Source organism: Gadus chalcogrammus, chromosome 8 (assembly GCF_026213295.1).
Source record: "Gadus chalcogrammus isolate NIFS_2021 chromosome 8, NIFS_Gcha_1.0, whole genome shotgun sequence".
Classification (NCBI taxonomy): Eukaryota; Metazoa; Chordata; class Actinopteri; order Gadiformes; family Gadidae; genus Gadus; species Gadus chalcogrammus.
This window is the reverse complement of record NC_079419.1, coordinates 258279-326195: the sequence shown is the minus strand read 5'-3', so window position 1 is coordinate 326195 and position 67917 is coordinate 258279. Positions and strand designations below refer to the sequence as shown.

Genomic DNA, 67917 nt, shown 5'->3' with positions numbered 1-67917 from the left:
TTTAAACCTTTATTTTTCCAGATAAAACATTAAGAACAGTTTCTTATTTACAATATTGATCTGGTCCAAGAGGCCCCTCCAGGAATGAAAGGTACAAATAACAAAAGCACAAGCATGACTAATTTAGACAAATATAAAACGGATATACAAATACATAGCCTATGTACAGAAAGAAAATAGAAAACACCAATGCACTATAAATAATAATAATAATTAAGATGGGTCAATGTTATATTGTGTGTGAAGGGTGTAATGCAAAGAAACAATGGAATCAACAGGAGCAGGGGGGCTCTACTAAGACATAGTTAAGTTTCTGCTTGAAGGCAGACTGTGATATGAAAGCTGTAAGTTTGAGGGTGTCTTGAATTTTGTTCCAGTCAAAAGCTGCTGCAAAATGAAAGGAGTTTTCGCCCGAAGGTAGTCCTGGTGAGTGGGTTGATGAGTTTGATAAGCTCAGATGATGCGGTAAGTGCTTCTAGAGAGACGGAGAAGGGAGGAACGGTAATACGGGGTCTTGCCCAGGAGGGTCTTACTGTATATATAAACTGAAGTCAATGTCGGAGTCGACGGGTTTGGAGCGAGGGCCAGTCCACCAGTTTGAAAAGTTCACAGTGGTGTGTATCAAAGGGAGCATTGGTGGCAAAGCGGATAGCTGAATGGTGAAGAACGTCCAGTTTGTGTAGCGCTGTTTTTGAAGCCATTTTATAGATTGTATCACCATAGTCAACGATGGGCAGTCATTTTTACAAGTGTAAGTTTAGCAGAGCGTGTGAAGGATGCTTTATTACGGAAGAGAAAGGCCAATCTGGCTTTCAATTTAATCTGAATATTATTAATATATATTATTAATATATATATTATTAACTAACTGCTTGAGCTGCTCCCCCCGCGACCCGACCCCGGATAAGCGGAAGAAAATGAGGGGATATTATTAACTATTCACTTTCACTTTTACTTTTACTTTCAGTTTCAGTTTCAGTTTGTACTTTTAGTTTCACTTTAAATACAAGATTTCTAAACAGAAACGTATTTTTTAACCATGACACTTTTAATTGGAAATCTCTCATTAACATTACAATTTCTCTGCTCTTTCCCTCCTCCTGCTGCTTGTTTGATGTCAATTTAATATCAATTTGATTCCTAGCACTTCTCTCTGGAGTTCAGTCACATAATAACAGCGACTGGGCTTCCTTGAGACACTTCTTAAGAACAGCCTGTTATCGGACTAACTGCCAATACGGATTAGCAAAACAGTCGATGCCTCAAATGAAGTGGGTTGCAGCTTCCGCACAATGTTTCAAGTTATTGAAGGAGTGGAGTTTAAATTAGGGAGCACCAGCTGTGGTTTTCAAAACTGATTACATTTAATAAACTGTGCAATGACACACCTCAACTATGAAGCAGTCAAAATCTGTCAATTATTTTTCCCCTCTCCCTTAAATTCAGCCAGCCAAACAAAAGCTATAATGTGTAATTGTATCTTACCATTGGGCAACAATATTTTACTGCTTTCCCTACAATCTAATTTGCACAAATCAAAGTGACCTATCGTGCCAGATTAATGTTATAGCAGAACATCAAGGTGAAGATCGCACAGATTCTGGGCCCAATCAGCGAACAGAGGGAGTGGCTGAGATCACTGACGTTAAAGTCAGCCCTCGTTGACGGACATCTTCACGCACGGTGTTTGGTTTGTTTACAGCCTGCGCGCAACGTTAGCGATTGGTTATGGCAGATCCAGAGTGGCACTGGGCAGATCCAATAGTTTTAAACTTCAACAGAGTGACACCCGCCTTCAAGTGAGTTAACGTTTGTCAATTGAGTAGGACCAGACTCTCTGTGCAAATGAAATGATGTACGAGAGTCTGGACCAGGCTGGGTTTCGCCTTGTTCCTGTTTTGTTTCTGAGATATTCAACCGATGAAGACTCATTTGAGCCAGTGGATGAAGCCTTGGGAAGTCTGAACACTGTAGAAATGTATTTCTCCAGTGTCCAGTCTACACAGCGTTGTTTTAAACCTTTACAGACTCTTATACAGTTTGCTACCGCTGGCCAAGTTTGTGTTGGCCGATTACACACTTCCAGATCAGCGACATGATCGGTAGAAGAAAGCATTCATCTTAAGAAATGGAGCCCGTTCAGCCAGACGCCGTCCGCTGTCAGACGCTAGATTACTGATCAATGGGTTACCAGGCGTCATTGATCCCCCTCTAAGGCACTGGTTGTTATTGTATGACGGCCGGTCTCTGTGTTCCAGGCCTGTCGTCTCCAGCACGGCCAGCCACTCCTCACTCAGCAGGGAGTCCTGTACCCCCTCCTCCTCCCCCTCGCCCCTCCTCACGGCCAAAGCTGCCCCCCGGGAGGCCGATGGCTGACCAGGTGAGAAGCTGCTCTCCTCCTCCTCCTCCTCCTCCTCCTCCTCCTCCTCCTCCTCCTCCTCCTCCTCCTCCTCCTCCTCCTCCTCCTCTTCTTCTTCTTCCTCCCCTCCTTCCTCCCTCCCTCCCTCCCTCCCTCCCTCCTCCCTTCCTCCCTCCTTCACCTCCTCCAATGTCCTCTTCTGTGGATGCTTCCCTTCAGAGGTTCCTTCTCTCACCCTCCCTCTGTTGGTTGTGATGTCTCTTCTCCCTCTCACCCTCCCTCTGTTGGTTGTGATGTCTCTTCTCCCTCTCACCCTCCCTCTGTTGGTTGTGATGTCTCTTCTCCCTCTCACCCTCCCTCTGTTGGTTGTGATGTCTCTTCTCTCACCCTCCCTCTGTTGGTTGTGATGTCTCTTCTCCCTCTCACCCTCCCTCTGTTGGTTGTGATGTCTCTTCTCCCTCTCACCCTCCCTCTGTTGGTTGTGATGTCTCTTCTCTCACCCTCCCTCTGTTGGTTGTGATGTCTCTTCTCCCTCCAGCCTCCAGGTCGCTCTGCTACAGCCTGAGCTCCCCAATATTCAGCCTGTGGAACTTTTTACTGTCTTTTTAAGTGTAGTTCTTTCTATTTTGCTCTCGCTCTACTAGTTCTGTCTGACGAACTGACTTCCTCTTTGCTGTCCTCTGTGTGTGTGTGTGTGTGTGTGTGTGTGTGTGTGTGTGTGTGTGTGTGTGTGTGTGTGTGTGTGTGTGTGTGTGTGTGTGTGTGTGTGTGTGTGTGTGTGTGTGTGTGTGTGTGTGTGTCCAGGTGCGGCCCTTCAGCCCCCCGGTGGCGCCCAGCCCCCCCCCCTTCGCCCCCCTGGCCCGGGCAGAGAGCTCCTCCTCCATCTCCTCCGCCGCCTCCACCCCCACCCTGGGGAGGGAGCTGCTGCCCAACACAGGTACTGGTCTGAACCAGTCGATATAGTACTGAACCAGTACTGACCCAGTACTGACCCAGTACTGCCGGTCTGAACCAGTACTGACCCAGTACTGACCCAGTACTGACCCAGTACTGACGGTCTGAACCAGTACTGACCCAGTACTGACCCAGTACTGACGGTCTGAACCAGTACTGACCCAGTACTGCCGGTCTGAACCAGTACTGACCCAGTACTGACCCAGTACTGACCCAGTACTGACCCAGTACTGCCGGTCTGAACCAGTACTGACCCAGTACTGACCCAGTACTGACCCAGTACTGCCGGTCTGAACCAGTACTGACCCAGTACTGACCCAGTACTGACCCAGTACTGCCGGTCTGAACCAGTACTGACCCAGTACTGCCGGTCTGACCCGGCCGTGCCCCCCGGCCCCGTTGGGGGTACCCAGAGCAGCCCGGGGCTCAGTGGGTAGAGCCATAGCGTTGGGGGCCAGTCCTGACCGCAGCCCCCAGGTCCACCCTGAGTCTGTCTGACTATCTTAAAGTAGGAGAAGAAATCATTAAAAATACAACAAAATATAAATAAATACTGGTTCCATAGCCAGCGGTGCCTCGGAGAAGGTCAACTTTGCCGCCCTGGAATGACGGGCATTTATTTTCAGAGGGCTTCTTCATATTGATCCGTCATAAAGTGGTCATGGCCGCCAGCTCGTTCTCTCACAGCTCTCAAAACGGCAGAAGTCCGGAGCGACAGCACATCCACAAACCGGGGAATCACTTCAACGAACAAACCGCCAGTCAGGGACCCCCTGGCTGGTTGGGGAGCAGTGACCCCTGGCTGGTTGGGGAGCAGTGACCCCTGGCTGGTTGGGGAGCAGTGACCCCTGGCTGGTTGGGGAGCAGTGACCCCTGGCTGGTTGGGGAGCAGTGACCCCTGGCTGGTTGGGGAGCAGTGACCCCTGGCTGGTTGGGGAGCAGTGACCCCTGGCTGGTTGGGGAGCAGTGACCCCTGGCTGGTGGGGGGCAGAGTCTCTCTCCACCCCTGGCTGGTGGGGGGCAGAGTCTCTACCCCTGGCTGGTGGGGGGGCAGAGTCTCTCTCCACCCCTGGCTGGTGGGGGGGCAGAGTCTCTCTCCACCCCTGGCTGGTGGGGGGCAGAGTCTCTACCCCTGGCTGGTGGGGTGGCAGAGTCTCTACCCCTGGCTGGTGGGGGGCAGAGTCTCTACCCCTGGCTGGTGGGGGGCAGAGTCTCTACCCCTGGGGGCGCTGCTTCCTCTTCCTCCTCCTGAACCACCTCAACCTCACAGACCCTCTGCTCCCCCTTCCCCCTGGTATGGGCACGGCCTGGCCATCGCCCATACACAGGAAGTAGGCCCGCTTACGTTCCATCTTGTGTCATCATGTGTCATGTGTCACTAAAAGTGCCTTTGGCGTACTTATTGTACTTATTGCCTCCTGCCAACACTCAGTATATGTGGACCGGATCTGAAACGAGAGCTTTATGTTCTTGAGCATCATCACCATCACCATGGTGGTCGTCATCATGTGTTTTCCTGTTTTTCCTCCTCCTTCGTCCTCTTGTCTCTCATTCGTTCTCGCTCATTCCGTGGTCCTCCCCTGTCCCATCTGGCCAATCAGAGCGCTGCCAGCCTCTGGTGTGGTTCGACAATGGCAGGTTTTATTTAGCCTTTGAAGGTGAGTCGAGCCAACGTAGCGCTAGCTAGCAGCAAGCAGGGTGTGGACAGAAAGCATTGTAGCCCCATCGCCTGAAGTAGTGGATCCCCTCTGATACCAATATCCATCCTTTCCACCAATCCCAGACCTTCCCACCGTGCCGCTCTAGAACCCAGAAGCCTGATTCAGGTGTGTTTGCTTCTCGCTGCCCTTGCGTGTCTTCAGTCTCAGATCCCTGGCTGATGGTCCAGCCAGCCATTTAGCTGAAGTGTATGAGGAAGGAGGCTTGACGTGTGTGTGTGTGTGTGTGTGTGTGTGTGTGTGTGTGCTCCCTGCGCAGGCTCGTCCAGGGGGCCCAGCCCGCTCTCAGTGGGGCTCCAGGACACGCTGCCGGTGGCGGCTGCCTTCACAGAGACCGTCAACGCCTACTTCAAGGGCGCCGACCCCAGCAAGTACGCTAGCATGCTCCCTAGCGACTGCGTTTTGAAAAAAAACAATTTAAAACTTTGGAAAAGTCATAGGAAATAGGGTTCTGTTTGGGGACTTATTTAATTCTAAAAGACTACAATTTGCTTCTGTCTGAAATTGAATACTCTCTCTACCCATTCAGTACTATTTTGCAGGCACTTTTATCGACAGAGCAATTGACACTGAGTTCAGATAGAGGCCAGGGCTGCTCACCCTGGAGCCAACCCATGAGTCACCAGACTGCACCAGACGGTCACTGCACCAGACGCTTACACTCACAGCGATACCAGTTGTATTATTCAGTCCCACACAGGCAAGGGTGGGCCACATCAGAAGTATAGGGCAGTGTTGAAGACTGCGATAGTGTTAAATGAAGTGTGTTAAATAAAGTTTCCATAACCCTGTGTCTGGTCCCAGGTGTGTGGTGAAGATCACCGGGGAGATGGTTCTGTCGTTCCCGGCGGGCATCACCAGGCACTTTGCCAGCCAGTCCTCCCCGCCCATCCTCTCCTTCAGCATCAGTAACTACCAGCGGCTGGAGCAGGTCCTGCCCAACCCACAGCTCCTCTGCTGGTAGGAGGACACCTCTGCACACTCCTACACACACTGTCACACACACACCTGACCTGTGCTCTCTTCCAACTCTCTGTGATGCCTCAGTGATTCAACGACAGACACTGTGGAGAGCAAGGAGTTCTGGGTAAACATGCAGAACTTGATGAGTCACCTAAAGAGGGTTGCGGAGCAGAAGCCCCAAGCAACATACTACAACGTGGACATGATCAAGTACCAGGTCAGCTGTCTGTCTGTCTGTCTGTGGTCCTCTGTAGCTTCCTATCCTAACTACCAGGTCAGCTGTCTGTCTGTCTGTCTGTGGTCCTCTGTAGCTTCCTGTCCTAAATACCAGGTCAGCTGTCTGTCTGTCTGTGGTCCTCTGTAGCTTCCTATCCTAAGTACCAGGTCAGCTGTCTGTCTGTCTGTGGTCCTCTGTAGCTTCCTATCCTAAATACCAGGTCAGCTGTCTGTCTGTCTGTCTGTGGTCCTCTGTAGCTTCCTATCCTAAGTACCAGGTCAGCTGTCTGTCTGTCTGTCTGTGGTCCTCTGTAGCTTCCTATCCCAAGTACCAGGTCAGCTGTCTGTCTGTCTGTGGTCCTCTGTAGCTTCCTATCCTAAGTACCAGGTCAGCTGTCTGTCTGTCTGTCTGTGGTCCTCTGTAGCTTCCTATCCTAAGTACCAGGTCAGCTGTCTGTCTGTCTGTGGTCCTCTGTAGCTTCCTATCCTAAGTACCAGGTCAGCTGTCTGTCTGTCTGTGGTCCTCTGTAGCTTCCTATCCTAAATACCAGGTCAGCTGGCTGTCTGTCTTTCTTTCTGTCTGTCTGTCTGTCTGTCTGTCTGTCTGTCTGTCTGTCTGTCTGTCTGTCTGTCTGTCTGTCTGTCTGTCTGTCTGTCTGTCTGTCTGTCTGTCTGTCTGTCTGTCTGTCTGTCTGTCTGTCAGTTGATCAGTTTGTCTGTCTGTCAGCTGATGGGTTCGTCTGTCTTTCTCTCTGTCTCTCAATTGATCGCTTTATCCGTCAATCTATAATTTGATTGATTCGTCTTTCTATTTATTGATCTACCGGTCTGTCTGTCTGTCTGTGTGTGTGTGTGTGTGTGTGTGTGTGTGTGTGTGTGTGTGTCTGTGTGTGTCTGTGTGTCTGTGTCTGTGTGTGTGTCTCTCTGTGTCTGTGTGTGTCTGTCTGTCTGTGTGTCTGTGTGTGTGTCTGTGTGTGTCTGTGTCTGTGTGTGTGTCTCTCTGTGTCTGTGTGTCTCTGTGTCTGTGTGTCTGTGTGTGTGTGTGTGTCTCTGTGTGTGTCTGTCTGTGTGTGTGTCTGTGTCTGTGTGTGTGTGTGTGTGTGTGTGTCTGTGTGTGTGTGTGTGTCTGTGTGTGTGTCTCTCTGTGTCTGTGTGTCTCTGTGTGTATGTCTGTGTCTGTGTGTGTGTGTGTGTGTGTGTGTGTGTGTGTGTGTGTGTGTGTGTGTGTCTGTGTGTGTGTGTGTCTGTGTGTGTGTCTCTCTGTGTCTGTGTGTCTCTGTGTCTGTGTGTGTGTCTGTGTCTGTGTGTGTGTGTGTGTGTGTGTGTGTCTGTGTGTGTGTGTGTCTGTGTGTGTGTCTCTCTGTGTCTGTGTGTCTCTGTGTCTGTGTGTATGTGTGTCTGTCTGTGTGTCTGTGTGTGTCTGTCTCCTCCCCCCCCTCCCCCCCTGTGCCCCCCGGCCCCCCAGGTGTCCTCGGAGGGGATCCAGTCCACCCCCCTGAACCTGGCTCTGAGCTGGCGCGGCGACCCCGGCAGCACGGACCTGAGGATCGACTACAAGTACAACGGCCTCGCCATGGCGGCGCCCGCCCCGCTGCACAGCATCCACTTCCTGGTGCCGGTGGACGGCGGCGGCGCCAAGCTGCAGGCCATGGTGCCCCCCGCCACCTGGTGAGGGGTCTGGGGGGGGGGGCCCTCTGAGGGGCCTGGGGGGGGGGAGCTCTGAGGGGACTGGGGGGGGGGGGGGGCCTCTGAGGGGACTGGGGGGGCCCCTCTGACCTCAGCTTCCTGCGGCTCTCCTCTAGTTGGGGTTGAGGTTAAGGACCTCGTGACCTCAGCCTCCTGCTGCTCTCCTCTAGTTGGGGTTGAGGTTAAGGACCTCTGACCTCAGCCTCCTGCTGCTCTCCTCTAGTTGGGGTTGAGGTTAAGGACCTCTGACCTCAGCCTCCTGCTGCTCTCTAGTTGGGTTTGAGGTTAAGGACCTCGTGACCTCAGCCTCCTGCTGCTCTCCTCTAGTTGGGGTTGAGGTTAAGGACCTCTGACCTCAGCCTCCTGCTGCTCTCTAGTTGGGGTTGAGGTTAAGGACCTCGTGACCTCAGCCTCCTGCTGCTCTCCTCTAGTTGGGGTTGAGGTTAAGGACCTCGTGACCTCAGCCTCCTGCTGCTCTCCTCTAGTTGGGGTTGAGGTTAAGGACCTCGTGACCTCAGCCTCCTGCTGCTCTCCTCTAGTTGGGGTTGAGGTTAAGGACCTCTGACCTCAGCCTCCTGCTGCTCTCTAGTTGGGGTTGAGGTTAAGGACCTCTGACCTCAGCCTCCTGCTGCTCTCTAGTTGGGGTTGAGGTTAAGGACCTCGTGACCTCAGCCTCCTGCTGCTCTCCTCCAGGTGAGGTTGAGGTTAAGGACCTCTGACCTCAGCCTCCTGCTGTTCTCCTCCAGGTGGGGTTGAGGTTAAGGACCTCGTCTGAGCGGTACTGATGCGTTCTGTTTGTGTGGCTCCCAGGAACCACGAGCAGCAGACCATCCTGTGGAAGATCCCCAGTCTGTCCCCCCGCTCGGAGAACGGAGGTACCGTCAATCCTTACATTTCTGATCTTTTCTTTACGTATTATGAATATAATTTTTCGGGACATTTTAAGATACATTTTATTGAGAATGAATGTTATTTAGAGCGATCCATCTATTTGTGCTATTTTTATTGGACTAGATTCTTCGTGAAATAGTTTGTGCATATGTTTATTCCAGAAGCTTTTGTAATGTCTTCATAATACACAGTACAACGGTCATAGTGTATCCTGAAGTCTCTCCGTTGACATTGATGAATAATCAATGAGCCCGGCTCGCCCTGTGCGTGGAGGCTAGCGCTCAAATGGCGAAGCACTTAGTTCGGTATTAATGCATGAAATAAACTAAAATAAAAAGGTTTCCAAACAACCTTTAAAACCTGCCTCTGCGCGTCCATAAGCGCTCTGTAAATACCATCCACAGGACACATTATGAGGAGCAGGAAAGACCGCTCCAACCGTTGGCGGTCGTCCATTTCCTCGCTGTTCTCATCGCCAAGGCGTTGCTAGGTCACCCAGCGACGTCGAAAAACAATCGTCCACTGGTCCTCTCCCACAGACCAGTGAACCCGCGGTGGGGCACTGGTCTGTGGGAGAGGACCAGTGAACCACCACTGGTTCACTGGTCTGTGAGAGAGGACCAGTGAACCAGCGCTGGTTCACTGGTCCTCTCCCACAGACCAGACCAGTGCCCGGGCGGTGGTGACTGGTCCTCTCCCACAGACCAGTGCCCGGGTGGGGTCCTGCTAGGAGGGGCCGATGGTTGGGTAGCTAGCTCCAGACTAACGTCTGTTTCCGGGCAGGAGTAGGGGCTCTGCTGGGCCGGTTCCAGTTGACTGGAGGTCCCAGTAAACCCTCCCAGCTGGCGGTCCAGTTCACCAGCGAGGGGAGCACGCTGTCGGGCTGTGACATCCAGCTGGTGGGATCGGGCTACAGGCTGTCCCTGGTCAAGAAGAGGTTCGCCGCAGGTCAGTGCGCCCTTCACCCCGACCCTGAGTGCGTTTCCTTTATTATATGAGGAATGTCGTAAAGTATATGAATCGCTTTCTGGCCATTAGAGGGCAGAAGGAACCTCCCAAATGTTTCCAAACTGACAGCTAATCCTCATTACTGTCTACCAAGCCACTGAGCTGTAGAGCTCAGACCCTAACCCTCCCTGCTAGGCCCCCTTCCCTTGTATATTGCCTTATGTGGGACTATGGGATGTAGCCAATGTCCCAGGACGGTTGTTGGATGATACAGTACTCTACCAGTAGAATAGTATGACTGTATTTTAAAAGCAGGTCTTTTAGTTGGCTTTCTGACAAAATAGGGGAAAAACAATTGGTGGAAGTGGAAATCCTGCCAAATTTCGACCTGCAAACTGATATCTTTAATTAAAGCTTTGATATTCTCCACACTGACTCGCTGCGTCTTTCCTCTGCCTCGCAGGTAAATATCTGGCGGATAACTAGTGGACGCGGTCTGGAATAAAGCCAGGAGAACAGATAACAGGTGGGAGAGGCTGGCTGTTGTCATCCCATCTTCAGAGCACACGACTGCAGATGCACCTGCCGAATTGTGAACCTTTTCTTTTGCTTTTGTTCAGCCGCTGTGGAATTACTTGAGTACAATCAAACACGATCGCACACACACAGACACAAACTGACACGCAAATACAGAAACACTCACAGATACACTCAAGAAAACAACATATAGATATGGTTTCAGGCGAGTACAAATGGTCCTTATAGCGGTACCAATAACTGGTATATTAGTGTTCTTTTCATTTGTTGGAGATCATTTCTGTCCCCAAAATATTGTTGATGGATTCATACGGAGATCCGGCCATAATTACCTTCAGCTTTAAGTTTATTTAGCTGGTTGTCGGATGACTTCAATCAATAGTAGCCTAATCATTTCAAAAACATCCTCAACCATGAGCCTTATTTTTCTCCCGGCCATTGTGGTTCTCAAGCTAGCAGGATGGGTGAGACTGCCCCCCCCCCCCTGCTAGCGCTTAGAACCCTAGATGGAACCAAGATGGCCGATAGGTGGATAGGGCTGTTGACATCGTGGCAGCTCGTGGCTACACAGATACCTGCTAATGAGGTGCAATGAGATCCATGGCTAATAGTTTAAACTGCCACTTCGGATCTGAGTTAATTCATCTTCGGGACGTCATCTTTCTCTTGCTACTTAAACAGGACATTGAATCGTTTAATTTGTATTTATATATAGAACAATATCATGATCAGGGATAGTCTTCATCCATCCTTTACGCCCTCTAGAGGAGTTTACTCACTAAGTTTGTTTCCATTATTAATTGATATTGTATACGTCTATATGAATTAAATTAGATTAAATACAATTAAACCACTGGCTAAAACTATGAGCAAAAAAGATATACAATGACTGTAATGGAAAGAAAAACTGATAGATCAACATGAAAATAATCATTGAGTGGCTGCTCTCAACATGAAGCAGATAAGCAGCATAATAATAATACCTTCCGTAATATTGACCCTCGGTATGTGAATCCCGACGTGCCTCTGGAAGGGCAACGCTTTGAAAGGAAGACCTTTTCCTCAGTTGTTGGGTTGTTTTATTATTTGTGAATGGTGATGAGTGACAGCTTAGAGAGAGGGAAGCCTCGGCAATCAACAGAGCAGCCCTGTTCACGTCCCCCTGTCCTCCTTGTCTTGTTTTTCTTTCTGGTTTTTCCACCGTGTGGAGTAAATAGTTGTTTTTATCATTTTCTAATAGCAATATTTAAATGTGTAAAAAATGTACATACGATAAAAAAGCAGTATGTTTAAAAAAAGTGATCTCTTTGAACATATGGACGTGTCTTTGTGGTTGTCAGTTGAGTTTCAATATTAACCGTTCATAATGCATCAAGTTTCCGTGACGACACATGTTCCTGCACTTCACATAGGCGTATTATTTTAGTGTGGATTTCTTGTGAGAAAAAAAAATTAACGTACAAACAAGGTAAACCGCAAATGTGACTTCCAAATGAAAGTAATAGTCCAAATGTCACTGCATGAAATCTGCATCAGACTGTTTGTCCGTACCATGGTTAACATTTCCTCCCTGGTCCAGTTCCAAAAAGTTCTCATCCATTTCCAAATGGTCCTGACTTCCCTTCCAAAGTATTCTGATGCCATTTCCAAACGGTTCCGATGCCATTGCCGTAATTTTCGAGTTCCACACTTAACTGCAGTCGAACCAGGATTTGAAGGGGCCACACTTAACTGCAGTCGAACCAGGATTTGAAGGGGGAACTGCCCATGATCTGTAGCCCTACCCTCTTTGCACCTTCACAAACCAACTCTTTGCGCCATTATTTTGGCATGCACTCATTAATATAGCATCTCATGGTATGTCTGCAGGTTGTTAGCCCTACATGCTCTCTCCGTGTCTTTTTAATTTAATTCAGTCTTTGAAGTCATGAAACACAAACTGTCACACATCCTTTGTTTTGAGGAAGTCAGAGAATTGCCTGTTTCAGAATAAATGCATTGGCTTGAGAAAATAAATGAGAGAAATTTCATTCCAGGATGTTTAGATGTATGGATTTGACTTCCAATCTTTTTTTAAGCTCTACTAGTGTTTGCGAAATAATGGTTAAACGCAGTAGTTCAAAGATTTCCTGTTAATTATTTATTTTTTATTTTACATCTGCCAATGTTTGACTTTATTTTGGGATTCTTTCTTGTATGTATTTTGAACTAATGTACCCTGTGTTTAATTCAGTGCATAATACACAGAATATGCAAACATTTCATGTAAATTTCCCATCCAAAGATTTTGAGAGTAAATAAATATATGAAAAGTAAATATATACCTGTTTCACTTGGTAATAAAGAAGGAAAATGTTGGTCATACGGCTCTCTCATTTGTGTTTTGATCAGATCATAAATATGTATGATGTTAGCATTCAACTTATCAAAAAATCTTTCATCGATAGACACCTTAAGTAACGGCAGTTAAAGGCCCACTATGCAACTTCGGGAATTTCTTCGCTGTTTTCTTGGTTTTGGCACGCACATTTCTCTACACAGTGCCCCCTACAGCTTCGTAGTAGATATTTTGCAACACTGTCGTAACAACTCGTTGACGACCCTTCCCCATGCACTTCTACGCGAGCCATGTGCATTTGTTTTCAAAGAAGCCGGCGAATGCGTGGAGCCATGTCCGAAGTAAATGTTCATAAAGTGTAGGCAAGGTTATACATTTTTAAAATGGTGTATTTGTATTGCAATAAACATAAAGCCATCCTTTTTATAGATGATGGGGAGAATTTATATCCTAGATTATAATTGTTTTATCTTAGGTTGAACAGAACAATCAGTGTGAGAGTGTTGGCCAACATAATAATCTAAATAAACAAGAACCTGGATTCGGGGATTCAGTCTGTATCTGGGGGACGAGACAGACGAACAGCAAAACACCAATGGAAACAAAGGTGTTTATATGGCTGCAACCAAGCAAGCTAGAAACATACAGGGCTCACAACAAAACGGTCGAGAAAACAATTTTTACAGGGCTCACAACAAAATGGTTGAGCAAACACATTTGTACAGAGACTATCAACATCAAGAATACCACGAGGACAAAGTTCACCCAAGGGTACTTTCAATTTCAAAAGCAACACGGCCAAGTCGGAGTCTGATTTGAAGTCTTCTTTTTCTTTCAGTTCACGCTATTCCTGAAAAGCTTGTCCAACGTTTACTCGTGTCTGGCCTCTCTGTCGGTCAGTCTCCCCTTTCTCTTCTGTTCCTCCGACATTGGGTTTCTCTGTCTCTTTTTAGTCGGCTGATCTATGATGAATGTAACAATCCCTTAGTTACTTGTGTTTATATCGAGCCGGTTCCGTGTTTGGGGTCTGTGCCGCAAAGCAATTCGTTACTTCGCGAGACCCGAGACTCCCGCGAGAGTGGGCGGCAGGTCGCCGGCAGAAACATATTCATTTTCTCCGCCAAGATGCGCAAGGGGGAGTTGAAACAACGAACAATCGAACAAAAATGTATAATGGAACCATCGCAATGACTCCTAGCCTGTTATATTAAGGTAAATCAAGCCAAATTGCCTCGCAACTGGCTGTTTATATCTAGCCGGTGCCATGTTTGGGTGTGTGTCTGTGCCGGAAAGCATTTTCGAAACTACAATCTGACTACATTTTCTAGGATACTTCCGCCGCGTCACATCGGAAGCGCTCGGTCCGAACACATCAAGTTGCATATGCGCTTTTTCACTGTAGAGGCCAAATGGGAAAATGACACACCCACCAATCGACCCAGAAATGGATGTAGAACCATCAGCATAACTCTCAACCTGCATACTTAATGTAATTTTGGCTAAAAAAGTTGCATAGTGGGCCTTTAATATGATCCAGAAACTTGGTACTATCAAAACAAATTACGTCATTATGGAACGTGCGCGTCCCCTTTAACAAATACCTTGAAAACCCTCCCGCGATTGACGGTTGCCAGGACAACAACAACACCACCGCAGTTATCCACCAGAGAGACGCTGGATGCGGTAAATTATTTCATTTTCACTTCAAATGTATTCTTCACTTCTCCTCAACTCTCTTCATGCACGTCTTTGATTGAACGTTTCCACGTTACACTGTGCTATTAAGCTGTACACAAAAATACCACTTGTTATAAGGTCTGCATAGATATCCTTTACAGTCTACCGTCTTTCTTCCTAATTGTTATTCGAAGTTACGGGACTGGAGAATGTGACGTCATGCACCTGTTATTAAAGCAACCGGGGTTCAGACGTAGAGGCTAAAACACAATAGTGACATTAAACCACACTGAAGAAATAATCTCTCTTTAACAGTAGTCTAACTGACGGAGAACTGTAATGTCTGAGGCGGCAAAAGACAAAGGTGCTCGCAGAGCTAGTGTAAAGAAACGAGGCAGTGTTTCATCCTTGGGAAGCCATGATGTCAAAGCGAAGGAGACCACAGGCAAGACCAAGGAGTAAGTAGCCTGAACTGTCAAAACTGGGAATTATACAAATGTTAGTTTTTAAACATTTGTGTGTGTGTGTGTGTGTGTGTGTGTGTGTGTGTGTGTGTGTGTGTGTGTGTGTGTGTGTGTGTGACTGTGTGTGCGTGTGTGTGTGTGTGTGTGTGTGTGTGTGTGTGTGTGTGTGTGTGTGTGTGTGTGTGAACACGAGGAGGAACTTAACTTTAATATTTTGGCCCAATCTGATATTTGTCCATTCAAGTTCGCTCAGCACGGTGTCCTACTTGGACGAGGCAGGCCACCAGGAGGAGAACGCCCGCCTGGTGCAGATGGAGAACACCTACATCATGGGTGAGCTTCACTGAAGCTGCCTGACCAGTGCACAACTCCTGCACCGCTATCGTTCATCCACAAATGTTTGATTCAATTACATTTAATTGTAGGCCTATATAAGTATATATTGATTATAACTGCTGTGTGTGTGTGTGTGTGTGTGTGTGTGTGTGTGTGTGTGTGTGTGTGTGTGTGTGTGTGTGTGTGTGTGTGTGTGTGTGTGCGTGTTTTACTTTCTCACCGTACAGAATGAGGGTACACTGCCCATTTGATAATATCAATAATGTGACTGACTCAAGAATAACCAGAGTTCCTTCTCCTGGTCCTGGTCCTGGTCCTGGTCCTGGTCCTGGTCCTGGTCCTGGTCCTGGTCCTGGTCCTGGTCCTGGTCCTGGTCCTGGTCCTGGTCCTGGTGCCCAGCTGGCCCGTCCAAACGGTTCCCAGTGCTGGTGGTGACGGACATTCTGAAGGACGTGCTCGGGAGCTACCTGCAGGAGGAGAAGTACGACGCAGAGCTGTGTCGACAGATGACCAAGACCATATCAGAAGTACCTATTCTATTGTTCTCTCAGATAGACTGCATTCAGATACAGGTCCTTAAGGGGCAGTAGGGTACGGCATCTGGCTCCGGGGGTACCGGCAGGTTATCGACAATGGGGATCAAGCCTAGTAAACGTGTTGGCTGGGAGTCTAACACCGTATCCCCCACACTATCCTGCCCTATGGTTTCCAACTGAACCTTCTACCGCTATAGCAAGCAATATGGCACCAACTAATGCGGTACGCACCTATCAGAACAGTGCCCCGGAAAACACGCCTTCACTGTCCCACAGTGCGAGCTCAACAGATGCAAACACTCTTGACCCCACAGTCGATAAGAGACCCAAATGGAAGCACGCAGACAGAGATTGAAAACTCGCACAGCTTTTCATTAGCTTTTACACTTTGTTAATCGAATGTAAACCATCGGTCTGGAATGTTTAATATCCGACCAAGTACAGTAGACACTGTATGTGAGAGGATCTCACTCCTCTCTGTGCACTCTGTGCCTCTCCAGGTGGTGAAGGCCCGCATCAAGGAGCTGTTGATCCCCAGGTACAAGATGGTGGTGCTGATCAGCATCGGGCAGCTGGGGGAGCAGAGCATGTACCTGGGCAGCCGCTGCCTCTGGGACGCGGCCAGCGACACGTTTGCCACGCACGCCTTCAAGAACAGCTCTCTGCTGGCCGTGGCCAGTGTTTACGCTGTGTACTTTGAATGAGTCACGCACAGACGAAGACCCAGATCGGGGACTGATGGCCGATGGCCATCCCAACCCATGATATGTTTGCTATCATGGTAATAAACGTTGCGTTGCTTTGGCTTTTATGTGTTGAGTACATTTTTATGTTCTGATTAGGATTACGCCGTTAAAAATAAAGTATGCCATTACTGCGATGCATCTTTTTGACGATTAGTATCTTAGCTAGCCCATACCATAATTATTATGTGATATTCATAGTACATTAGTATCTTAGCTAGCCCATACCAGAATTATTATGTGATATTCATAGCACATTGCCATTCATCCCGTCTATATGCATATTTCTATCTATGGACGTCATCAAAGATCATCTAAATTGGAGCAAAAACAACCAGAATTCTACATATTGCTAATTTTCTTTATTGTTGCAGTATAATAATTATCCCGGCATAGTCACAGTAAATAGCAGATGATCCCATCATCTTTGCCTTCCACGCTTTAGTGCGGCCAAACCGAGGTCAACCTTTGACCTTGTCCACCGTCCCGGCCGCCTAGCATAGCTTGGACAGGTCACTCTTCCGACAGCCTATCTGACAGCACATGAAGGTCAGGTACTGGTTCACGTCCCTCTTCTGCAGGCCTCTCTTGGGGTCCACACTCCTGCCCAGAAGGCTGGGCGATGTATGACCTGGGAGAGAGAGAATGATGCTTTATACTACTACTAATAATAACACCCCTAACCCGACCCATTAACCCTGCCCTAACCATAACCCATCACCCTCACTACCCAACCCTAACCCTAATCCAACCTGACCATAACCCCTACACCAAACCATAACCCTCTAAGCCTGACATAGTCCTAACCTATGATCCTATACGTGTTGTGGGCTAGACAACAACAATAAGACAGTGGGGGCAGAACAGTCTCATAAAGATGCAGTGGTTTTTCGTACCTTTCGCAGCCATGATAACGAGTAGAGAATTACAGCAGAGTCTGACAGGTTTGGAGCGACAACCTCTGTATTTGACCACACCTATGTGTGCTGTGCCCTCCTTACGGGAATTTAGGAGTAACTAAGAGGCAAATAAACCCATTGAATCCAAAGTTTAAACAGGTATCAATGAAAATAAAACAGGTATACCGTACACTGACCAAAGTCTGTGGTCTCCAAGAGCCTCCTCCAGCGGGATCCCCCGCAGGTGTAGACCACGGCCCGGAGCAGCTCCCGGCCGCACAGCCTCAGGGTGTACCCCTGGTCCTGCAGCCGCACCTCCGCCACACAGCACCACAACGCCACCGCCACGAGCACGGCCCACCGCATGTTGGCTCCTGCAGATGGTTGTCTTTGACTGACACACACGCTCGCTTTATTTATGCAGAGTTTGAAGTGATGTCATACTCCATACTTGGGCCTTCCAGGCGACTCCCGTACGTAAACCCTGTAGACTCAGGTCCCATGATGTGGACTTGCGTGGGGTAATCGAGATTGTCAGATGTGACTGCCTGGGCCATTTTTGGGAAGCTGTGAATAAGTCCATTTTCTAAAATGTTAAAGAGGGGAATTGGTGTTTATGGCAGAGGATTGTGTGGGCTTTATTGCAAAGCTTTCAGCAAAGTGTTTCCTAATGGATTACTTTCAGTGATGGTGATACCCTTAACTGTTATCTGTTGATATCTGTCAACAGATTATGGTCATGGCTGTTTACATAGCAATATAGCGATGTTTGTGTGGACTATTTTAACAAGCAATCAGCGATACTGAGAATGGTACCAGGGGGTGCATGTTTAATGCTTCAATTGATCAGAGCATATATTCAATTCTATGAAGTCATTATATACAATTTCCAAAAAAACGTATATTGCTGTATCTAACACATTTAGGCGCGACTATTAGGTTGGAGTCACAAATAATAAAGGAGTCATTATTTATCCTGATATTTGTACACGGATCCTTCAACTTTCTTGCATTCTAGGTTGGAGATGCTGCAGAAAAGTGGGCGGGCCCGTGTATCCGGGAACTGCTGCTGACCCCCAGCGCGACCCTGCAGGATTGCAAACATGGCGGAGGTAAGAAAGTCTAGTAAATATTTGAAATAACAAAAGTATTTTAGCCTGATCGTCGAATTAATTCCATGCATTCATATGAAGCGTATTTATGAAGGAATACTCGACACGAATATCCGAATGAGTTCATGTGCAGAAATGTGGGACTTTATATGTGTTAAGCCAATCCTGTTTGGTAAACTTCGGATGGGGCTAGCGTTAGCAGCGCTAGCCTGATACGCCTGTTAGCCGTTCGTGCTAGGCTATTTGTCGCCTGCTTATTTTTAGTTTACCCCCCCCCCCCCCGTGTAAAAAAAAAGATATGTAGCGAACGTAAATGTTTAATTTTTATTTCATAATATGGCGTATTTCGCTGTTTGGGCACACCAAGCTAGCACAGGTAGCTACAAGGCTATGTCTTAATCCAGAAGATGTAGCTTGTAAGTTGTACCACAGCGGCACACAAGCAAAGTTAACTTGTTAAAATGACGTATTTTTGAAGTGTAAGATAACGCAAGTGATGTTTGGTCTAGTGAAATCGCCGCCTGTGTTGTTTTGTGTGCTTACGGCACTGCTTCGTTGTACTGTGTCGCTAGTGTGTGGAGGTATCGGTGTAAACGCGACTCGGGGTCCGTTTTGAGGCCATAGGTTCAGGCGCGCTTTTTGGTGCTCTCCCACCTCTACTCTGGATGGAGCATATCCATCAGTTGTTATAACAGTGTAATACTATCCGCGATTATTTTATGTGTTTCATCTTCATACCTTCATATTTAGTTTAATGACGGTAAAATAACGCACTTATTCTACAAACATACTCTTGTTATTCATGCTTCGCTGTTTCCCTCTTTCTTTTGTTCCCAGCCCTCCGTAGGGAAGTCGAGCCCAGGTGAGCTATATTCTAAATGGAGTCGTTTTTTAAACACGATTTGCACAAACTTTGGAGGCAACTTTTGATCACTGCTCAACATAATTGACAATTTCTCAATTGGATTTATGGGAAGATAGTTTTAACTAGATTAGTCAATGTGACAGGTTTTAAATCAATGCTTTTCCAGGAGGCTCAGTGGGTTCCGTGGACCATGACTTCGACCCCTCTGCGGACCTTCTTGTCCACGACTTTGACGACGAGCGCACCCTTGAAGAAGAGGAGCTGTTGGAGACGCCGGACGACACAAACCCCAACGAGATTGAAGATCTCGCCCGTGTAAGTTTTTCTTGGGCAGCGTCAGTTTGGTGTGTTGAGCTGCGTCACTGGCAGAGATGCGGCCCTGATGCAGGCGTTGTGTCGTCCCAACAGGAGGGGGAAATGCCCATTCACGAGCTGTTGAGTTTGTACGGTTATGGCGGTGGTTCCCCTGCGGATGAGGACGAAGAGGAGGAGGAACCGGAGGAGGATGAGGAGGAGGAGGATGAAGAGGAAGAAGAGGACGAAGAAGAAGAAGAAGAGGAGGAGGAACTGGATAATGACGAGAGCAGCAGGAGCACTGGTGGCCTGAAGAGAACTGAGGTCTGTCTGTCTGTCTGTCTGTCTAAGTAATGATATTGTTTTTGTAAGTGATGGATTCATGCTTATTTAGTCGTTAAATTGTTCCTAATGCTGCAAAGCGATCATTACCAACCTCCTGATGGCGGTGGTTCAGTCGTTATTGATTAGTCATGTCTGAGATCACTGTGTCTGCTGGTTCCAGATGTTATTGATTGGTCGTGTCTCTACTGGTTCCAGATGTTATTAATTGGTCGTGTCTGAGCTCACCGTGTCTCTACTGGTTCCAGATGTTATTGATTGGTCGTGTCTCTACTGGTTCCAGATGTTATTGATTGGTCGTGTCTGATCTCACCGTGTCTCTACTGGTTCCAGATGTTATTGATTAGTAGTGTCTGAGCTCACCGTGTCTCTACTGGTTCCAGATGTTATTGATTGGTCGTGTCTCTACTGGTTCCAGATGTTATTGATTGGTCGTGTCTGAGCTCACCGTGTCTACTGGTTCCAGATGTTATTGATTGGTCGTGTCTCTACTGGTTCCAGATGTTATTGATTGGTCGTGTCTGATCTCACCGTGTCTCTACTGGTTCCAGATGTTATTGATTGGTCGTGTCTGAGCTCACCGTGTCTCTACTGGTTCCAGATGTTATTGATTGGTCGTGTCTCTACTGGTTCCAGATGTTATTGATTGGTTGTGTCTGAGCTCACGGTGTCTCTACTGGTTCCAGATGTTATTGATTGGTCGTGTCTCTACTGGTTCCAGATGTTATTGATTGGCCATGTCTGAGCTCACCGTGTCTCTACTGGTTCCAGATGTTATTGATTGGTCGTGTCTGATCTCACCGTGTCTCTACTGGTTCCAGATGTTATTGATTGGTCGTGTCTCTACTGGTTCCCGATGTGATTGATTGGTCGTGTCTGATCTCACCGTGTCTCTACTGGTTCCAGATGTTATTGATTGGTCGTGTCTGATCTCACCGTGTCTCTACTGGTTCCAGATGTTATTGATTAGTCGTGTCTGAGCTCACCGTGTCTCTACTGGTTTCAGATGTTATTGATTGGTCGTGTCTCTACTGGTTCCAGATGTTATTGATTGGTCGTGTCTGAGCTCACCATGTCTACTGGTTCCAGATGTTATTGATTTGTCGTGTCTGAGCTCACCGTGTCTCTACTGGTTCCAGATGTTATTGATTGGTCGTGTATGATCTCACCGTGTCTCTACTGGTTCCAGATGTTATTGATTAGTCGTGTCTCTACTGGTTCCAGATGTTATTGATTGGTCGTGTCTCTACTGGTTCCAGATGTTATTGATTGGTCGTGTCTGAGCTCACCGTGTCTACTGGTTCCAGATGTTATTGATTGGTCGTGTCTCTACTGGTTCCAGATGTTATTGATTAGTCATGTCTGAGCTCACCGTGTCTCTACTGGTTCCAGATGTTATTGATTAGTCATGTCTGATCTCACCGTGTTTCTACTGGTTCCAGATGTTATCGATTGGTCGTGTATGATCTCACGGTGTCTCTACTGGTTCCAGATGTTATTGATTGGTCGTGTCTCTATTGGTTCCAGATGTTATCGATTGGTCGTGTCTGAGCTCACGGTGTCTCTACTGGTTCCAGATGTTATTGATTGGTCGTGTCTGATCTCACCGTCTCTACTGGTTCCAGATGTTATTGATTGGTCGTGTCTCTACTGGTTCCAGATGTTATTAATTGGTCGTGTCTCTACTGGTTCCAGATGTTATTAATTGGTCGTGTCTCTACTGGTTCCAGATGTTATTGATTGGTCGTGTCTACTGGTTCCAGATGTTATTGATTGGTCGTGTCTCTACTGGTTCCAGATGTTATTGATTGGTCGTGTCTCTACTGGTTCCAGATGTTATTGATTGGTCGTGTCTCTACTGGTTCCAGATGTTATTGATTGGTTGTGTCTCTACTGGTTCCAGATGTTATTGATTGGCCGTGTGTCTCTACTGGTTCCAGATGTTATTGATTGGCCGTGTCTCTACTGGTTCCAGATGTTATTGATTGGTCGTGTCTCTACTGGTTCCAGATGTTATTGATTGGTCGTGTCTCTACTGGTTCCAGATTGGTCGTGTCTGAGCTCACGGTGTCTCTACTGGTTCCAGATGTTATTGATTGGTCGTGTCTGATCTCACCGTCTCTACTGGTTCCAGATGTTATTGATTGGTCGTGTCTCTACTGGTTCCAGATGTTATTGATTGGTCGTGTCTCTACTGGTTCCAGATGTTATTGATTGGTCGTGTCTCTACTGGTTCCAGATGTTATTGATTGGTCGTGTCTCTACTGGTTCCAGATGTTATTGATTGGTCGTGTCTGATCTCACCGTGTCTCTACTGGTTCCAGATGTTATTGATTGGTCGTGTCTCTACTGGTTCCAGATGTTATTGATTGGTCGTGTCTCTACTGGTTCCAGATGTTATTGATTGGTCGTGTCTCTACTGGTTCCAGATGTTATTGATTGGTCGTGTCTCTACTGGTTCCAGATGTTATTGATTGGTCGTGTCTCTACTGGTTCCAGGTGGAGGGGGCCAAGACCCCGTCTGAGCTGGAGGACGACGCCAAGCCGCCCAGCGAGGGGGGGTTGGGTCTGGCCGGCGGACGCACGCGCTCGGTGCGCTCCCTGGGCACGGCGGACCTCATCCGCACGCAGAAGCTCAAATACTTTGAGGGTATGTGTGAGATCCCCCGCTGAGCCGTGGCTAGGTAGACGGTAACGTTGAGCCGTCGTAGTGCATCGTTAGGATGTCTGGAGCGCAGCGCTCTGCAGCGGGGGTGAAGACGTCCATCTTGTTGTTTCAGGCCACGACGCGGAGGACGAGTCTGAGGAGGACGAGGACTACGTCCCATCGGAGGACTGGAAGAAGGTAGGTCGCCCCTCTGAAGGCTACTGCCCGCGGGGGGTCACTGGGGGGGTCACTGGGGGGGTCACTGGGGGGGTCACTGGGGTACACGCGTCAAGATGCACACAGTTACAGGCTTCATGTACTCACTGTTGTGTTTGATAAATGAGTCCTTCAGTTGGTTCTGTATTTGAACGGTGTTCTTGGTGTGTAGGAGATCATGGTGGGCTCCATGTACCAGGCAGAGACCCCCTCGGGTCTGACTAAATACAAAGAGAACGAGAAGGGTAAGAGGACGCGCCCACCTCTCCACCACGCTCCAACAATACAGCGTTCCCTGCTCATCATGTGCATCCTCCCCGCAGTGTATGAGAACGAGGACCAGCTGCTATGGAACCCTGAGTGCCTTCCGGAAGGCAAGGTAGTGGAATTCCTGACGGAGGCGTCACGGCGAACCGGAGAGGAGACGGGAGTGGACGCCGTTCCCGAGGGATCCCACATCAAAGACAACGAGCAGGTAGTTCATGGGAGGGATCCCCTATCAAAGAGGACCAGCAGGTAGTTCATGGGAGGGATCCCCTATCAAAGAGGACCAGCAGGTAGTTCATGGGAGGGATCCCCTATCAAAGAGGACCAGCAGGTAGTTCATGGGAGGGATCCCCTATCAAAGAGGACCAGCAGGTAGTTCATGGGAGGGATCCCCTATCAAAGAGGACCAGCAGGTAGTTCATGGGAGGGATCCCCTATCAAAGAGGACCAGCAGGTAGTTCATGGGAGGGATCCCCTATCAAAGAGGACCAGCAGGTAGTTCATGGGAGGGATCCCCTATCAAAGAGGACCAGCAGGTAGTTCATGGGAGGGATCCCCTATCAAAGAGGACCAGCAGGTAGTTCATGGGAGGGATCCCCTATCAAAGAGGACCAGCAGGTAGTTCATGGGAGGGATCCCCTATCAAAGAGGACCAGCAGGTAGTTCATGGGAGGGATCCCCTATCAAAGAGGACCAGCAGGTAGTTCATGGGAGGGATCCCCTATCAAAGAGGACCAGCAGGTAGTTCATGGGAGGGATCCCCTATCAAAGAGGACCAGCAGGTAGTTCATGGGAGGGATCCCCTATCAAAGAGGACCAGCAGGTAGTTCATGGGAGGGATCCCCTATCAAAGAGGACCAGCAGGTAGTTCATGGGAGGGATCTCTGGTGCGCACTGAGGGCAGGGGTTTGGATAAGAGCGACTGCTAAAGACGTGTGCGACGTGGCTTTCATTAGTGCACATTGTCCCCTCAGATGTCCTCAATGTGTGGAGGTGTTCCCCTGAGTTTGTGATGGCCTAGCTTCATGTGCTCCCGTTCTCCGCAGGCTTTGTACGAGTTGGTCAAGTGTGACTTTGACCCCGAGGAGGCCTTGAGGAGACTCAAGTTCAACGTGAAAGCGGCCAGAGGTGGGCAGGTCACTGCCATGAAGATGGTTTTTCATCTCAGAGTTGTGCTTTAGTCAACGTCTCTTCCAGACTAGTGTTGTTTTGTAGCGTGAACATTAACTCTGGTGTTCCCCCGACAACAGAGGAATTGTCCGTCTGGACTGAAGAGGAATGTAGAAATTTTGAGCAAGGTCTCAAAGCCTATGGAAAAGATTTCCATCTAATACAGGCCAATAAGGTGAGCTACTTGTTGATCATGCTATTCACATCCAACATCCAATAATGTCAATATTTGTGTGGTGTGTGTGGTTCATGGGCGCTCAGGTTTGGATTCAGCTAATTCATTTATTCAAAGACAGAAAAAAGTACTTTGGACATTTTGAATTTTTTGTGATTTGACAAATCTACGCATGTGGATTTAGTCAAACTCACAAAATAGATTAGTAACTTGTGCTAGCTGAGCCAAACCTGAGCTGAGCCCATCCCGCTGACGATGGTAATAATGTGTTTTCGTGTCTGCTGAATCAAATCTTTCCAGGTGAGAACTAGGTCTGTAGGAGAATGTGTGGCCTTTTATTACATGTGGAAGAAGTCTGAGCGTTATGATTTCTTTGCACAGCAAACCAAACTTGGGAAAAGGAAATATAATCTTCACCCCGGTGTAACGTGAGTTATTAATATTATACATGTGTATATGTTGTTTGTGTTATGTTCACAAAACGATTTCCAACCCAGTTTTACGTTAACATTGCATGGGTTGTGACTGCACTGGTCAACATTAAGTTGTGTATTTCATATAAAATGTGTTGAAAAATATGAATCCATACAATGAGTTTTATTTTATATAGCATGATTACTAAAAAAGAAAGAAGGTAAAAAAAGTACTAGATCAATAATATTAACAATATAAAATCAAGCTACAATTAATAAAACGTTAGAATCCATTTGAAAGAGCACATGCCGCACGGTTTGTGCGTAGACGCTGCTGAACGTAAGGTCTGTGTTCGGTGTCGTTAGACGCCCGTCAGAGAGATCTGGTTAAGTGTACCAACATAACGGCCATCCTGATTGGTCGTTCCACATGACGTATGCTCTGATTGGCTCTGGTCTCTGCAGAGACTACATGGACAGGCTATTGGACGAGACGGAGAGCGCGGCCTCCAGCCGGGCGGCCTCGCCCCCCGCCAACGCCTCCAACAGCAGCACCAGCCAATCAGAGCGCGAGGACAGCAGCGGTCACAACGGGGAGCGCCCCTCCTGCGCCGACACCGACCCCTCCTGTGGGGGGCGCTCCCAGACGCTGCTGGCCCCCCAGGTCAGAGCAGAGGCGCTCCAGGCCAACGGCCCGCCCCCGCCCCCCCCCCCCCTCTCCACGGACAGTGACTCCAACTCCAACGGCGGCGGCGGTGCCGGCGCCAGCCACGAGCGGAACGGCGTGGAGCCGCTCCTAGAACACAGAGAGCCCGCCCCCCCGGCCCCCCCCGCGGCGGCCGAGCGCCCCCCCAAGAGGTGCCGGACCGAGGCCGAGGCGCCGGGGCCCGGGGACCTGGAGGCCCCGCTGGTCCAGGACAACTGAAGGGCCCGCCGGGCAGCGGAGCTCTGTGATCCCCAGCCTGGGGCCTGGGGCGGGGGGGCGGGGGGGGGGGGGGGGGCAGAGCGCAGGACCCCGGGACCCCGGACCCGCTACGCCCAGGGACCCACTCCACTGTAAAGCCCCCCGGGGCCACCCCCCCCCCCCCTGGGCCACCGTCTCCACCCCTCAGCCCCCCCCTGGAGCCCAGTTCAACCATCACGGCCTCCTGCCTCCCAGTTCAACCATCACGGCCTCCTGCCTCCCAGTTCAACCATCACGGCCTCCTGCCTCCCAGTTCAACCATCACGGCCTCCTGCCTCCCAGTTCAACCAGTACCTTTTGTATCTGGGGAACCCAAGGAATATAAATCGGTGATATTTTTTTACATGAGATATTTATATTTTTTAAAAGGAAAATGAATTGCAATGATTTGAATGTGCTGTTCGACCTTTGGAGCCCTGGAGAAATGTTAACAAATGACAAAAGAACACGAAACGGCAACCCCTCTAAACAGCCATGTGGGGGCGCTGGCTCCCTTTAGTCGGTCGCACTTTTTAAGATGTGGAGTAGAACCATTATGACGCTGTTCGAAATGCCCATCCTGCCATTTTGGATCCACCATGGGTGGTAACCATGGCCACATAACGTACGCAGTACGACTCTAAAATGAACCGCCACAGGGTTCGTTTGTGTAAGCAGCTGGCGTCAGTGACGTCCTGTACTCATTGCTTTGAGAGGGTCACCTTTATTCCATAGTAAGTACTTTGCTTGTTTTGCTAGACAAAATCTTGATTATTGTTTATCTCTATTTTTATTGTACAATTTGTATAGATTTCCAATCTTGTGTGCAGTTTGTAAACTCTGATGGCAGTCCTTCAGCTCTCACAGGCTTCCCGCTCGCCTCAAGGCTTAGACCTCTGGGACATGATGAAGCCGTAGCTGATGCTTTCTGTCTGATTAAATAAGATTTAGCCGTTTCCTCTTTGCGGTCCTGTCAGATTAAATATGTGCGGTCGGCGGCTTTCTGTTCAGCCAGTCACAACATTCTAGAAGTTTTGAGAAGGACATGGGGGCCTCTGTTCACACACCTTTTAAACACATTCTCTCCTGCCATCCAAAGGTGAAATGTGTACCGGTAGTCTTTAGCTGAAAACTGCTTGTTGGAGGTTCCCACCAACTGATAGAGAAGGCATTCACTGTCTCTAAAATGATGTTGACTGTTGTCTCTGTTTTTGTTTACTGGTCTTAAAAAATGTATTTGTTTTTTTTCCTCAAAATGACATGATTAAACACGCATATACCAAGGCCGACACTGAATGGAGCTATGTTGGTTATATTTAATAAATTTAGTATTGACATACATGGTCGTATGATTACTGTTTCGCTTTATTCTTTAACAATAGAGTATTATAAATATCTGACTGATCTTGACATATACCCCAGCAAAGGGATTCAATGTTTTAGGCATTTACTTTTCCGTAATCACTTGGTGGGGCATGATATTGTCGAGGCCCGAGGGTGATGACTAGTGGTGGCGAGATGATGCCTCATGAAACGTCAAAGCCTCGCAGCCAGATGAACCATCAAAGTGGTTCGACCTCGAAGCTTCAAAAGAGTACGCTAGGGACACCTAGTGGTGAATGAAATTATGATGAAAGAGAGTTTCCTGTGACGATGTGATGTTTGCTTCGTACAACATCAAAACGTTAAAGAATTAGTCATTTCAGTGATACGTGTGAGTTTGCCGTTCATAAATATCTCCCGAGCTCATGGTAGAGAACAAATAATTTGACAAAGGTTTTAAGTCATCCCGGGCAAAATAGATTGTCTTATAACTACAGTAGCCTACTAATAATTGTAATAGAACTGCATGATGACTGAGAACGAGTGTGATTAATTACATAGCCATAAAAGTGATCTTGGAACTGGGTAGGGTCTTCTTTTTGTAAAAATGTGCCAATTGTGAACCCATATCGCGGAACAGCCCGAGATGAAGCCTCGAACGTCACGCGCCACGTCATTTCGCCTATGTGATACGGAGCTTCGCTGGGGGAGGAGCCGAGGTACTCGACACACGCCCCGATGCCTCGACGCAAACCATAACATCACTAGTGATGACTATGGAGTTAGATTCATGCCAAAACCCCGCACACACGCAAAACGTGTTTTGCTCACGCATAACGATTCGTGAATGAATCTAACTCCATCGATGACACCTGGCCAAAGGTACTCCGAACGTCCACAACCGGAGCCTATACCTGGTAAGGCAACGTTGAGCAGCATGCCTACCCCTACCTGCTCAATGCCAATAGCTTTGGATAAGGTCTGCCAAAAACAACTCTTAACAACTCCACTTATTGGATATGATATATAATGCAGTACATTAAGCCTGTAACGTAACGTTAACATCGTAAGAGACGAGAAATTATATTTTGAGCGGTTTTCCTTTCTTCCGGTGGTCTATCGTCGTTCTTGTCTCGAACTTGCTAACAGCCAATCACAGCAAGTAGGTTCTCATAAGCGCTCAAGTAAGTTCACCTGGGTCACGCACTTCTGTATTTAGACCAACATGTGCTGTTATTTTTGTTGAGTCGGACTGCGAATCAGGAAAAACCGCAGTGAGGGGTTTGTATCTCTTGCCATTTATTCATGAATATAAAAGCTGTGGCCTAACGGCTTATAAAAACGACATGCTTATTTGCTATTCACTTCACATTTATCATTACCTGTACATTAAACATGTTGATATATTTATGAATTACAATTCAGTCGTGCTTTTTCTTCCATGGAGAACATTGTGCATCTTTGGTCTAGATATTTTCTGGGAAATACGAACAGCATATTTTAGAAACTTTAGAACTTGCAATTTACTACATTTTAATTTGACTGATGGCAGAAAAATAACCAAGTTTTTCTTACTTGATTGCTCCCGTGTGAAGATGATGTGAGAGTACACCAGGCTTCCAGCAATACTGGTAGGGAAAAGATGGTTGTTTTACATCTTCACAATGGCTACAAACATGGAGGCCGACCAATGAGAGCTGCTTCTTACCTAATGTGAAGGCCAATGAAGTTGGTCCAGGTGAATATGTAGTCTCCACCGACCGCCATACCAATGTATGTGACAAAGATGTTCTTAAGAGAGGGAGTGAAAAACATAAGTACTTTTTTTTCATAGTTTCATCGTTTTTTTCATAGTTTAATTTCATAGTTAAGGATTTCTGACTCATCCATTGTTAAAAATGACCTACTTTAATGCAGCCTACGATGGATGTAGTGAGGGCGGAGTTGAGCTGAGTGCAAAGCACCGTGGAGTACATCAAGATGAAACTGACGACATATAAAGTCGAGTTAGACTGTATATATGGCTAAATTAAAGATACCTCACAATTCATTTATCTTCTTAAATATGGTCTTACCCAAAAATACAGGAGAGGAGAAACTGTAGAACAAACATAGCATCGGACCATCCATCAAACTCCATAGCCTAAACAAGGAAGTCAACACGTTATTCCCCAAAGAAGTGTTGCAGATGAGGATATTAAAGGAGACATTATGGTGTTATCCCAACAAGTAAACATAGAAAACAGTTTTTGAAGCTAATAGCTGGAAATAGCTTTTAGGAAAACAAATCTCGCCACCGCTATTCTCCCGTTTCAGTCCCTTCAGAATGCCGTTTCTGGTGTCTGAAACTTTAATGCAAATGAGCTGCTGCCCATTGACCAATGAGCTGCTGCCCGTTGACCAATGAGCTGCTGCCCGTTGACCAATGAGCTGCTGCCCGTTGACCAATGAGCTGCTGCCCGTTGACCAATGAGCTGCTGCCCGTTGACCAATGAGCTGCTGCCCGTTGACCAATGAGCTGTCAGACTGAACAACAGCATGGAGGAGGAGGGATTGTTGCCGTCTGCGGACTCCTGGAGCTCTAGAACTATATAATATAATATAATATAGGTAAGGGATAATGCCCGACGAGGTGTCCATTGTCCGCTTATACCACGGTCACTTACCAACGGTGACCAAATTAAGACCATTAATTTATATCTTCATGCGTTTTACAATCCGAATATAAAGTTTTCCACAAAACATACATTTGTTTCCCTGGTTACGCCTGAGGGTCCGACTAATACCCGGAACCACCATTACACGCCCGTTGGGTTCTCATGCAACGGAAACGTTGTTCACTCCTCCAGTAATTAGGACGGACCATAGCTACGACTTTAGAACGGGAGGTAACGGGAGGTATTATAGTCCGCTGAGCTTTGTTTTGTTTCCCGTTGCTATGGTTACTACTATTTTAGAGACGATACGCCAGCTAGCGCATTAATTGAGAACGGTAAACAGACAATTTGACGGAACTACTTGTCCAGGTGTCCGTATATCAGGAGTTAATGCACACCCTGCATCCAATCAGAATCGAGTATTCCCGCAGACCGTGGTATAAGTATTTATATAATACATCTAATATCCCGGCCAAAGCTGCATGCGCCTCGGATGGTACCATGGATCATAAAGACTGCGCCTGACGTCCCTGGTACTTCCACAACAAGTAAAGAGTGGGGCTTGTCTCGGCCATGGTTACGAAGTATTGGGGAAAGGAACTTTGGCCCTGAGGCTGAAGTCCATATTGAACCGCGACATGGAGGAGAGGGGGATTGTCCTCCGGGAGCTGAGCTGTCGAGTCCCCCCCCCCCTGGAGATGCTCGTCCGCTCGCCCACACAATCTTAGCCATGCTCTGATGGAGGGGACTGGGGACGTTGGAGGTCATGTTCAGATGTCCCCCTTCCTACGTAGGAGGGGGCGCCGAAACTGACCCGCACGTTTGGTAACTGGCGGGGTACTTTCAGAAATGCATATCTCACTCAAAAGTCATGTACAGACTAATTTCAAAGTTTGTATGCGTGTGGGAGCACCAGAGACCCAAAACAACACCCCAATCCCAGGAAAAGTGTTGCTTTCATCATATGTCCCCTTTAACACCACATAAAAGAGCTTACCGTATGCAAGTCACCGGCAAAGAAAGCGTATGCCAATGTAGGGAAAATCATGATCAGTGCATTGTAGTAAAGTAGACCGTACTTCCCAAGCTCCTAATAAAAATAAAGAGTTTTTTATAAACAGGTCATTTTTAAAAGTGTACAATCAGACATGCAGGGTTAAATCCACCACTGTGTAAAATACAAACACGTTACCTTGGAGTCCAACTTCTGCTTCATGTAAACGCCACTAGCTGCCGAGAACAGATTGTTCAGCATAATGAACGTGTATCCCTGGAGATCAAAGGCTAGATCGGAGCTACAACAGAAGAACGAGATAGCACGTTGAGACAGGAGGAATAGCAGAGAGTGGCGACCGAGTTAATGAACCAGTTCCGGCTCTTACCTGGCTGCAACCAACGCTCCCAAGACCATGGTAAATACAGTCAACTTGACTGATCTGGAGTAAGTCTTTCTGTGTGAACAGGGAAGTTACAGTATTTAGTATGTAAATGTTTCCCTGCTCCATTGCATCTTGGTGTAAATGTGGACTACACCTACTTCAGTATAAGTCCCTCAAACACCATGGTGAGCAGAATAGCGAACCTCCTTAAGACCGTAAACATGGGCAGACTGTTGGGTAGCAAAACAACGCCATTGAATGAGAGCCTGGGGGATGAATTATAGAGATCAAAAGGGATTATTGAATGGCTACACCTTACTTTAATCGCTGTGTCCCAAACAGGCCTGATATCTGATTCCCAGCATAGAGAATAGGCATGGGGAACATCTGTAAAGGGGAGATAAAAGTTTAAACGCAGGATTCCCGCGTAAATCCACAATTAAACGACATGCCCCCGAAATATCACCTTGTTTGGTATGGTTGAGTCCATATCTGGGAATTTGATGACACCTAGCGCCTTTGCAGACCTGAGAACTACGATAGTGGCCAGCATCTGTACACGATATACAATAATCAATATTTGAGTAATTTATACGAAGACTCATATTTCCTGCGATCATGAACTGTAGGTTAAAGCTTACTTGGCCAATCCCTACACATGTTGATGACGGGAACCTGCAAAGAAAACAAACACGAATCATTCGTTGATATATCACATTCAGGTTGGTTAGTTATCGAGTGCCGGGGGCGACAAAGTTCAAACTGCTGGTCGCTTACCTGTAACTTGTGAGGACGCTTTTGTTCACCACGACAATAAGGAAAGAACTAATACCGTAGAACCCGGCAGCCAACAGCTTGAGGAGGACGTCTGCGTTGTCAGCGGGGACCGATTTGACAGCGGTTTGGGCTTTATTCGACAAGTTGGGCTCATCGTGCAGACGTCTGCGCGGCTGAAATTCAGCCATGACCACTGACGTCTGTCATATGACGCGCTGGGCGTGGTATGATAAAGAACGGTTTAGCCTACTTATTATAATTTGCGTGATTTAATTATAATTGTCATATCCAACTGTTTACTTCTGTCATGGTTAACCCATAGATTGTAATATACAAGTTATATTTATTATATGTTCATTGTTTACCAAAAAATCACATCCAGCACTGTTTACTTCCTGCATGGTTTACCCGCATTCTTTTTTAATATCCAACAGTTTGCTTATATGCATCCATGGTTTACCCTAGTTTCTCCGACAGTTAGTTTTCTGATGTAGAAGAAGGGAGCGTCTGTTTGATAACCGAGGTTGATGCTCAAAGGATTTAGTTCAGATTCAAAGTAAACAAAATACATTCGGTCAACTTTGACTACCAGATGAGACCCAATTCAACTCAGACAGGACGACGCTTAAACACATTAATATAGTATACTAAAAATAACTTTCAAATACCATTGTCCCCAGGGCCGTTGCAACAAGTCCTGGGCCCCTATACAAGAGGTACTGATGGCCCCCCCCTGCGCTGAATTGTTGACGTGGGGGGGGGGGGGGGGTGGAAGGAGCACTTGTTGACGGGGGGGGGGGGGGGGGGGGGGGGGGCTAGTACTATGGGCTGGTAGTTACTTTTTTTTTTTTTATTTATTATTATTTTATTGCCATGGGCCCCCCCTGGGCTGTGGGCCCCTAGAATCGTCATCACCTTTCACCCCTTTACGACGGCCCTGTTTGTCCCCATCTAGCTGGCTATACATATTTCCTCTATTACAGGTATGAAAGACTTGCTGTTACTAAGCTGCTCTTCCCTCAGTTATTAGGCCTACTCTAAAGAGGAAGCAATAAAAAGTCCAAGACACTTGTTTACAACTTTAAAATCACAGTATTGATTTCACACAACCCAACAGTTGTGGGCAGAATACATGGAACACAGCTAAAGCAATTTATTAGAACAGGGATGTTTGCTATCGTGGATCAGCGGGCCTACGAGGGCTGCTCCGAGCCGCCGGCATCTGCCTCGTACCAGGAAGGGTTTTCAAAGTGACGCAAATAAAGCTTTAAAATATATTTAGACTGGAACCCAGCCCTCCCCATCCTTACTCGATATGAGAAACAATCCCGCATTGACAAAGTACAACGCTTACCGGGAACAAAACGCAGATGCTGGCGGCGGGAAGCTCCGTTAACTTACATTACATTCTGCAGCGCGCGAGGCCCCACCACCTAAAGACCTTTCATTCAGACAAACTATGCAGTGGTGCTGTTGCAAGGATTACAAAATAATATATTTCAATAAAATAAAAACGGCAATATGTATATGCGAGGAAAAAAAACAAAACAATATTTTAGAGTACTGGTGCTGATGCAATCCAAGTGCTTCCGAGATCGACACATACCAATACTCCCAAGTGCAAGATATGAGCACATGGTCTACACCTACAATTTCTTACCTCAAAAAAACACAATATGTAGGTACTACATCTGGCAAGAAACATGCTGCGTAGACTTGCGGTCGTCGGTTTGAGAAAAAAGAGAGTTCACAGCAAAGAAGGAATACTTAAAAGTTGGACCTGTCAAATTCACAAATACACTTAAAGGCAGGCATTCGCTCACACTCGTCCCATCTCTCTCATACACACACACACACACAAAGTGAACATAAAAACTAAACAATGTTTGCTTACTGATCCTGTGGTACCTATTCATCAAACCACAGATGGGATGAAGCAGTGTTTTGGGCTCCGAGTGGCCCTAGTAAACCAGTCAACACATGATGAGTGGCCGGCAAAACGGAATATAGCCAACAAACAGACATTAGAAATTAAAAGCCTTGGAATTCCATTGTTTTTAGAACGTCCAACAACGCTATATGATTGGACGTACTTCGAGAGGTCAGCGTCAAAAGGGGTCAAAGTTAAAATGGTTTGAATGCTGCAGCGTCGAGGTGGAGAATCCGAGTTGTCCGCTGCCTTCGGTAGCGTCAACGCTAGGTGGCGCTTTGACGCTCAGCTCCAATGAACTACATTGGCAACGTCGACCCTGAAAGCTCATCACATGTTGACCGCTTTACGCACATGCACACGCACACGCACCCACACACACACCCACACACGCACACGAAAGAACGAGCGTAACAGGGTAGCAAAGTAACAAGTGCATAAAAATAAATAAAACAAATGAGGCATTTTACTTTCACTGCACAACACGCAGAAATAAAAATATCAAGCGGTATAAGGAATCCCTGGTCGCCAATCCTGAACATGTGCTTTCCAACAGGAGCGCTGGCCAGAGTGGGAAGAGTCACAATTCCATATAGTTTTATATTTTAAGCATAATTCACAAAACAAGTTCCTTCTTCTTTCTCTAATTGTAGTGTAGCTCTACAACAATCAGTGCGTTATAACTGGAATAAAACAATACACCCTACCCTTTACGACCGTATCGCCTCAAGAGAACCTTTTGGAGTTTGGAGGTCACAAGAAAAGCAGACTCAGAGGTCAGACGAGACGCAGACAAAACGAAAAACCTAAAATATGCGTTAAGTCAAGCAGCAGGGGAAAGAACCAAAGGAAAGAAATGTCGATGAAGTATGCATAATTCTGAAAAACAAAAACGGAAAACACTGTCTGAGAACACTCTGCTTTCATGTCTTTGAATACAAAACGTCGACCAATAATTAGCTTCAGTGTAACAAGAGGTCCTTTTTTCTGTGTCGTGGTTTGTTTGTTATATTTCCCTTCGTTTGGTTCTCCTTTTAAAACAGGCAGAATGTCAGTCTCCAGGGGGGCTGTGGTTATTATGGGATGGCAGTCTTTTTCATCATTAAAATCTGTTGTTGGTTGGTTGGTTGGTTGGGCGGTATCTTTTTCAGTTTTTTTCTTATATACTTGAAGTTGTGGTAAGCATGCACGCCGCGTCCCCCCCCCGACAAAAGGTTTGATGGGTGGGCTGGTGGTGGTGGGGGGGTGGGGGGACTTAGGCCAGTGCTGGGAAGGCTTCGGGGTCGTCTACGTTGGGGACGGACACACCGCTGGGCTGGAAGGAGATGAAGAGAAGGACACCGGTCAGGAGTACTGAACACACGCCAGGACGCAGAACAACACCCACCGCTCTGGGGCAATACGGCTGAAGTTAGGAGTACTGAACACACGCCAGGACGCAGAACAACACCCACAGCTCTGGGGCAATACGGCTGAAGTTAGGAGTACTGAACACACGCCAGGACGCAGAACAACACCCACAGCTCTGGGGCAATACGGCTGAAGTTAGGGAAGTAATCCTTAAGCTGCGTTCACAACAAAAGACACATTAGTCGCCCGTTCGCGTTGTCACACAAGTTTTTTCGCGAGACAAATCATAATTCGTCGCTGTGCACGTTTTATCAGTCGAATTTGTCGCGCGACATCTTTTGCCCGCCAACGGAGCTTCATGCCAATTCATTGTCAACCACGGCCCAGATAACCACCGTAGCATGTCTCTACCTGGTGTGGAAGAGGGAGGGACGTCGCAGAACCCGACGCAGTCGGTCCATAATATCGTAATGACCACGGAAGAGGCAGTGAATGAAGTATTGATCAGACAGTGATTTATTAGAAACCACCGCTAATGAACTGTTGGAACACACAAGACCGATAACCATAGTAACGCCTGTAAACAAACCCCTCGAAGCCCAATCCCTACGCGCTACGGCTATCCGGAGGCTCACACAGCTTTGGGCTGTGATATTATATATTATATACTATTATATATAGAGCTCCGGGAGTCGCAAACGGCAACAATCCCTTTCTGCTCCATGCTGCGGTTCACCCCGGACTGCACTGCAGGGAACGGTTGGCCGGTTGAACGCTGATGTTATGGTAGAAATTAACCTTACATTCTATGTTAAACCATGATTATTATTAGGCCTACATATCATATATATACTTTAATAGTGGAAAAGAGCTGATCACCTTTAACCTAGATGTTATGTGCACCAGTGAGTGGGTCCAGGACATTCTCACCTGATGGGCCATGTGGCACATCAGTCCAGCCTACTCCCATTTTGATGTACTCTCCGAAGACAATGCTTACATTCACACGTGTGCATCATCTCTGTTTGTATAAGGATAATATATGTTCTAAGGTCACATTGGGATCCAGAAGACATGAGAATATGCTGACATCCACACAGTATGACCCAGAAAAACATCAATATTTGATGAAAGTCCAACTTTGTATTGTGTAAAGGATTGGGGATATAAGGAGCTGTCTGGGATTCATTCAGTAGTGTGTATTTGCGGATACCATTCGGCTTTGTTGTCTCTCGTTTGCGGGTGGCAATAAACTCTCCATCTAGACTTGACCTGGACTCTCCGATTCCTCTGTGCTTATAGCTAGTTGAAGTGAATTAGATAAGTTGTTATTAGAAATCCCACCACAATGTTACCTTACGTCACTCAGTGGCCACGCTGAACGCTGATTGGCTGTCATCACGCGAATGTCACGGCAAAGTTCAAATATTTCAACTCAAGTGAAAGTGTCGCGCTGCAAATCAAATCTTGTCACAGGTTTTTCTAGCAAAATATTTGCCCGATTCACACCCTTTCGCGTTTGGTGTGAACGCACCTTAAGGAGTCCGAATAGAACTTTGACATAAAAGGGCGCTAAATGTTTAGTTCTCTTCGGTGGCCCCAATGGCTTAAAAGAAAAGCACGTCCATTGAAGAGTGTTCCTGCTGCCGTACATCCACTGAAGTATCCCGCCATTATGTGAATGCATGGCCTGAATGTGGCACCCAGTTTGTAACATTCATACCACTGAGCCAGGGCTGTCCTCAGGGGGCCAACGCGGGCTCCATCACCATCGCGTTACCTCATTCGCAGCGAGAATGACAGAAGAACAACCGCCACCGCTCCCGGCCTCCCCGCGTCATCACAAGCTGACAACATCTCCGGCTTCAATTTAGACACCAACACAGACAAGCACGCCGTCTCCATAGCTACCTTCTCTGGTCTTCCTCCGCCACGCGCCGGCCGGGCGCCCCCCCGGTCGCCCCGCCCCCCTCGGCCCCCACGGGCCCCGCCGCGCCCGCGCCCGGGGCGTCCCAGGTCTCCAAAGTTGATCTCCAGCTGCGAGGTGATGTCGTTGGCCGGCTTGCGGAAGTGGTGGTCTGCGGCTTCATCAGTGGCGCTCAAGGTGGCCTGGGGGGGAGGGGGTGAGGAAGAGGAGGAAGAGGAGGAAGAGGAGGACGATGTGAGGGGGGGGGGGGGTGAGGAAGAGGAGGAAGAGGAGGAGGAAGAGGAGGACGATGTGAGGGGGGGGGGGGGGGGGGGTGAGGAAGAGGAGGAAGAGGAGGACGATGTGAGGGGGGGGGGGGGGGGGTGAGGAAGAGGAGGAGGACGAGGAGGACGATGGGAGGGGGGGGGGGGGGGGGAGGAGGAGGAAGAGGAGGACGATGGGAGTGGGGGGGGGGGGGGTGAGGAGGAGGAAGAGGAGGACGATGGGAGGGGGGGGGAGGGGGGGGGGGGTGAGGAGGAGGAAGAGGAGGACGATGGGAGGGGGGGGGGGGTGAGGAGGAGGAAGAGGAGGAGGACGATGTGAGGGGGGGGGGGGGGTGAGGAGGAGGAGGAAGAGGAGGACGATGGGAGGGGGGGGGGGGGGTGAGGAGGAGGAAGAGGAGGAGGACGATGGGAGTGGGGGGGGGGGGGGTGAGGAGGAGGAAGAGGAGGACGATGGGAGGGGGGGGGGGGGGGGTGAGGAGGAGGAAGAGGAGGACGATGGGAGGGGGGGGGGGGTGAGGAGGAGGAAGAGGAGGAGGACGATGTGAGGGGGGGGGGGGGTGAGGAGGAGGAGGAAGAGGAGGACGATGGGAGCGGGGGGGGGGGGTGAGGAGGAGGAAGAGGAGGACGATGTGAGGGGGGGGGGGGTGAGGAGGAGGAAGAGGAGGACGATGGGAGCGGGGGGGGGGGGGGTGAGGAGGAGGAAGAGGAGGACGATGGGAGTGGGGGGGGGGGGGGGGGGGTGAGGAGGAGGAAGAGGAGGACGATGGGAGGGGGGGGGGTGAGGAGGAGGAAGAGGAGGACGATGGGAGTGGGGGAGGGGGGTGAGGAGGAGGAAGAGGAGGACGATGGGAGGGGGGGGGAGGGGGGGGGGGGGTGAGGAGGAGGAAGAGGAGGACGATGTGAGGGGGGGGGGTGAGGAGGAGGAAGAGGAGGACGATGGGAGTGGGGGGGGGGGTGAGGAGGAGGAGGAGGAAGATGGGAGGGGGGGGGGGAGGAGGAAGAGGAGGACGATGGGAGCGGGGGGGGGGGGGGGGGGAGGAGGAAGAGGAGGACGATGGGAGCGGGGGGGGGGGGGGTGAGGAGGAGGAAGAGGAGGACGATGGGAGCGGGGGGGGGGGGGAGGAGGAAGAGGAGGACGATGGGAGTGGGGGGGGGGGGGTGAGGAGGAGGAAGAGGAGGACGATGGGAGCGGGGGGGGGGGGGGGAGGAGGAAGAGGAGGACGATGTGAGCGGGGGGGGGGGGGTGAGGAGGAGGAAGAGGAGGACGATGGGAGCGGGGGGGGGGGGGTGAGGAGGAGGAAGAGGAGGACGATGGGAGGGGGGGGGGGGGGGGGATGAGGAGGAGGAAGAGGAGGACGATGTGAGGGGGGGGGGGGGGGGGAGGAGGAGGAGGAAGAGGAGGACGATGTGAGGGGGGGGGGGGGGGGGGGAGGAGGAGGAGGAAGAGGAGGACGATGGGAGGGGGGGGGTTAGGGAGGGTCATACGGAAACAGTTGAGGAGACCGGCTGGTACCAGAACAATGAAGCGTCTCCCCTTCAGTACGACGTCCCTTCAGTTCTTTCAGTATTGGGTCAGCTGTCTCACTGTGATCTCTGCCTTTCAGTAGTCCTGAAGGAAGCCGCATTATCCCTGCTCACAGCTCGACAGCTCCAAGTATATGGATGTTTTTTGTTCCAGTTCATTATGGAACACACACGCACACACACACACACACACACACACACACACACACACACACACACACGCACGCACGCACACACACGCACACACACACACACACACTTCTACTGGCTACTTATCAGGCAAGCCAGCACATTTGAAAAAACACCAACTTTTCCGTCATTTTTGCCAAATGTTATAGACAAAAATGTTTGGTTTAATTGTTTATACGAAAATATATACATAGATATATTAAATGTCAAAGACAAATGAGTAGCAGGTCCGATTGCAGATACATGAGGGAGAGGTTCACCTTTTGAAACACTGGCTGTGGTTCCGTTTCGGTCTCCGGGACATCGATCAAAGCCCCGACCGGCCTCTGAAACCCACATCAGAACGAAGAACTCAGAGAGCAGTAGTCTGTGAAAACTAGGCAGCAATACTGAAGGTTGTTCAAGGCAACATTTAGTTAAATTCCCAGAGGGGTCTATGGCACTAAATCATGTTTATATGCACTCTAGTAAGAGACTCATGCGCAGAAATAAAGACAAACAGAAAACCTAACTAATTTTTATACCAAATAGGGAAATCTAATAAAAAATGTAACTAACACTTGCCAAATAATTAAAGATTTGCTTGGATAAAAACAAAGAGTCTACAATGCGCCTGTGACGTGCTCCAGGACTCACTGGCTGTCCCTAACCCCTAACCCTAACCCTAACCCTAACCCTAGCTCCAGGACTCACTGGCTGTCCCTAACCCTAACCCTAACCCTAACCCTAGCTCCAGGACTCACTGGCTGTCCCTAACCCCTAACCCTAACCCTAGCTCCAGGACTCACTGGCTGTCCCTAACCCCTAACCCTAACCCTAACCCTAACCCTAACCCTAGCTCCAGGACTCACTGGCTGTCCCTAACCCTAACCCTAACCCTAACCCTAACCCTAGCTCCAGGACTCACTGGCTGTCCCTAACCCTAACCCTAACCCTAACCCTAACCCTAGCTCCAGGACTCACTGGCTGTCCCTAACCCCTAACCCTAACCCTAACCCTAACCCTAACCCTAGCTCCAGGACTCACGTCTTCGCTCTTGGACTTGTGCAGCACGTAGCCCTTCTTCCACTGGCTGTCCGCGCCCTCGTTGGGCTTGCGGATGTTGAACTCCACCTTGGCGCGCTCCTTGTCCTGCATGGCCTTCCACTCGTCCAGGGTCATCTCCTTGGGGCCTTCATCCTTCACCTCCTCCACCTCGTTCTCCCTGAGGGGACAACGACAGGTCAACGGGGTCGACCCGACGGGCCCTACGATTAATCACATTCTGCGATCTCCAAACTAAAATAATCTAATACAAACTATACATTTTTATTTTTTGCTGGAGACATGATTTTAGATGTTATTTGATTTTTTTTTTCAAATAACAAAATGTTCAAATCAAAACACACACACACACACACACATCGATGATGACGATGATGGAAAGGAGAGAAGTGCTGAATAATCATGATGTTCTCAAACTCGAAAATAATCGTTTGAATAATCGTAATTTAAATATTGACCAAAATTATCGTGATTAGGATTTTTTCAATAGTCGAGCTGCCCCAGACGCAGCTAGGCTGACCGCCGCCCAACGACCCGGACTGGAGTCCACGTCGAAGGAAGCCAGCGGGCAGCGGAAACTGACGAAGATGATGACGACGATGATGATGACGATGATGGAAAGGTCACTCACTTGTTCTCAGAGTCGGCCGCAGGGTGTTCCTCTCCCTCGGGGTGAGGGTTAGGGGCCGGCGTCTGTTCAGCCTCGCTGTGCACACACACACACACACACACACACACACACACACACACACACACACACACACACACACACACACACACACACACACACACACACACACACACACACACACACTGTCAGCACACCAGCTACTGCTGCCTGGACTTTCTTTCAGTGAGGTTTGTGAACATTATGCTAATTACAATTTGCACATCGGAAAGAAAACACAAACCTCAACTATTCATTGGCTGCTTGGCCACCAATCACATAAAGCGGACTGTCGACCCCTGAGTGTGTGTCTTCCTGCTGGCGTCCTTCACAGTTCCCTATCCCCGACTTAACTGCTTTAAAATTCACTACAAGTCGAGGATAACTCGACTAAAATATAATACTAATTTAACGTTTTCTAACATTATCAATGTCACACTAATGCAAGGCCTTTCCCATCAAACCACGCGGTCTGCGGGTCGGTGCGCCCCCTGGACTCACGTTGCTTCCTCCTTGGTGCTGGCCCAGGTGTTGGGACCCGCCCCGCTACGCTTCTCCTCCGTCTTCTGACTGCAGAGACACATGAGCACAAAGGTGAGTAACCAGGCAGCTGAACGTCCATCCTGTCCACGGGTGACAGCTGTTGGGCACGGCCTGATTGGCTCTCGGAGACACTGGACACTGTGCTGAAGTCATTTAAAGCACCGCAGTGTCACCACGAGGTGTCACCACGGTGTCACCACCAAGTGTCACCACCAGGTGTCACCAACAGGTGTCACCACCAGGTGTCAACACCAGGTGTCACCACCAGGTGTCACCACCAGGTGTCAACACCAGGTGTCACCAACAGGTGTCACCACCAGGTGTCACCACCAGGTGTCACCACCAGGTGTCACCACCAGGTGTCACCACCTGGTGTCACCACCAGGTGTCACCACCACGGTGTCACCACCACGGTGTCACCACCAGGTGTCACTACCACGGTGTCACCACCAGGTGTCACTACCACGGTGTCACCACCAGGAGTCACCACCAGGTGTCACCAACAGGTGTCACCACCACGGTGTCACCACCACGGTGCCACCGCGGTGTCACCACCACGGTGTCACCGCGGTGTCACCACCAGGTGTCACCACCAGGTGTCACCACCAGGTGTCACTACCACGGTGTCACCACCAGGAGTCACCACCAGGTGTCACCAACAGGTGTCACCACCACGGTGTCACCACCAGGTGTCACCAACAGGTGTCACCAACAGGTGTCACCAACAGGTGTGATGCTGGTTAGCCGCTACAAGTCCTTTCACAATCGACCTTAAAGTGCCATCCCAGGTGGGAGTGTCTAACCCTAACCCTATTTATTGGTGGACAGATCAGCCGAGTCGTTGGTACGGTCCGCATGGTGGCTGGGGGGGTTATTAAACACAATGGACTGGTCCAACCCGGGCATAATCACGTTATAACCACCACCTTAAGTGAGTTTCACAGTGAGTCCAATTAGAAAAGCATAATACATTTTTATTGAAAAGTGCAAAACCACCACACAGCATAATCTGCATGTGCTTTAAAATTAAACCATAATAAATAGGACAAAACACGCAGCCAGCTAATAAGATATCCAAACTAAAGCAGCCACAATAATACCATCATCGCTAAAGGATGTTTGAAGACTTTGGATAATTAAACAGCAAGGACATAGTGTCCCAGCCCTCTCCTGGTCCCAGCCCTCTCCTGGTCCCAGCCCTCTCCTGGTCCCAGCCCTCTCCTGGTCCCAGCCCTCTCCTGGTCCCGTCCCTCTCCTGGTCCCGTCCCGCCCCTCTCCTGGTCCCAGCCCTCTCCTGGTCCCCGCCCTCTCCTGGTCCCAGCCCTCTCCTGGTCCCAGCCCTCTCCTAGTCCCGTCCCGCCCCTCTCCTGGTCCCAGCCCTCTCCTGGTCCCAGCCCTCTCCTGGTCCCAGCCCTCTCCTGGTCCCAGCCCTCTCCTGGTCCCAGCCCTCTCCTGGTCCCAGCCCTCTCCTGGTCCCAGCCCTCTCCTGGTCCCCGCCCTCTCCTGGTCCCAGCCCTCTCCTGGTCCCCGCCCTCTCCTGGTCCCAGCCCTCTCCTGGTCCCAGCCCTCTCCTGGTCCCGTCCCTCTCCTGGTCCCAGCCCTCTCCTGGTCCCAGCCCTCTCCTGGTCCCCGCCCTCTCCTGGTCCCAGCCCTCTCCTGGTCCCAGCCCTCTCCTGGTCCCCGCCCTCTCCTGGTCCCAGCCCTCCCCTGGTCCCAGCCCTCTCCTGGTCCCGTCCCGCCCCTCTCCTGGTCCCGTCCAGCCCCTCCTGGTCCCGTCCAGCCCCTCTCCTGGTCCCAGCCCTCTCCTGGTCCCAGCCCTCTCCTGGTCCCAGCCCTCTCCTGGTCCCAGCCCCTCCTGGTCCCAGCCCTCTCCTGGTCCCAGCCCTCTCCTGGTCCCAGCCCTCTCCTGGTCCCAGCCCTCTCCTGGTCCCGTCCCGCCCCTCTCCTGGTCTCTCCTGGTCCCGTCCCGCCCCTCAGTGCCCCAGTAGGAACGCTCTCCTCTGGAGCTTAGAGCATCTGACAGACGCTCCGGGGACCTTTCCTTCTCCGGGACCTTTCCGACCGATATCCATTTGATACCCTCGGCTGATAGCGATATCTTTCATATAATATTGAAGTAGATACTTAATGATGAGTGGTGTTTTTGCATGTTAACACAGCCGCACTAGCATCATTTGGCAACATTTTGGCTGATGTGTCTCCCTAATACATGCACCGGCTCCACAAATGATAATAAACAGCAATCACAAATCAAATCCTTAAAGATTGCTCCCCTGATTAAATGAGACTGAAAAACTTTCCGGTTTGCTTTGAAAATAATTTCACGGAATTTACAAAAGTGTGGTTTCACTCAAGTCTAACAAAGCCCGACTGGATACCAACACACACTGCAGAAGGGTGGGTGATGGAAGGTGGCACTGTAGCGTTTAAAACTCACGATTTGTCATTGCCGCTGTGTCTGTCGAAGTCACGTTTTCCACGAGAGTCAAAGCCCTCCCCTCTGCCCAAGCCACGCCCTCTTCCGCCACGCCCACCACGTCCTCCGCCACGCCCCCTTTGGGGGCGGTCCCCGGGAGGCCTGATGAACATAAACATATATAATAAACATATATATAATCTAATAAACATATATATAATATAATAAACATATGTTTAATATAATAAACATATATATAATATAATAAACATATATATAATATAATAAACATATATATAATATAATAAATAGGGCCCGACCGATTCATCGGCCTGCCGATTTAATCGGCCGATTATAGCCTTTTTGAAAATAATCGGCATCGGCCAAAAAGACGCAGATTACAACCGATTTTTTTTTTTTTAAATGTTATTGCGCTTAGTATCCTGCAGATTGCGCTCCTACTCGCCTTGCTAACTAACAACTTTAGCTGGAGTAAAAAAGAGGAGATTGAATTTTACCGTACCTGAAAGCACCTGAAAGCACGCTCGCACAGGCAGCTGCGCGCTCACCTCACCAATGTACACAAAACGCGTTGTTTGAGCATGTTGTGCCTGTTTTTCTTTAGGTCCCAGGCCATGTTAATTTGTTATACTGTAGACTCTAACGGTGAGACCATACTGCTCAGCACGCACGTGTTAGTCACTGCTCACGAGCGCAGCACATTGGGAGTTAGTTATTTATTTTACATTTTACATTACACTCATTTTTTACTGTAAATGTATTCTAAAACACTCAAAGGTTCTGCATTCAATTCACATATTCGTCAAAAGTGTTTAAAGTATATTTAAGGTATCAAAAACTACGTTTTATATATATTTTTTTTTTTTTTTTTTTTTTTTTTTAATCGGCCGATTAAATCGTAATCGTAATTTTTCTCTGAAAATAATCGGCATCGGCATCGGCACTCAAAAATCAATATCGGTCGGGCCCTAATAATAAACATATATATAATATAATAAACATATATATAATATAATAAACATATGATATAATAAACACAGATTACAAAATAACGTGTACGCAGGCTCGGCAGTCATTTACACATGACCTCTGAATAACTAAACATACATTAAGAATCATAGAAAACACAATCCTATGATCATGTTGTTGCTCCTCTTGTGGAAACAAACCAAACTATTGGGACACAAATAAAGATCCATAAAAAGAAAATACAGATATATTATATTCCAACTTCTACAACATCTCTCTGGCTTATAGCCAAGGCCCCAGTCGCTGGGCGCCTAGAGAGCGTGAGGAGGACCTGGCTGATAGCCAAGGCCCCAGTCCCTGGGCGCCTAGAGAGCGTGAGGAGGACCTGGCTGATAGCCAAGGCCCCAGTCGCCTAGAGAGCGTGAGGAGGACCCGGCTGATAGACAAGGCCCCAGTCCCTGGGCGCCTAGAGAGCGTGAGGAGGACCTGGCTGATAGCCAAGGCCCCAGTCCCTGGGCGCCTAGAGAGCGTGAGGAGGACCTGGCTGATAGCCAAGGCCCCAGTCGCCTAGAGAGCGTGAGGAGGACCCGGCTGATAGCCAAGGCCCCAGTCCCTGGGCGCCTAGAGAGCGTGAGGAGGACCCGGCTGATAGCCAAGGCCCCAGTGGCTGGGCGCCTAGAGAGCGTGAGGAGGACCTGGCTGATAGCCAAGGCCCCAGTGGCTGGGCGCCTAGAGAGCGTGAGGAGGACCTGGCTGATAGCCAAGGCCCCAGTCGCTGGGCGCCTAGAGAGCGTGAGGAGGACCCGGCTGATAGCCAAGGCCCCAGTCGCCTAGAGAGCGTGAGGAGGACCTGGCTGATAGCCAAGGCCCCAGTCGCTGGGCGCCTAGAGAGCGTGAGGAGGACCTGGCTGATAGCCAAGGCCCCAGTCGCTGGGCGCCTAGAGAGCGTGAGGAGGACCCGGCTGATAGCCAAGGCCCCAGTCGCTGGGCGCCTAGAGAGCGTGAGGAGGACCCGGCTGATAGCCAAGGCCCCAGTCGCTGGGCCCCTAGAGAGCGTGAGGAGGACCCGGCTGATAGCCAAGGCCCCAGTCGCTGGGCGCCTAGAGAGCGTGAGGAGGACCCGGCTGATAGCCAAGGCCCCAGTCGCTGGGCGCCTAGAGAGCGTGAGGAGGACCCGGCTGATAGCCAAGGCCCCAGTCGCTGGGCGCCTAGAGAGCGTGAGGAGGACCTGGCTGATAGCCAAGGCCCCAGTCGCTGGGCGCCTAGAGAGCGTGAGGAGGACCTGGCTGATAGCCCCAGTCGCTGGGCGCCTAGAGAGCGTGAGGAGGACCTGGCTGATAGCCAAGGCCCCAGTCGCTGGGCGCCTAGAGAGCCTGAGGAGGACCTGGCTGATAGCCTACACCTATGGCCACTCACCTGTCAGTTGAGGATTCTCCTCCACCGCCCCCGCCCCCCCCGCCCCCACCCCCGCCCCCCCCGCCCCCCTCGGGCTTCTCCTCGGTGGGTTTGTCGAAGCGGCGCTCCCGTGGGGGTCTCCGGTCCGGCCTCCGGTCCCCCTCCCGCCTCCCCTCGCCCTGATGGGGGGGGGCCGGCTGCCCCTGCTGGTCCGGCCGGCGGCCCACCCGCCTGATGCCTGACACACAAACAACAACATAAACAACAACAACAACAACAGTGCTGAGAGGAGGCTGATGCCTGACACACAAACAACAACATCAACAACAACAACAACAGTCCTGAGAGGAGGCTGATGCCTGACACACAAACAACAACATCAACAACAACAACAACAACAGTCCTGAGAGGAGGCTGTTGCCTGACACACAAACAACAACATCAACAACAACAACAACAACAACAACAGTGCTGAGAGGAGGCTGATGCCTGACACACAAACAACAACATCAACAACAACAACAACAGTCCTGAGAGGAGGCTGATGCCTGACACACAAACAACAACATCAACAACAACAACAACAACAGTCCTGTGGGGTGTTCCACAAAGCCGGTTTTATCACATAACCGGGTAAGTTAACCCAGGGTTTGCGCCGCGGTAACCCTAGGTTTTCCGTTCCAAAAGGATCACGGTATGTTAGTTGCTATAGAATATGCTCTGAATCAAACCTGGTCGGACCAGGTTTTGCGCAGGTTAAGTTTGAAACATAACCCGGTTGTGGGTATTTCAACCGGCGTTCACCGCAGATTTCATGTGTTCACATTAGCTTGCCCTTTTTTTGAGAGAACTGCTGATATCGGAACGCAAATTATACGTGCAATCCACCGGGAGCGCTTGATAAGACCACGGCTCGACATCTTGGCATATCGGATGACTTTTTGCTGGAGTGGAGTGATCTAGATTCTCGCGCAAATCTTTAATATATTTAAATAGCCTTACATAGCCAACACTACCAATCGAGGACCTGGCCTCAGTTCACTCCAGACTATTTTTTGCAAATGTTAGTTTTATCTAGGCTATAATGCTGGAGATGCTGAGCACATCACAGTCGTTTCAGATGACCCATCCAAGATTTGTATCGGCCTCCTATCATACAAAGAGCAATATTGTCTGAGTACTATGCCGAGAGGCATTTACAACATAAAGTATAAAATAGTCCTAACGGACTTGCATCCACTGGAGAATGTTCGATCGTAGCCGGCGGCTCCATTACAAGCACTGATCCATCTTGATCTGTGAAGTTGATGAATTGTCACTTTTAGGTTTTCTACCCAGTTACCAAAAACCGTGCGCTGTGGCAAGCACACGGTTTGCATGTGTTACTTCGAAGGCAAAAAAAATCTAAAATACAAGAAAACACAAAAACCTACATTCAACCAGTGTGGGGTATGGCCCATGACTCTCTGAGGTGGTAGGTACCTCCAGGTACCGCCTCCATGCCAGGGCGCCCTGAATTTATGTTTATTAACAGCTCCTCCACCGGGGTCAAGACAATTTGAGGGGCAGATCCAGTCTGCCGACTGTCGGCCTTTTCACGATTGGCTTAAAAAAATGGCTTATTTAAATGTATACCAATACGATGGTGGGAAAAGCTTACCAGTTTGTATGTTTTTTATACTTCATTTTTATACTTGATCCTCTGACCGCTTGGAAGCAATCGGAGTACATTGTTTTAGAAGAAAGGGGTTATGTGGTAGGATCTTTAAGAATGCTTAACTGGGATATTTATATATTCATGGCTCAAATATTAAGGATCATGCTTTTGACGTGTAACTAACGCATTTACGCGGTCAGCGATCCGCTGCCAGGCTTTGGTTCTCCGGGTTCCAGAGGTTTTAGCGTTCCCTTTTCTTGTGATAATGTCCTTCTCCTCGTCATAGCTCTCCAGGAGAACCTGGAGTTCCATTTCATTGAAATAAGCGGCCCGTTTCGCCATATCGATCAGGGTTTCCATGATCCATACATCACGTCTTTTTAAGTTTGGCGTGGACGCGCACAACCCCAAACAACAACATCAACAACAACAACAACAACAGTCCTGAGAGGAGGCTGATGCCTGACACACAAACAATAACATCAACAACAACAACAACAGTCCTGAAAGGAGGCTGATGCCTGACACACAAACAACAACAACATCAACAGCAACAACAGCAGCAGTCCTGAGAGGAGGCTGCCAGTGACCAGCGACAGAGTCCTGTTTGTTTACCCCCAGTGGTCCAGTGCAGCTCTACCTGCTAGAGCTGGCTCAACACGCCGGGTTAGAGGGTCAACACCGTGCAAACAATGCAAACCATAAACGTCCAATAATAGCCTTATGCGCCCTATTGTTTACATTATTGAAATAAGGGTTAACGCTCACCAAATCACATTAATAACTAAGTAAAAAACACATTAATAACATGTGATACTTATTAAACATTAATAATGGTTATTTATATTTCTTTATTTTTTTCCCATATTTATGAGGATATTCCTGTCGATATCAATTGTATTTCTAAAGGTAACCAAAGCAACAACCACGGCAACTATTTCTGAACCATCCAAGACGCTTACGTAAACATTTTCTGAATTGATGGTGTGTGCATCCTCCGGGTCAGGCGCCACATATCACAACACCCTGCTAATTGGCACCAATCGCCATCGACCAAATAATCACAATCTTTCTTTCACAACCCGTTTGCTCGCTGCCAGTTAATGTTTAGGTCAGGATAGGGTTGCAGCGGACAAGGTCACGCAAACCAATATTCGCGATACCCGACGGTAGCCTCCACTAGAGTATCATCAGCAGCTGGTCCAGCTTGTTCTGGTGACCTATCTTTGGAGCTTCCTGCTGCTGCCGATGTGCGTAACATACAAACAAATAGGACATGAAGGCATAACGGACCATGTCAATGCTGCTGGACTGTAGCCTGTTTCTGCGACGCACAAGAAGCCTTTAGTCGGCAGCATCTATGCAACTCAACTAAGATGATTATAATGCGTGTAGTGTCTGTCTGCAGAGACTGTGTGGCTGTGGTTGTCTTCTATAAATGGACACCTCAAAACAGAACAGGGTCCATGTTATCCCCGTGCTCAGCATCACTACAGCGGACACCCAGCAGCGGCGTTCATCCAACACCTGCAAAGGACCGCTTATTTACGAAAACAACAATAATAGACAGGGGATAACGGGGGGTGGATGCACGCCACGGACACACAGCCTACCATCTTTCTTCAGTGGTACCGGAGCCTGCGACTCATCCTTTTTGTCCAAAAGCGGGTTCTTTCTGTCTTTTTGCGACTCTTTCTTCGGCAGCTTGGCTGCCTGCGCTGCGGTCTTGGTGGACCCAGCTGCGGCCGCTTCCTTCTTCTTGTTCTCGGCGGCTTTTAGGATCTCGAACGGGTCGGATTCGTCATCCAATAACTGGTCGAACCGGTTGGTCACCACGCAGCCAAAGCCTTCTTGCAAGTGTCCGGGCATGATGACGCCCCTTCAGCGGGATTTACCTCCGATTCTGCGAGGCTTGGTGCGAGCAATTCGCTTGTAACTGCCACAAGATGGCTGGGAGAGCTCACCCTTCTCTTCCGGCGGGAGGAATATCCGGGACACTCTGTACCGTCACTATACTGAGCTACATAATGCATAATGCCTTTACAATACATCCTTAATAACTTCGTACACAGCATGGGGTATAGACATGTCATTACTCATTTCAATGGAATGGAACGCATGACAGATGTTTTTATTGTGTTTCATTAGACTAGGGAGATGTGGGCTTTTGTCATTGTAATATTTGCTTCAAACTGCAATAGCCTACTAAACCATCTGTTACCTCTATCATTTTTAAGTAATTAAAGTTATGTACAGAAAACTGTTACGTGCAAACCTTTGCCTCAGAGGCAGAATTATAATTTGAATCAATATGGGCTATAGAGCCATTATTCATCCTCCATTTACAAATGTGTATTTGGGGATAGGACCGTTTGAGAAATGTGGAATACGTGGGTTGATAAAATAAGCTATAGCCGTGGCTCTTCATAAATACTCTGATAATCAAAAGATTAAGCAGGATTTGTATGTTTATTAAAACCATGCATGCAGCAAAGAACGGCCGTAGGTTCCAAAGCCCAGAAGGTCTGGCGTGGTTCAACAGTGTATCACTCCATATCACAACCAAAACATATGCTGCACTGGCAAAGATAGACCCCCCCCATCACCATTATGATCCAAAGATAGGAGCAAGCAGGCCGCTAAAGGTTCTAGCCAGGTTCAACCGCTCAGCACAGATGAAGGTAGGGAGGTCTAAGTGTTTCAAAAGGGTATTGTATTACACACGATTGATCACTCATCAGATTTACTGGCAGAATGTTGATGTTGCGCAGGTCTTTGCAGCCGAATTGTCGTCCGATTCTTCATATGGTTTGTACAAGGCAAAGGTCCTGGGCTAATCCTAGCTCATGATTTATTGTACTTGGGTTTAACAAAAGAAAGAGCTATAATTGGTGAGCAATACTGGGCAGACACATCAGCCCGTCCACACAGAGCAGTCTGTGTTGAGTTACAGATAAGTACTGTGTCATTGGGGAGGAACTGGATATAGCTATCAGGTATCTGGCACGCGGAGGGCGGAGCGGACACTGACAACACGCAGCCAGCGCCCGCAGGCTGTGGGTTAGGGTTAGGGCTAACCCTAACCCTAACCCACATGAAGGCCGGGACGCTCATCCATGGTTGGTTGTGCGCATCGGCTTTCTTTTTGTCAAAGTGTGAAAAAAATTATTGTTCATCGTGGAAAACAAACAATTTGGTTGAGAATAATTACGATTCTGTAATTCTCTGTAATTACCTAAACACACAATGAAAACATTAGAGAGGAAGACACCTTCAATGCGCGAATGACCAGAGAGATCCTGTCACTCATGCCCTTGACATGTTTCTTGTTCTGGGTCTCAGCTGTCTGTCACTTTGAAACAAAAAGAACCAAAGGACTGCGTTTAAACGATGCGGAAAATAAAAAAGAACCATTCATTGATCAGATGTTCTCAGACTTCTGAAACACGTAAAGTCAGGGCCCAAGAGCTTCTGTTCTGACCTGAAGACTGCAGCCAACAGCTCCTGAAGTCTCCCTTCTATTACAATGACCGTATCAGGACTACCTATGTCCCCAGTGTTGTTCTGACCGTATCAGGACTACCTATGTCCCCTGTGTTGTTCTGACCGTATCAGGACTACCTATGTCCCCTGTGTTGTTCTGACCGTATCAGGACTACCTATGTCCCGTGTTGTTCTGACCGTATCAGGACTACCTATGTCCCCAGTGTTGTTCTGACCGTATCAGGACTACCTATGTCCCCAGTGTTGTTCTGACCGTATCAGGACTACCTATGTCCCCTGTGTTGTTCTGACCGTATCAGGACTACCTATGTCCCCTGTGTTGTTCTGACCGTATCAGGACTACCTATGTCCCCTGTGTTGTTCTGACCGTATCAGGACTACCTATGTCCCGTGTTGTTCTGACCGTATCAGGACTACCTATGTCCCCAGTGTTGTTCTGACCGTATCAGGACTACCTATGTCCCGTGTTGTTCTGACCGTATCAGGACTACCTATGTCCTGTGTTGTTCTGACCGTATCAGGACTACCTATGTCCCCAGTGTTGTTCTGACCGTATCAGGACTACCTATGTCCCCAGTGTTGTTCTGACCGTATCAGGACTACCTATGTCCCGTGTTGTTCTGACCGTATCAGGACTACCTATGTCCCCAGTGTTGTTCTGACCGTATCAGGACTACCTATGTCCCGTGTTGTTCTGACCGTATCAGGACTACCTATGTCCTGTGTTGTTCTGACCGTATCAGGACTACCTATGTCCCCAGTGTTGTTCTGACCGTATCAGGACTACCTATGTCCCCAGTGTTGTTCTGACCGTATCAGGACTACCTATGTCCTGTGTTGTTCTGACCGTATCAGGACTACCTATGTCCCCTGTGTTGTTCTGACCGTATCAGGACTACCTATGTCCCGTGTTGTTCTGACCGTATCAGGACTACCTATATCTATACTTATTGATTATAACCAAACCGTTATATCATAACAACACAGAGGCGAGAGGTGGTTGGCCACAACAAAATGGAGACATAAATTCAGTTGAAGGGATTTCACCAATCAGTCATTTATTTAAATAAATGAACTGACACACAACGACCCCCCTGGGATTGGTGGGCTGCAGCGGGTAGAGCTCGGTGTTTGGGGTCACCCAGATATGGCTCCGCCCACAGGCCACAGGTACTGCGGAGAGCGTCTCCCGGGGCCTACAGCCGGTCGGGTCCCTCCCTGATCCGCCTCCTCATTACCTTCTCCAGCTCCAGGAGCTTCCCGTACAAGGCCTCAGAGGTTTCCTCATCGACGTCCATCTGAAAGAGGAGAGCAGCCGGCAGAAACACCACCTGGTCAGGGAACGGTGTCCTGGTGACAACCCCAGCTCACTGAACACTCACAGCGTAGGAGATAGTTAACTACACACCTAATCACTTAAGTTATTGATGGACTTCCACCGTGAAAGGGTTATTCAAAGTGATCTCTGGTGGTGGGAGCTCCCCGTGTTCCTGCATGGTTGACAGAGCCGTCCATGAACACACTGCTCTGGCATGGTGGCGCCTGCCAGCAGGTTACCGTGGCGACGGGCCTGCGCCGATGGTGGCGCATGTCAGCAGGTTACCGTGGCGACGGGCCTGGGTGAGTCCTACCTGTCGGGGCTGGGTGTAGTTGTTCCCCAGGCCAGACGTCATGCTGTGATACTTGGCCCTTGCGTCCAACGACTCAGGCTTTTGCAGAAACAGCCAGTTCTTAAATATAGACCATAGCATTGGTTTAATGTTCGAGTGATGGACCACACCGGGCGTACATTAATAGACATCTCAAAGGCGGCTAATTAAATGGATTTCATGGAACAGAATCCATGTCCATTAAGTACATCTTGTCTCATCTCTCAAGACATTGTTCCTGACAATTTAGTTTGGCAAATAGGTTTAAAATGAGCCATTTTTAATTGTTGAAAGTTAAGTGACATACCAGGGCTTCTGCTCCATTGTAGGGTGTTAATGTTAACGTGTTGGTGAAGATACGGATCTGTGGAAGACAACATCATATCATCAGAATACAGCATATTCAAATGGATTATAATCGAATAAGACTGTCTCGGCACTCTAACGGTAAACCCACTGCAACAACACACATCCAAAGATACACACACTAAGCACACAAGCTGAGAAAGGCAACCCTACATCCACGTGACAGACCGAGCGTGAGACGGCAGCACTCTGGTCATGGAGATTGAGGAGCCAAACATTCAGGGGAGACACCAGAACAAACAAGGTGGAATGGATCCGTATTGTTTAAAAATATAATTATTGATAACCTGATATTAACCATTTAGCCCCTATTGAGTGGCTAGACAGTAAAGGCCTTGTGCTGTGGATCTGGTCCTGCACCAGAGATCGAGAGGAAGCGTAGCATGGGGGCACATCACTTTTCTGTGTTCAGCTGGGTTCACCAATTAGGAACGACAACTTTTGTGTGAGGATGTATGGATGTATGTATGCTTTTGGTTTCCAAGTAAAAATGCTTCCAGGTCGCTATGCCCTGGCTTGTGCTAACATTGTATCATTAACACACAAACCAACCATAATCATACCTCTTAAAGCTAGCTCATTATAGAAGGCTTTTCTTGGTCCTATTCGTTGAAATTCTCTTTAACTACCGGCTAATCAATGCATGGAGAGAGAAGGAGAGAGAGAGAGGGTCTATATAGTGAGCGTTCTGAGGGCTGAGCAGCTCAACAAGAACTTACAAACCACATGATGGGCATGAGGAGCGTCCAGAAGAAGGAGGGCAGGATGCCGTACGTCAGGTTGGTCATCACCAGACCGGGGCAGATCACCGAGGAGAACAGACCCTGGACCCACACACACACAGAAATTGATCATTTATTATTAAAAAATGCTCATAACTCGAATGAACAAGATGACCTATTCTGGACTATGGCGATGGTTCTCAAATGGGGTCATCAACCAGAGGGGTCCTGGGTAGGAGACAGCCTGGGTACGGGGGTCTACGGGCTGAGGGGTCCTGGGTCCGGGGGTCTACGGGCTGAGGGGTCCTTGGTAGGAGACAGCCTGGGTGCAGGGGGTCTACGGGCTGAGGGGTCCTGGGTAGGAGACCACCTGGGTGCGGGGGTCTTCGGGCTGAGGGGTCCTGGGTACGGGGGTCTTCGGGCTGACTGAGGGGTCCTGGGTAGGAGACCACCTGGGTACGGGGGTCTACGGGCTGAGGGGTCCTGGGTAGGAGACCACCTGGGTACGGGGGTCTACTGCTGAGGGGTCCTGGGTAGGAGACCACCTGGGTACGGGGGTCTTGGGGCTGAGGGGTCCTGGGTAGGGGGGTCTACGGGCTGAGGGGTCCTGGGTACGGGGGTCTTCGGGCTGACTGAGGGGTCCTGGGTAGGAGACAACCTGGGTACGGGGGCCTTGGGGCTGAGGGGTCCTGGGTAGGAGACCACCTGGGTACGGGGGTCTTGGGGCTGAGGGGTCCTGGGTAGGAGACAGCCTGGGTACGGGGGTCTTGGGGCTGAGGGGTCCTGGGTAGGAGACCACCTGGGTACGGGGGTCTACGGGCTGACTGAGGGGTCCTGGGTAGGAGACCACCTGGGTACGGGGGTCTTGGGGCTGACCTTTGCCAGTTGCACTGCAGCTGAGAGGAAAGCGCTCCAGAGGGTCATAAAAACGGCACAAAAAGTCATTGGATGTCCTCTTCTCTCTCTCTTGAGGATGTGTACAATAGACACTGCCTCAGGAGAGCTCATAGCCTCCTGAGAGACTCATCCCACCCAGGCCATAACCTGTTTGAACTGTTGCCCTCTGGGAGGCACTACAGGGCAATCAGGTCAAGAACAAATAGGCTTAAAAACAGTTTCTACCCCAGAGCTGTTATTTCTCAAAATAATGCAGAATTATAAATGACTGCATTATCATACCAATCTGACCTTTTAAATTGGCTGACATTTTAAACTGTATATATTTTTTTGAGTTCAACATTCTAAATTTATTTTCAAAAAATACTCATTTTCTCATTTAGTTTTTGTTTTAAAAGCACTTATTTTGAGAGCCTCTACCCCAATTTCGTTGCACTTTGTGTAATGACAATAAAGAGATTCTGATTCTGATTCTGATTCTGACCTGTGCGTTGTGGTGCCGGTTCAGAGCCAGGCTGAGCAGGTCCGAGGCGTACTTGGAGGAGCTGTAGGGCTCGGTGCCGGTGGCGTGCTGCAGGTCCTCCAGGCTGAAGGCCGAGCGCAGTGCGTTGCTGGACGAGGTCCACACCACCTGGGAGGGACGCCCCGCCCCGCACAGCAGGACCTCCAGCTCCCGGACCTGGCACGCACACACACACACGCACGCGCGCACACACACACACACATGCACACATACACAGGCACATGCACAATTAAGTCAGGGCAACACTTGGCAATACAATATCTTTTGATCAGATCATTTGATTGGCGGAGTGTTTTAAAAACATGGTGCCATAATGACTACAGTATGTATTTAAATAATAGAAGGTTCTCGCTCTGTGCAACAAAATAGGAGCCGTAATACTGTCCTAATAAAACAACCCAGAGACAACAAGCCATCTCTTAGCGGGTAGGGTTAGGGGTAGGGGTAGGGGTAGGGGTAGGGGTAGGGGTAGGGGTAGGGGTAGGGTTAGGGGTAGGGGTAGGGGTAGGGGTAGGGTTCGGGGTAGGGTTAGGGGTAGGGGTAGGGGTAGGGTTCGGGGTAGGGTTAGGGGTAGGGGTAGGGTCTGAGCTTCCTACCAGCAGGAAGTGACCGAACAGGTTGGTGGTGAACACTTCCTGCAGCCCGTCCGCGGTGGGGCGGTCCTGCTGCGTCAGAAGACCCTCGGCCGTGGAGAACATCTGGATGGCCTTACTGTGGTGCAGCAGAGGGTCAGACCACCGTCACTGTACCCCCAAACACACCAGGTCAGGGCTCACTGTACCCCCAAACACACCAGGTCAGGGCTCACTGTACCCCCAACACACCAGGTCAGGGCTCACTGTACCCCCAAACACACCAGGTCAGGGCTCACTGTACCCCCAAACACACCAGGTCAGGGCTTACTGTACCCCCAAACACACCAGGTCAGGGCTCACTGTACCCCCAAACACACCAGGTCAGGGCTTACTGTACCCCCAACACACCAGGTCAGGGCTCACTGTACCCCCAACACACCAGGTCAGGGCTTACTGTACCCCCAACACACCAGGTCAGGGCTCACTGTACCCCCAACACACCAGGTCAGGGCTCACTGTACCCCCAACACACCAGGTCAGGGCTCACTGTACCCCCAACACACCAGGTCAGGGCTCACTGTACCCCCAACACACCAGGTCAGGGCTTACTGTACCCCCCAACACAGGGCTCACTGTACCCCCAACACACCAGGTCAGGGCTTACTGTACCCCCCACACACCAGGTCAGGGCTCACTGTACCCCCCAACACACCAGGTCAGGGCTCACTGTACCCCCCAACACACCAGGTCAGGGCTTACTGTACCCCCCAACACAGGGCTCACTGTACCCCCCAACACACCAGGTCAGGGCTTACTGTACCCCCAACACACCAGGTCAGGGCTTACTGTACCCCCAACACACCAGGTCAGGGCTCACTGTACCCCCCAACACACCAGGTCAGGGCTTACTGTACCCCCAAACACACCAGGTCAGGGCTCACTGTACCCCCCAACACAGGGCTTACTGTACCCCCAACACACCAGGTCAGGGCTCACTGTACCCCCCAACACAGGGCTTACTGTACCCCCAACACACCAGGTCAGGGCTCACTGTACCCCCCAACACAGGGCTTACTGTACCCCCAACACACCAGGTCAGGGCTTACTGTACCCCCAACACAGGGCTTACTGTACCCCCCACACACCAGGTCAGGGCTTACTGTACCCCCAAACACAGGGCTTACTGTACCCCCAACACACCAGGTCAGGGCTTACTGTAGGGCGGCAGGATATATCGGCTATGTACGATATATCGATATAATTTCCAAGGGGATACAAGATTTGACAATATCGTTTATATCGATAAGCGTTAAAATGGTCCGTTTCCCGCTCAAGCGTCTACAGCGCTTGCCTTGGAGACTGTGAGCGCGACCCCTCCCCCTCTCACTCCGTCTTTCCGAACGTGCCGTGTGCAAAGACGCCTCATTCCCGCCCCCGCCGCCCCCTCACAACACAACAAGCATGGATGATACCCGTAAAGAAAACGAGACGGCGGCGGGAGACGAAATTGTTTCAAAGAGGAGAAACAACGGCTCCATAATGTGGAAATAGTTTGGGTTTAAAAAAAACAGATGAGCAGCAGCTGCAGGTCATCTGTAGAGTGTAGCAAAACCGTTGGGACTAAAAGTGGAAGCACGACAAATCTGTTCCACCATTTACAGCAGCGGCACAAAGTGCAGTATGAGGAATGCGTAAAACTCCGTGGCTGTGCTGCTGCATCACCGGCCGCGACAGTTTCTTCTGCCCCGAAACCAGGGCCGGCGATCGGCAAATGTGTTGGGGGCGCCCTCTGGTGACGCTCTTAATTAATTAATTAAAATATACGAAACAAGCGAAATGAAACCAAACATGTTCCCAAATGGAACGGAGAAGGGAGGGGGCGGGGGATTAAAGTTACGGTGCACTGAAACCCTCACCGTAGTACGCAGGACAATGCGATGAAGCCAATGCTCTTAATGGTAGCTAATGTGTGTAACCTACAGCCTTATATTGTTTTGCATAGGTGATTATTTTGTGAAGAAGGTGAAAAACGTCCCTTTTTTTTTTTAACATGTTCATTGAATTCTGTTGAAAATAACGATACAAAATCACATGTTGCAGTCATATGGACCTATGTTTTAATAAAAGTGCATGCAACATCTCACATGTGGTTTTTGACTTGCATAAAAAACATCTAACCCACTCTATAGAAAATATCGAGATATATATCGTATATCGCCATTCAGCCAAAAAATATCGGGATATCATATTTTGCCCATATCGTGCAGCCCTAGCTTACTGTACCCCAAACACAGGGCTCACTGTACCCCCAACACACCAGGTCAGGGCTCACTGTACCCCCCAAACACCAGGTCAGGGCTTACTGTACCCCCAAACACACCAGGGCAGGGCTCACTGTACCCCCCACACACCGGGGTCAGGTTGGTGATGGGGTTCAAGAGGGGAACGACTCCCTAGGGGCAGTGATTACAGCGACATGTAGCTGATCTCCCTTAATGCCTCTTGTGTCTGCAGAATGACTAAATAGTACTTGCTCAATAGCACTAGATGTTAGATAAGGCTGCCTTCAGGCTGTACCTGGAGAACAGTCCCTTGAAAAAGGCTTTGATGTCCACATGTGGATTGGGCATGATGCCTGCATTCAGGTACAGGTGATCAAGGCGAGGGTACCTAAAGGATAAAAAATATATTAATTTGACACGGTTACCCATGTATAAAAAATGTAAACCTGCACTATGCAACTTTTCTACGACTAGCCCCTTCTATAAATGCTTTTATTGTGGTCCACCGAGTATGAAAATCTCAGAAGACAGTTCAAAATTATACACCTATGACTGTAGTAACAACTTAAACCGCTAGAGGCTGCTAATGGAAAAACCTACATAGTGCAGGTTTAAGTGTAAAAAAAATAAATAATGGATAATAACCCTAATAGCATACTAGGCATTAATAAAGTTGTTCTCCAGAAACCCTTTGAACAACTCCTCCATCATGATGTATACCTGGCCTTGACCTCTTGGGCTGCGCGGAGGACCGAGCGCACGGAGCCGACGTCGAGGTCCAGCAGGTCGACGCGGGCGCCGGGGTGAGAGGTCAACAGGGCCGACCGGGCCGCCTCCGCCCGGCCCGAGTTCCGACAGGCTAAACACAAGCGGACCCCGCTGTCCTGGCTCAGCAGCCGTTCGCACAGGGCCAGGCCGATGCCGCTATGGAGAGCGGGAAAATATATTTAGTTGCATATTGTACAATGGACTCTCTGGATAATAGTTTGATGCATATTGTTTATTGTACTATTTTACTGATTTAATTTGGGTGAGATTAAGTGACTGTACGTAGGTCTATACGTGAGTAATGTTGGGTTTGAGTATTGGTCTGTCTGTGTTTGTATCAGACCTGAAATTGCAATGCAACTATTGTAATAATGAACTTTGGAAAGCCTGAGTTGTAGATTACACCTGTTGAACACACAAGCACGCACAAATACACACACACAACTTGAAATGCCTAGGAATGCTACTCAAGAAGTGACAGCAATATAAAATGTACAACTGTTATCCTTTTTTAATAAAGTTGTGGTAAACATAATTGTAATTACTGCATAGGAGTTAGGATAGCCTTGCGTTTATGTAACAGAGATTTGACGGCGTCGTCAACTTACCTGTTTGCGCCAGTGACAAGGACAACTTTATCCATAATGTAAAGTTGTAGACAGTAGTTTTTGATCTAAAGCTATGAATATAAACGCCTTGTCGCCACAAGCAATGAAATACACTCGGATTGTACGTAGTCCCAGGGATGGTTTGTACAGCCCCCGTATGATCCGACTCTGCCGTAGAACAGCAGCACAACTGCACACATGGTGTGATTGGATGTCACTAGAAATCTGGCCAATCAGCGGCCGCTACAGAGAGTGACGAGATCCTGGTCTCAACAGAGCGCTCTGCTTGAGAGAAGAGGCCGTTCACTTCTGCTCTAGTTTACCTTTCCCCTGTCCGAGTAGTTCGGTGGCGACAGAGGGCTCGAAACGTTTTTGGTATTGTTTTTATTTGGGTCTTCATAAACAAAAAGATAGTTGCTGAAACATACTTTTACATCCAATCCTTTATAAAGTTTTAGTTTAAGTATTTTAAAATAAAAATATATACAGTAGGCTATGGTATCGTTCTAATTCTAAAGGAATAAATCTAAATATAATTAAATGTCACTATTCTACATTTACATATCTAAAATATAAAGGCAACAACAGCAACCATACATTTGTACAAGCAGTCTCATACAATTTCTAATAAATAACACATAACAAAATATGCCAGGTAGGCCTATATATTAAAAGAGACCTGGTTGTATAAATCGTGCGTATGTCGGGGTAGCGGTTTAACACTAAACCGGAAGAGCTGATATTTACACAACAGCAGTGATAGTTTACATGTATATTCTTATTAACAGTCAAAGCCTCTAGCAATCTACAATAGTACAAGTGGCTAGGCGTAGCTAGCGCGCTACGCTGCGTTGTCCAGCAGGTGGCGGTGGATCTCCTCGAAGCCCGGCCGCTGATTGGCGTTCCTCCGCCAGCAGCGCAGCATCAGGTCTGTGTACACGTCGTCCGGGCAACTCGCAGGCTTTGGCAGATACACCTGTCGCCGTTCAATTAAAAATACTTCAGTAGTACCCTCAAGGAAGACAACATTTAATCTACCGTCATACGCATTAAAGATGGAAACAGGCGTAAAGAGGGTGAGCTGGCAAGGCCGATGCATCCTAATGTGCAGATTGTGTTCAGATAATCAGTTTGGTGTGTAAGACGACCGTCACGTTGAGGTGAACTGCTCTTATAGCTTCTGATGGTATCCATTGAAAGGACTCGCGGAGAACAGGTACAGGGTCATCGAAAATGTAACACACACGTGTGTGTGTCACACACGTGTGTGTGTGTCACACACGTGTGTGTGTGTCACACACGTGTGTGTGTCACACACGTGTGTGTGTCACACACGTGTGTGTGTCACACACGTGTGCAGTGGTCACACACTTACCTGTTCTCCGCGAGTCCTTTCAATGGATACCATCAGAAGCTATAAGAGCAGAGCAGAAGCTATAAGAGCAGTGTGACACACACGTGTGTGTGTCACACACGTGTGTGTGTCACACACGTGTGTGTGTCACACACGTGTGTGTGTCACACACGTGTGTGTGTCACACACGTGTGTGTGTCACACACGTGTGTGTGTCACACACGTGTGTGTGTCACACACGTGTGTGTGTCACACACGTGTGTGTGTCACACTGCTCTTGAAAGGACTCGCGGAGAACAGGTAAGTGTGTGACCACTGCACCGGGGGGGACACGTGTGTGTCACACACATGCGAATAGTTAAAGCTGATATGTTGATATCAATCAATATGTAAGGGATAATGCCCGACGAGGTGTCCATTATCAGGAATTAATGGACGACGTGGAGGCGTTCGCGTCGGACGGTTGCCTCCGCGAAGTCCATTAATTCCTGATAATGGACACCTCGAAGGGCATTATCCCGCTTATACCACGGTCACTTACCAACGGTGACCAAATTAAGACCATTCATTTATATTTTCATGCGTTTTACAATCCGAATATAAAGTTTTCCACAAAACATACATTTGTTTGCCTGGTTACGCCTGAGGGTCTGACTAATACCCGGAACCACCATTACACGCCCGTTGGGTTCTCATGCAACGGAAACATTGTTCACTCCTCCAGTAATTAGGACGGGCCATAGCTACGACTTTAGAACGGGAGGTAGCGGGAGGTATTATAGTCCGCTGAGCTTTGTTTTGTTTCCCGTTGCTATGGTTACTACTATTTTAGAGACGATACGCCAGCTAGCGCATTAATTGAGAACGGTAAACAGACAATTTGACGGAACTACTTGTCCAGGTGTCCGTATATCAGGAGTTAATGCACACCCTGCATCCAATCAGAATCGAGTATTCCCGCAGACCGTGGTATAAATAGATATAGTCAGGTCCTCCATTACAATTACAATTAAATTAATTCCATGTCATTACATATTCGTCTTGTAGTCCATCTATGAGTGAATCTCCCCCCCACTCCCCCCGGTGCAGTGGTCCTCATGCCCCCCCCCCCCCCCCCCCCCCCCCCCCCGGTGCAGTGGTCCTCATGCCCCCCCCCCCCCCCCCCCCCGGTGCAGTGGTCCTCATGCCCCCCCCCCCCCCCGGTGCAGTGGTCCTCATGCCCCCCCCCGGTGCAGTGGTCCTCATGCCCCCCCCCCCCCCCCCCCCGGTGCAGTGGTCCTCATGCCCCCCCCCGGTGCAGTGGTCCTCATGCCCCCCCCCCCCCCCCCCCGGTGCAGTGGTCCTCATGCCCCCCCCCCCCCCCCCCCGGTGCAGTGGTCCTCATGCCCCCCCCCCCCCCCCGGTGCAGTGGTCCTCATGCCCCCCCCCCCCCCCCCCCGGTGCAGTGGTCCTCATGCCCCCCCCCCCCCCCCGGTGCAGTGGTCCTCATGCCCCCCCCCCCCCCCCCCCGGTGCAGTGGTCCTCATGCCCCCCCCCGGTGCAGTGGTCCTCATGCCCCCCCTCGGTGCAGTGGTCCTCATGCCCCCCCCCCCCCCCGGTGCAGTGGTCCTCATGCCCCCCCCCTGGTGCAGTGGTCCTCATGCCCCTCATTGCCCCCCCCTGGTGCAGTGGTCCTCATGCCCCCCCCCCCCCCCCCCCCCCGGTGCAGTGGTCCTCATGCCCCCCCCCCCGGTGCAGTGGTCCTCATGCCCCCCCCCCCCCCCCCCGGTGCAGTGGTCCTCATGCCCCCCCCCCCCCCCCCGGTGCAGTGGTCCTCATGCCCCCCCCCCCCCCCCGGTGCAGTGGTCCTCATGCCCCCCCCCCGGTGCAGTGGTCCTCATGCCCCCCCCCCCCCCCCCCCCCCGGTGCAGTGGTCCTCATGCCCCCCCCCCCGGTGCGGTGGTCCTCATGCCCCCCCCCCCGGTGCAGTGGTCCTCATGCCCCCCCCCCCGGTGCAGTGGTCCTCAGGCCCCCCCCCTCACCTGCTTGCCCTGGTCCCTGAAGAACTCCCCGGTGTTCTCGATGACCTGCTCGTCGGACAGCGCTCCGTAGGGCTGCTGCTGGCAGAGCGTCAGGACCTCCCACAGCGTCACGCCGAAGGCCCACACGTCGCTCGCCGCCGTGAACTTACCCTGCAGGGAGACGGCGGGCAGGGTTAACCCTGACCCCAACCCAGTAAAGCCCTCCCAGTGCGTCCCAGTGCCCTCCCAGTGCCCCACCAGCAGGATGCTCTCCCAGTAAAGCCCTCCCAGTGCGTCCCAGTGCCCTCCCAGTGCCCCACCAGCAGGATGCTCTCCCAGTAAAGCCCTCCCAGTGCGTCCCAGTGCCCTCCCAGTGCCCCACCAGCAGGATGCTCTCCCAGTAAAGCCCTCCCAGTGCGTCCCAGTGCCTCCCAGTGCCCCACCAGTAGGATGCTCTCCCAGGCCATCCAGCGGATGGGCAGCACCGCGCGGCCCTGGATGCGGTAGTAGTCTCCTCGGTACAGGTTGCGGCTCATCCCGAAGTCGGCGATCTTGATGGTGCAGCTGGCCCCCACCAGGCAGTTCCGCGTGGCCAGGTCTCTGTGCACGAAGTTCAGGGAGGACAGGTAGCGCATGCCCGCGGCGACCTGCAGCACCATGCTCATCAGCTGAGCGTAGCTGGAGAGAGGGGGGGCATCAGGGGGGGCATCAGGGGCGGCTCCATCATGGACAAGTCCTGATCACGTTACCTTATTATTTATTCTGGTCTATAATGAAATCATCATTAATCAAAACATTTTTTATTGTTTGAAAACATGAGGCATTTTTCCCCTATTTCCCTCCGAAAATAATGTACAACTATGTACCCAGCTGTTCTGAAATTTCTATAAAACGTTTAATGAATAAAATAAACTTGATTATATTCGTTTTTTGAACGTTAGACACAAATCGAAATCGCGATCAAATTTCGATTAATTGCAGAGCCCTATGGACACATGGTTCATAAGCAGCAGCAGTCGGGCCTACCTGATGTTGGGACACATGGTTTATAAGCAGCAGCACTCGGGCCTACCTGATGTTGGGACACATGGTCTATAAGCAGCAGCACTAGGGCCTACCTGATGTTGGGACACATGGTTCATAAGCAGCAGCACTCGGGCCTACCTGATGTTGGGACACATGGTCTATAAGCAGCAGCACTCGGGCCTACCTGATGTTGGGACACATGGTTTATAAGCAGCAGCACTCGGGCCTACCTGATGTTGGGACACATGGTTTATAAGCAGCAGCACTCGGGCCTACCTGATGTTGGGACACATGGTTCATAAGCAGCAGCACTCGGGCCTACCTGATGTTGGGACACATGGTTTATAAGCAGCAGCACTAGGGCCTACCTGATGTTGGGACACATGGTCTATAAGCAGCAGCACTCGGGCCTACCTGATGTTGGGACACATGGTTTATAAGCAGCAGCACTCGGGCCTACCTGATGTTGGGACACATGGTCTATAAGCAGCAGCACTCGGGCCTACCTGATGTTGGGACACATGGTTTATAAGCAGCAGCACTCGGGCCTACCTGATGTTGGGACACATGGTTTATAAGCAGCAGCACTAGGGCCTACCTGATGTTGGGACACATGGTTTATAAGCAGCAGCACTCGGGCCTACCTGACCACGCTGCCCTGCGGCTCTTCTTGCCCCTCCGCCCCGCGGGACGGCCCCTGCCCCAGCTGCAGGGTGTGGAGGTACTGGTTGAGGTCCCCGTTCTCCATGTACTCGGTGATCATGCACAGGGGGTCCGAGTCCACGCACACGGCCAGCAGGCGCACGATGTTGGGGTCCCGCAGGCGCGACAGGATGCGGATCTCCTTCAGGAAGTCGTTCCTGGAACACAGTCACTTAATGACGCGTGATTGGTTCATTGGTTTGTTCATTGCGCCGTCATTGGTTTATTGGTCGGGGGGGGCTAAGTGGTGAGCTAAGTGGCTCAATGGTTTCTGGACGTGAGCCAGTCCTTAGGAACCGTTACCGTGACAACGGACCATCGAATTGAACAGATGGGAACAGAGGAGAGGACATTACGGAGAAGATGGTCTCGTCTCAATGAGGGGACACAGTTATAAACTAGATCAAAACTATCACACCATCATCTAAGAGTTATAAACTAGATCAAAACTATCACACCATCATCTAAGAGTTATAAACTAGATCAAAAGTATCACACCATCGTCTAAGAGTTATAAACTAGATCAAAACTATAACACCATCAACTAAGAGTTTACACATGAAACACCGCTGACAGGAAGCTATGGGAGACAGGAAGCTATGGGAGACAGGAAGCTATGGGAGACAGGGAGCTATGTGAGACAGGGAGCTATGTGAGACAGGGAGCTATGGGAGACAGGGAGCTATGGGAGACAGGAAGCTATGGAAGACAGGAAGCTATGGGAGACAGGGAGCTATGGGAGACAGGGAGCTATGGGAGACAGGAAGCTATGTGAGACAGGAAGCTATGGGAGACAGGGAGCTATGGGAGACAGGGAGCTATGTGAGACAGGGAGCTATGGGAGACAGGGAGCTATGGGAGACAGGGAGCTATGGGAGACAGGGAGCTATGGGAGACAGGAAGCTATGGGAGACAGGAAGCTATGGAAGACAGGGAGCTATGGGAGACAGGGAGCTATGGGAGACAGGGAGCTATGGGAGACAGGAAGCTATGGAAGACAGGGAGCTATGGGAGACAGGAAGCTATGGAAGACAGGGAGCTATGGGAGACAGGAAGCTATGGAAGACAGGGAGCTATGGGAGACAGGGAGCTATGGGAGACAGGGAGCTATGGGAGACAGGAAGCTATGGGAGACAGGGAGCTATGGGAGACGGAGGGAGGACGTGCAACCCGGGTGGCTGCCATCAGGACTGGGCCTTAATGGTCTGGCTCTACGGGGGCCCACCCAGGCCTCGTCATGGGGAGGGCACTGTGCAGCATGAGGCTGTAGCGTCATGCAGAGCTGCTGAACTGCGTGTGCACCTGGCGTTCTTGTTTGCGTCCTCACGCAGCGTCTTCACCGCCACCAGCAGAGGGCCCCCCCCGTGGCTCCACCCCCCCCCGTGGCTCCGCCCCTCGGACGCGTCCTCGTCCAGGAAGTCCTGCATCCCCTCCGCCTCGCACAGGTGCACCTGTTTCAAAATAAAAGCCCCCATTCTCTGAGCCAGCGTTCGACCCATCATTTCATCTCATCAGTGGGGGCTCTTAACACAACCCTCAGGTCTTACCTCACCTGGCCCTCCCCCAGCTATCATCACGGGGTGGGGGGGGTCAGGCCTTACCTCACCTGGCCCTCCCCCAGCTATCATCACGGGGTGGGGGGGGTCAGGCCTTACCTCACCTGGCCCTCCCCCAGCTATCATCACGGGGTGGGGGGGGGGGGGGGTCAGGCCTTACCTCACCTGGCCCTCCCCCAGCTATCATCACGGGGGGGGGGGGGGGTCTTACCTCTCCGAACTGGCCTTCCCCCAGCTTCTCCCTGAAGGAGAGGCGGTCCCGGGGGAACTCCCTGACGGCCGGGGGGCCGGCGGCCAGCGAGGAGGCGCCGGGGGGGCCGTCCAGCAGGCTGATGATGTCGGCCTCGGCGTAGTGGGGGCCCCCGTCAGGGCCCCCGGCGTAGTGGGGGCCCCCGTCAGGGCCCCAGGCCGGCTGCAGTAGCAGCCTGGAGCTCGCCACTGGGGGGGGGGGGGGCGTCTGTAATGTCAGATATATCGTCACACGCACAGCACACGCACAGTACACGTCATTCACAACACTTTCACCAGCTCAGCCACATGTCTGTCGGTCTGTCTTTAGACACGCACACGCACACACACACGCACAACATATATACTACACTACACTTACACATACATACATATATATTCAAAAACATAGACACAAGCAGACACACGCACACACAGACAGACACACATCTGCAATTTGCGTCATATTCCATCTCAGGGTGCCTCAATCAAGGACTCCTCTCAGCGCACACTCATATACAAACACACAAACACACAAACACACACGCCAGCCCCGTCGCCACGGTAACACCCCTGGGCCCCCACCGAGGTCGTCGGCCGACTGGGCGAACTCGGGCAGCTTGCGGATGAGGCGCGAGGGCTCTTGGTAGTCCGCGCTCAGCGGGAAGATCCGCTCGTAGGTGGAGCTGCCGCCGGAGCCCCCGCCCCCCCCCTGCCCCTCCTCCACCTCGCTGGAGGAGGAGGAGGAGGAGGTGGAGGTGGTGGAGGAGGAGGAGGAGCGCAGGAAGGAGAAGGCCTGCGTCTGCACGGCCAGACGCGCCGTCAGCTCGTCGTCTAGCATGCGCCGCGACGCCTGCGGGGAACAACAAGCTATCAACAGGACAGCATCAGAGCCTGTAGCGTGAGCGGCTATCAACAGGATAACATGAGAGCCCGTAGCGTTAGCGGCTATCAACAGGATAGCATCAGAGCCCGTAGCGTTAGCGGCTATCAACAGGATAGCATCAGAGCCCGTAGCGTGAGTGGCTATCAACAGGATAACATCAGAGCCCGTAGCGTTAGCGGCTATCAACAGGATAACATGAGAGCCCGTAGCGTTAGCGGCTCTCAACAGGACAGCATCAGAGCCCGTAGCGTTAGTGGCTATCAACAGGATAGCATCAGAGCCCGTAGCGTGAGTGGCTATCAACAGGATAGCATCAGAGCCCGTAGCGTTAGCGGCTATCAACAGGATAGCATCAGAGCCCGTAGCGTTAGCGGCTATCAACAGGACAGCATCAGAGCCCGTAGCGTTAGCGGCTATCAACAGGACAACATCAGAGCCCGTAGCGTTAGCGGCTATCAACAGGACAACATCAGAGCCCGTAGCGTTAGCGGCTATCAACAGGACAGAATCAGAGCCCGTAGCGTTAGCGGC

General features: G+C 49.8%; 7 protein-coding genes across 9 annotated transcripts in view; 3 read left to right on the top strand and 4 right to left on the bottom strand.

The window, feature by feature from the left end:
• LOC130387410 (SH3-containing GRB2-like protein 3-interacting protein 1) overlaps positions 1 to 12652 on the top strand; it is a 25109-nt gene extending 12457 nt beyond the window's left edge. Inside the window, exons 12-21 of the mRNA XM_056596462.1 lie at positions 2259 to 2380; positions 3164 to 3302; positions 4915 to 4971; positions 5291 to 5402; positions 5836 to 5991; positions 6079 to 6211; positions 7676 to 7878; positions 8707 to 8771; positions 9571 to 9735; positions 10199 to 12652. Of these exons, the coding sequence (XP_056452437.1) occupies positions 2259 to 2380; positions 3164 to 3302; positions 4915 to 4971; positions 5291 to 5402; positions 5836 to 5991; positions 6079 to 6211; positions 7676 to 7878; positions 8707 to 8771; positions 9571 to 9735; positions 10199 to 10221 (1175 nt within the window). The 3' untranslated portion in view covers positions 10222 to 12652. The remainder of the gene's footprint in view (positions 1 to 2258; positions 2381 to 3163; positions 3303 to 4914; positions 4972 to 5290; positions 5403 to 5835; positions 5992 to 6078; positions 6212 to 7675; positions 7879 to 8706; positions 8772 to 9570; positions 9736 to 10198) is intronic.
• Positions 12653 to 14151: 1499 nt separating this feature from the next.
• dynlt5 (dynein light chain Tctex-type family member 5) lies at positions 14152 to 16498 on the top strand. Its single transcript, XM_056597542.1, has 5 exons — positions 14152 to 14293; positions 14603 to 14745; positions 14996 to 15084; positions 15487 to 15614; positions 16124 to 16498. Exons 2-5 carry the CDS (start codon positions 14627 to 14629, stop codon positions 16325 to 16327), a joined length of 540 nt encoding a protein of 179 aa, XP_056453517.1. The 5' UTR covers positions 14152 to 14293; positions 14603 to 14626; the 3' UTR covers positions 16328 to 16498.
• Positions 16499 to 18295: 1797 nt separating this feature from the next.
• Positions 18296 to 25739, top strand: mier1b (mesoderm induction early response 1b, transcriptional regulator). 2 transcript variants are annotated; one of them, XM_056597510.1, is made up of 12 exons: positions 18296 to 18377; positions 19215 to 19239; positions 19409 to 19557; positions 19651 to 19860; positions 22378 to 22528; positions 22659 to 22723; positions 22914 to 22986; positions 23065 to 23216; positions 24055 to 24136; positions 24259 to 24353; positions 24735 to 24781; positions 25232 to 25739. In XM_056597510.1, the coding sequence occupies exons 1-12, from the start codon at positions 18369 to 18371 to the stop codon at positions 25689 to 25691; spliced, it is 1518 nt and encodes a 505-aa protein (XP_056453485.1). In that variant the 5' UTR covers positions 18296 to 18368; the 3' UTR covers positions 25692 to 25739. The 2 variants fall into 2 exon arrangements, with proteins under 2 accessions (XP_056453485.1, XP_056453484.1); XM_056597509.1 differs by having other exon boundaries at positions 24654 to 24781.
• A 2491-nt stretch (positions 25740 to 28230) lies between these two features.
• slc35d1b (solute carrier family 35 member D1b) lies at positions 28231 to 32554 on the bottom strand. The gene is made up of 13 exons (XM_056597286.1): positions 31846 to 32554; positions 31710 to 31743; positions 31535 to 31621; positions 31388 to 31455; positions 31227 to 31298; positions 31072 to 31140; positions 30882 to 30984; positions 30687 to 30779; positions 29108 to 29175; positions 28940 to 29018; positions 28741 to 28823; positions 28608 to 28660; positions 28231 to 28509 (listed from the first exon to the last, which is right to left on the bottom strand). The coding sequence occupies exons 1-13, from the start codon at positions 32031 to 32033 to the stop codon at positions 28499 to 28501; spliced, it is 1008 nt and encodes a 335-aa protein (XP_056453261.1). The 5' UTR covers positions 32034 to 32554; the 3' UTR covers positions 28231 to 28498.
• Positions 32555 to 32701: 147 nt separating this feature from the next.
• Positions 32702 to 49706, bottom strand: serbp1b (SERPINE1 mRNA binding protein 1b). The gene is made up of 9 exons (XM_056596281.1): positions 49354 to 49706; positions 46105 to 46321; positions 43720 to 43860; positions 41241 to 41309; positions 40704 to 40778; positions 40055 to 40232; positions 39289 to 39354; positions 37037 to 37234; positions 32702 to 35090 (listed from the first exon to the last, which is right to left on the bottom strand). Exons 1-9 carry the CDS (start codon positions 49607 to 49609, stop codon positions 35031 to 35033), a joined length of 1260 nt encoding a protein of 419 aa, XP_056452256.1. The 5' UTR covers positions 49610 to 49706; the 3' UTR covers positions 32702 to 35030.
• Positions 49707 to 52257: 2551 nt separating this feature from the next.
• Positions 52258 to 59817, bottom strand: LOC130387264 (3-keto-steroid reductase/17-beta-hydroxysteroid dehydrogenase 7-like). Of its 2 annotated transcripts, XM_056596283.1 has the most exons (10): positions 59635 to 59800; positions 58979 to 59182; positions 58554 to 58646; positions 55998 to 56112; positions 55363 to 55557; positions 53979 to 54083; positions 53201 to 53257; positions 52876 to 52974; positions 52653 to 52734; positions 52459 to 52542 (listed from the first exon to the last, which is right to left on the bottom strand). In XM_056596283.1, exons 1-9 carry the CDS (start codon positions 59667 to 59669, stop codon positions 52666 to 52668), a joined length of 972 nt encoding a protein of 323 aa, XP_056452258.1. In that variant the 5' UTR covers positions 59670 to 59800; the 3' UTR covers positions 52459 to 52542; positions 52653 to 52665. The 2 variants fall into 2 exon arrangements, with proteins under 2 accessions (XP_056452257.1, XP_056452258.1); XM_056596282.1 differs by lacking the exon at positions 52653 to 52734 and having other exon boundaries at positions 52258 to 52542; positions 59635 to 59817.
• Positions 59818 to 59893: 76 nt separating this feature from the next.
• LOC130387265 (discoidin domain-containing receptor 2-like) overlaps positions 59894 to 67917 on the bottom strand; it is a 22851-nt gene continuing 14827 nt past the window's right edge. The window contains exons 10-16 of the mRNA XM_056596284.1: positions 67068 to 67353; positions 66484 to 66644; positions 66019 to 66167; positions 64659 to 64874; positions 63432 to 63666; positions 63010 to 63159; positions 59894 to 60610 (exon numbers count right to left, since the gene is read on the bottom strand). Coding sequence (XP_056452259.1) covers positions 60476 to 60610; positions 63010 to 63159; positions 63432 to 63666; positions 64659 to 64874; positions 66019 to 66167; positions 66484 to 66644; positions 67068 to 67353 — 1332 coding nt within the window. The 3' untranslated portion in view covers positions 59894 to 60475. The remainder of the gene's footprint in view (positions 60611 to 63009; positions 63160 to 63431; positions 63667 to 64658; positions 64875 to 66018; positions 66168 to 66483; positions 66645 to 67067; positions 67354 to 67917) is intronic.

Excerpts from the sequence above, each read along its gene's own strand:
- LOC130387264 (XM_056596282.1), bottom strand. The coding sequence starts at position 59,669 with ATGGATAAAGTTGTCCTTGTCACTGGCGCAAACAG. Across the intron at positions 58,647-58,978 it reads GCCCAAGAGGTCAAGGCCAG|GTACCCTCGCCTTGATCACC; the intron begins GTATACATCATG and ends TTTATCCTTTAG. Across the intron at positions 55,558-55,997 it reads TGTTCGGTCACTTCCTGCTG|GTCCGGGAGCTGGAGGTCCT; the intron begins GTAGGAAGCTCA and ends TGTGCGTGCCAG.
- dynlt5 (XM_056597542.1), top strand. The coding sequence starts at position 14,627 with ATGTCTGAGGCGGCAAAAGACAAAGGTGCTCGCAGAGCTAGTGTAAAG. Across the intron at positions 14,746-14,995 it reads ACCACAGGCAAGACCAAGGA|TTCGCTCAGCACGGTGTCCT; the intron begins GTAAGTAGCCTG and ends TGTCCATTCAAG. Across the intron at positions 15,615-16,123 it reads TGACCAAGACCATATCAGAA|GTGGTGAAGGCCCGCATCAA; the intron begins GTACCTATTCTA and ends GTGCCTCTCCAG.
- serbp1b (XM_056596281.1), bottom strand. The coding sequence starts at position 49,609 with ATGCCCGGACACTTGCAAGAAGGCTTTGGCTGCGTGGTGACCAACCGG. Across the intron at positions 40,779-41,240 it reads AGCACCAAGGAGGAAGCAAC|CGAGGCTGAACAGACGCCGG; the intron begins GTGAGTCCAGGG and ends GTGTGTGCACAG. Across the intron at positions 40,233-40,703 it reads GCGGCCGACTCTGAGAACAA|GGAGAACGAGGTGGAGGAGG; the intron begins GTGAGTGACCTT and ends TTGTCCCCTCAG.
- slc35d1b (XM_056597286.1), bottom strand. The coding sequence starts at position 32,033 with ATGGCTGAATTTCAGCCGCGCAGACGTCTGCACGATGAGCCCAACTTG. Across the intron at positions 31,456-31,534 it reads ACTCAACCATACCAAACAAG|ATGTTCCCCATGCCTATTCT; the intron begins GTGATATTTCGG and ends TCCCCTTTACAG. Across the intron at positions 30,780-30,881 it reads AGCAGAAGTTGGACTCCAAG|GAGCTTGGGAAGTACGGTCT; the intron begins GTAACGTGTTTG and ends TATTTTTATTAG.
- mier1b (XM_056597509.1), top strand. Across the intron at positions 19,558-19,650 it reads AGATTGAAGATCTCGCCCGT|GAGGGGGAAATGCCCATTCA; the intron begins GTAAGTTTTTCT and ends TCGTCCCAACAG. Across the intron at positions 24,137-24,258 it reads CAACGTGAAAGCGGCCAGAG|AGGAATTGTCCGTCTGGACT; the intron begins GTGGGCAGGTCA and ends CCCCGACAACAG.